This window comes from Cajanus cajan, chromosome 7 (assembly GCF_000230855.2).
Source record: "Cajanus cajan strain Asha chromosome 7, NIPB_CcT2T_4, whole genome shotgun sequence".
In the NCBI taxonomy this organism is placed as follows: Eukaryota; Viridiplantae; Streptophyta; class Magnoliopsida; order Fabales; family Fabaceae; genus Cajanus; species Cajanus cajan.
Window position 1 is genome coordinate 7,739,631 of NC_138523.1, and position 72,089 is coordinate 7,811,719.

General features: G+C 33.2%; 2 protein-coding genes and 1 long non-coding RNA gene across 5 annotated transcripts; 2 read left to right on the forward strand and 1 right to left on the reverse strand.

The window, feature by feature from the left end:
* Positions 1-14,430: 14,430 nt before the first annotated feature.
* On the forward strand, positions 14,431-24,122 carry LOC109805830 (putative methyltransferase PMT6). Its single transcript, XM_020368056.3, has 7 exons — positions 14,431-14,848; positions 15,397-15,811; positions 17,519-17,808; positions 21,328-21,711; positions 22,404-22,650; positions 22,740-22,878; positions 23,768-24,122. The coding sequence occupies exons 1-7, from the start codon at positions 14,665-14,667 to the stop codon at positions 23,924-23,926; spliced, it is 1,818 nt and encodes a 605-aa protein (XP_020223645.1). The 5' UTR covers positions 14,431-14,664; the 3' UTR covers positions 23,927-24,122.
* Positions 24,123-24,894: 772 nt separating this feature from the next.
* Positions 24,895-32,919, forward strand: LOC145949695 (uncharacterized). Its single transcript, XR_014428098.1, has 2 exons — positions 24,895-26,311; positions 32,655-32,919. It is a non-coding gene; the product is annotated as an uncharacterized LOC145949695 (long non-coding RNA).
* Positions 32,920-48,105: 15,186 nt separating this feature from the next.
* On the reverse strand, positions 48,106-53,393 carry LOC109806375 (BTB/POZ domain and ankyrin repeat-containing protein NBCL). Of its 3 annotated transcripts, none has more exons than XM_020368757.3 (3): positions 52,589-53,393; positions 49,189-50,149; positions 48,106-48,334 (listed from the first exon to the last, which is right to left on the reverse strand). In XM_020368757.3, the coding sequence occupies exons 1-3, from the start codon at positions 53,045-53,047 to the stop codon at positions 48,234-48,236; spliced, it is 1,521 nt and encodes a 506-aa protein (XP_020224346.2). In that variant the 5' UTR covers positions 53,048-53,393; the 3' UTR covers positions 48,106-48,233. The 3 variants fall into 3 exon arrangements, with proteins under 3 accessions (XP_020224346.2, XP_020224347.2, XP_020224348.2); XM_020368758.3 differs by having other exon boundaries at positions 49,167-50,149; positions 52,589-53,391; XM_020368759.3 differs by having other exon boundaries at positions 49,129-50,149; positions 52,589-53,388.
* Positions 53,394-72,089: the final 18,696 nt, after the last annotated feature.

Here is a 72,089-nt window from a genome sequence, read left to right on the forward strand (position 1 = left end):
ATATTTTTTATATCCAAATTTTAGGATTTTAATATTTAGTTGATGGAACCATACGAAATTTTTGTATCTTAGTCACAGTATAAGGTCAAGAAGAACCCCTCAAATAATTTTATTTATTACTTAGATTTTGACTCTTGCAACAAATGTAGTCATATAAATCAAATACATACTTTAACGATCTATTTATAACAATATTAAGCTAATAATTTATAAAAATTTATTTTATGTTATGTTACTTAGCAAAAGAGAATAAATTTTTTATGTAATAATTTTTTCTCATATTATGACTATTATTTCACTTAAATAATTATATTAAAATCACAACAATAAATATTTTCAAATTTAGTACCAATTAAATTAAATTTTCATAAATAATTTAATTTTTCACATTAATGGTAACACTATATAATAAAATTTAAAAGTATTAATATCCCAACTCACCTAAATTTTCTCTAAGCCGAAAAATAAATTATCCAATAAAATAAAATTAAAACGCATCTGTTAAATAAAATGAAGGCTAAAAATCTAATTTGGTCCCTTATAATATTAAAAAGTTTTAATTTGATCCCACTTTAATTTTAAGTTTCAATTTGGTCCCAATTTAATTTAAAATATCTCAATATGGGACTTTCGTCCAAATTTGATTAACGGAGTTAACTCTTGGTCACGTGGATGCCAACATGGATGCTTACGTGGAATGACAAAGTTAAGTTTTCTTCTTCTCTCTTCTTCTTCCACCGAAACCCTGGATCTCCACCAATTCATGTAGCGTCGCTCCAATGACCACTACACCTTCGACGTCACCATTACCTTCGCCGACCTCAAGTCTGCCACACACAGCTTCAGCCGCGCCCTCCATATCAGTGAAGTGGCGCGATGGTGATCGATCTATTGAAGTGGTGCGAGGGACGCTACACGGAGAAGCTCAAGACGTGGATGCGGATCCAGAAGCGGAACAGGATCTATGAGCTCGGATTGTTGCCGTTGTTCCTCCTCGTCTTTGCCGACAATGTGGAGCGTGTGGCGCACCGGTGGAACCAGCACGGCCTCGGCGACGACAAGGGCTTTGCCGCGACTTGCATCCCGGTCCGGTGAGTCTCCTCCACTGGAGTGGCAAGAGGAAGCCATGGCTCCGAATCGATTCCAAGAAGCCTTGTCCGTTGGATAGTCTTTGGGCACCCTACAATCTCTTTCGCCATTCTCTGTCAATTTTCTCCGATTTGTAGTTAGGGATTTTGGTTTTTTGTCGCGAGGGCGCATGGTTTTGCCGTAGGAAGTGCGTCACCCGATTCACAGCCGCGAGGGTGCATGGTTTTTGCCGCGAGGGTGCATGGTTTAGGAAGGCTCGATGGTCGTTGGCACAACACTACATGAATTGGTGGAGGTCTAGGGTTTTGGTGGAAAAAAAAGAGAGAAGAAGAAAACTTAACTTGGTCATTCCACGTAGGCATCCACGTGGCCAAGAGTTAACCCTGTTAGTCAAATTTGGATAGAAGTCCCACATTGAGGTATTTTAAATTAAATTGGGACCAAATTGAAACCTAAAACTAAAGTGAGATCAAATTGAAACTTTTTAATATTATAAGGGACTAAATTAGGCTTTTAGCCTAAAATGAAATATTAAAAGCTTTCGTTGCGAATGCAATGTGTATATAAATAGTTAAACCCCATAATTAAAGAGGGCAAAATTATTCGTCATAACAAAGTAGCTAGCATTGGAATATATTTTTGTATTACTTTTCTCAAAATTTATTTATTTATCTTATCTATTCAAAAAAGTTAGTTTAATCTTATATGTTTTAGTTTTATTAGTTTTAAACTAGACCTTGATTGAAAAACTTAACACACAGTGTAGTGAGTGTAACTAGTTACTGAACCCAAAATACTTGACATGTATTAAAGGTTAACAAATCATAATACACTCCCACAATCCTTGACATAATGTGGGGTTGCACTTCTAAGCCATGTACACACCTGTACTATCCATACCGTGAAGCCGAGCTCCAAACTCGGCACCACAACGCAAGCCAACCTCGGACGCGCACTGCGTGACATCAGCTCGGCATTTAAGTGAATCACAACTGATTCCCGAGGATCTCGCCCCGGACGAGATCCACTATCTAATCTTATCATATCTTATCTCAGGCCCAAGGCCCAAGGCCCAAAGCAACCCTAATTCACACTAAGGTACGTGCATTACTTATACGAGATTCATACTCCCACAAACACTAACTTTAGCATCGGAGTCTCTTTTGCAGATACCACCCCCATCTTGGAGCACCAGCGTACCTGTGAGGAGGCTCACCGATCTTACCTGGCGGATCAACTCTACAACAGATTTCTGGTAAGAACATTTGGCGCCCACCGTGGGGCCGATCAAGACATCTCTTATCGGCCACGCTTATGGTTTTCACCAGAAGCCATAGTAGACGCACAACAGACAACGCAAACCACTCAACCACCATGGATAACGAAGCAGCGTTGAGGAGACTAATCGATCAGGTCGAACAGATGCAGCAGCAACATGCCGCCGACCTACAAAACATGCGTGCCAAACACGACACTGACCTAGGGCAATGCGTACCGCTAATGAGGCCGACCTGGCGGCGCTACGCGCCGAGAACGAGCAAATTCGCGCTCAACTCCCTCGACACCACTCCGATCATCCTCCTCATACGAGCAACCATAATGGAGAGGAGGAGCACTCAGTTTCCCAATCCCAGACTGCAACTAGGGTCCCAACCCCCAGACCTGCTTCACATCGGTCTCATGCACCGACGCACAAGCCGACCCATGAAGTCAGCAAGGCTCCTACTCATGCCGCGGGGGATCAGGCAACCTTCCGCCGCCACCCTTTTTTGGATGGCATTATGGAGACACCACTCCCTCATGGGTGGAAGCCTCTCCACCTCGACCGCTACGATGGCACGACGGACCCAGACGAACACATCGACCTGTACACAACACAGGTAAATCTCTACACCAACAACGATGCTATCTTGTGTAGGGTGTTTCCGACCTCACTTAAGGGGGCCGCGCTCAACTGGAACACCCAATTGCCTCCCGAATCCATCAACAGCTTCGGCACCCTAGTCCGGAGGTTCACTGCGCAATATGCGATGAGCCGACCTCACCATGTCACTTCAGCTGCCCTGGCCAGTCTCAGGCAAAACGACGACGAACTGCTCCGGACATTCATGGAGCGGTTCGCTACCACCTCGATCAAGATCAGGAGCCTGAATCCCGAGGTCGCCCTACATGCCATGCTCATGGCACTCAAGCCCGGGCCATTCGTCGACAGCTTGTGTCGTGAGTCTCCCCGCGACATGGACGAGCTTTGTGCCCGCGCTGCAGGTTACATTCAGATGGAGGAACACTCTGCCTTCCGTGACCAGGTTCGCGGAAAAGGACCAGCGAAGCCAGAGCAGGGGCACAACGATAAGGTCAAGGTCAACAATGACAGCCAGTTCAAGAAGTCGTCTAGGGCAAACAGAGGGGGGAGGTATGACTTCTACACTCCCCTGAACGCACCTAGAGTCCACATCCTGGAAGAAGCCAACAACAACAACCTACTCGCCCTTCCACCACCAGGTCACACTCCCAACAGCGCCGACAAGTCCAAGCACTGTCGGTACCACAGGAACCACGGTCACACCACGGAGGAGTGTCGCACGCTCCGGGACCGTATCGAAGAGCTCGTCTAGGCAGGTCACCTCGGCCAATACATCCAGCGACAACAGGGTCACCGAGGAGGCTATGGCAGTCGGGGGCGTGGCAGAGGCCGAGGTTCGGGAGCTCGCACGGACCAACCCTCTGGCTCCCAACAAAATGTCGGCAGTGCAGTGCAGGCCAAGATAAGCCAGGAGACAGGGACAACCCCTTTATGGGGAGTGATTAACACAATCGCAGGTGGTTTCGCTAGCGGCGGCGCCAGCAGCTCGGCCTGAAAGAGGCACCTACGGAATGTTAACTGCATCCACTCTACCACCTCGGCCTCGCACCAAAGCTCACCGCCAATCTCCTTCTCTGATGAGGACTATGCGGGCGTCAGCCCCAACCAGGATGATCCCATGGTTATCATGGTGGAAGTCGCCAACTGGGAGGTACAGAAGACACTCATTGACCAAGGAAGTTCGGCCGATGTCCTGTACTGATCGATGTTCCTCAGGCTAGACGTCCCCCATTCTCTCATCCAACCTCACACGGAGCCCTTAGTCGGCTTCGTAGGAGAGCGAGTTCACACTCGCGGGTACATAGACCTACTAACAACTTTCGGGGTACCTCCAGATACAAGAAAAATCATGGTTCGATACCTCCTCGTGGAGGCCAACACCTCCTATAACATCATTATCGGGAGGCCAACCTTGAATCAACTCGGAGCGGTGGTATCTACTCCGCACCTCACCATGAAGTTCCCAGAGAATGACGGTAAGATCATCTCCGTTAGAGCAAATCAGAAGACAGCTCGGCAGTGTTACGCCGAGAGTCTGAAGATCTCCTCGTCCGGCAAGCAAAGCAAGGGGGGTCCCCCCACCGTATCTCCTTAAGTTCCATTTCTCTTTTCTGTATGAACGAAGTTGTGCACTCTTTTCCCGCCTCAGTCCTTCACTGAGAGGGTTTTTAACGAGGCACACAAAAATGATCAATAAAATCACTCATTTTGCTCAATCCACATTCTTATTTATTGGTTTTATAAAGGACGAAATCGAACCAACCTCTTTCACTCTCATCCGAGGTCGAGTCCGAACCTCGTTAAAATTATGAGGTCGAGTACGAACCTTAACATTCTTATCCGAGGTCGAGTTCGAACCTTTACAACGTGCTACGTAACAAACATACAAGGTCGAATCCGAACCTTAGCGCAATTCACTCTACTTCAATCCGAGGTCGAATACGAACCTCGGCAAAATTCGTTTTACTCCAAATCGAGGTCGAGTACGAACCTCAATACGCTCATCCGAGGTCGAGTACGAACCTCGGCAAAATTCATTTTACTCCAAATCGAGGTCGAGTATGAACCTCAATACGCTCACCCGAGGTCGAGTACGAACCTCGACAACATTCATTTTACTCCAAATCGAGGTCGAGTACGAACCTCAATACGCTCACCCGAGGTCAAGTACGAACCTCGGCAACATTCGTTTTACTCCAAATCGAGGTCGAGTACGAACCTTGACAAAACCCGTTTTACTCCAGATTGAGGACGAGTACGAACCTCGATGTGTTCATTCGAGGTCGAATCCGAACCTCGATGATATTCATTTTACACAAAAACTGAAGTCGAGTACGAACCTCGATACAATTCATTTTACGCAAACCCGAGGTCAAGTTCGAAACTTAGGACGTCCATCTGAGGTCGAATTCGAACCCTTAATACAGTCTATCCTACTCTAAAAACAAGATTGAGCCCGATAAGACAGAAAAACAATCAAAGTAAGGAAAATCAAATCTCGAAGAACAATATATATACAAAACACTTGCAGAGTTCGACACTTGAGTTCAAAGGAAAATACTAAACAAGGAAATGAAAAAGGGAGAAATAAACTAAGCTATTACAAAGGTGGCTTAGGCTGAGGCATTCTCACTAGAACTTTCATCGACATTGTCCTCCTTGACCAGCCTCCCAAAGCGGACAACCTTCTCCACATGCATGGAGGAAAAGTCGAACCCGGGAGCAAGGAGCCGTGCCTGACGAGTAGCCTTTTGGAAGCCCCTCTTGTGCTCCATCACAACGGAGCGTTCGACCTCCGCAAGCCTCCCTTCCACGACCACCTTCCCCACCGCCAGCTCCGCAAGCTCCGCCCTCAAGGTGGCAATCTCGTCCTCCCGTCCACCAAGAATGACCTCGCTACGGAGGCGCTCCTCAGCCGCCACCGCCAACTCTCCTTTGAGAGAAGTCACGACATCCTCCAGAGCCTGCACTTGGCCACGGAAAGACGTCACCTCATCCTCCAAAGAGCGGGCACGACCCTGAGAGAAGGCGACGAGCTCCTGCAGCTCCCCCACTTGGGAGGCATAAGCCTCGTTGGATCGCAAGGCGATCTCAAGAGACTTCTGCACCCTTGCAAGGTCGCCCCTCGCAGATCAAAGCTCGGCCTCCCGCAGCTTCGCCTCACCAAGGGCAGCACTAAGAACCTTGTTCTCCTCCCTCAGGATCTTATTAGCATCCTTCCAGGGTTGAAGTCGGCCCCTCAGCTTGGCCAGATCCTCTTGCTGCTTGGCCCACCTATGCTTCTAGTGGCCCATGATAGTCGTAGCCCTCTGCAAAAGGACCTGAGTTGCGTCAAAGCTCTCAATAGGCCCTGCCCCTTCGATCATTTCTTGGTCCCCAGCGCTCAACGAGCCTGTGGGGAAGAATTTCTTAGTGGTCACCCCCGCACTCCATAACGAGTCCATGTCAGCCGAGGCGCTAACATGGTCCAACCTCACGTCGGAGCGACCCTTCCCGAAGCGGTGAGTGAGGTATCGGCTTCGGGAAACCCCTTGGGACGGACCAGGTGAAGGGGCAGACATGACAGGCGTCATCGTCGGGACCTCAAAACTTGGCTCCTTGCCACGAACCTCGGCAGAGGCAAAAGCCGGCGTCCCCTGCTCGGCAACTGGAGGGTCGACGATAGGAGTATCCAACCTCACCTGTAAAAACCAGCACCATGTCAAAAAAGGAAAAGGACAACATACGGGGAATCACAAAAAGCAGGGTACACTTCCTACCTCAGTAGTGTGGGCAGCCTGCTCGGCAGTTGGGGTCGCCACCTCGGTAACCCGGGCGGCCTGCCCAGCAGCCTGGGTCGCCGCCTCGGCAGAATCTCTTGCCTGCAGAAGACGGCCCTAGGTCAGAACACAAAAAGCACAATAGAAGACACCAAAAAGCCGAAGAGACAAGGTACTCACCACCTCGGCAAATTGAGCAACCTGCTCGGCAGTCTGAGCCATCCCCTCAGAGGCCACCTGAGGAGCCCCCTTGGGCGGTGGACTCTCGGTAAGGTCCACCGCACTAGCATCAGCAGCCTTGGAGGTCACCTCCTCGGCATCTAGAGGGGTAGAGGTTCCCCCGACCTTCTTTACTCCCCTCTTTCTCTTCCGATTAACCTTCAAAGGGGAGGCATCTTCCTCCCGAGACTCGGGGACCTCGAGCTCGGTAACATCGTAGCGGTGCTTCAGCTCACGCCACAAGTTTTTCCCCATGATGCTTGCATTCACGAGATAAAACACATCAGCAAGTGGAATTTACACAAACCCCAAACCACCAAAAAACCAAATACTCACTCTCCAAACCCCTCTCTCTGAACGCCGAGTTCGCAAGCGACATAACGAGCTTGCAATCCAGCGGACGAGGAAGCGCGGCGAGGTTCTCGATGGCAGCCACCTCCGAAGCAGTCAGGTTCAATTGGCCCACCCCGTGAAACCTAGAAGGTCGGGGGCACCAATAGAAGGAAATCTTGGCAGCCCCCTGAAATAAAACGCCCCATCTTCCAAGGGGTCAACGTTCACAAGAGCGACTCGGAAAAACTCTTGTTTAAAATTTTTGTACGACTGGGAGTAGAGAGTAAACAAACCCCCATCCCTACTCCCACTTAGAGACAATATGCCGTATGGCGGAACGCCCACCTTCAACTGATAAAAATGAAGGAAGACGGGAAGAGACACCTCTATCCCCAAAACTGTGCACAGGACTTGAAAAGCCCTCAAAAAACCCCAACTATTGGGGTGCAACTGGCAAGGAGCCGAGTTGACAAAGTTCAAAAAATCACACTCAAACTGAGTGAAGGGAAGACAGACACCTAAATCTCTAAAAAAACAATGATACATATAGAAATGGGGAGGGTCGGTAGACTTCCCCATGTACACACCCTCACCAGCCTGACAAGGTTCAAGCCGAATCATCCGGGAAATAGAAGGGTCACAAACCCTGCACGACCACGGGATCCCGTTAACCTCAAGAAAGGACCGAAAAACGCTCTGGACCCCCTCCATCTCACACTTGACCCAGTCGTAGCAAGGGACGCCTGGCTCTAGGCCCCGGGGCGGAGGCGGATCCCTATTCTCGGTGGCGGCTCTCCCGGTAGCCACCGCCTTACCACGCGCCTTGCCCCGAGAAGGCGCAGAAGAACCGACACTACTCCCCCCAGCCATGGAAAAAACAAGAAAGACTTGAAGAAGATTGGGGAAGAAGGAAAAAGAAGACTGTAGAAAGGAAGTACCTAGTACTCTCCCTCAGAAAACAACCCTAACAATGACTAGGTTACCGAAAACGACGGCGAAAATGGAGAAAGTGGAGACGGAAGATGAGCAGAAAAGCGAGAGAAACAGCGTGCGCAAGAAGATGAAAGAGCGAAAAGTGAGTAAAGTGAGAGGTGAAGAGGAACGAGTGAGAGAAAAGAAAGTTTTCTCTCAAAATTCAAAACGGCCATGCCACGTGTCAACCTAAGGGCATGCCTGACAACATAATTAATTGCAAGACCATCATTACATAACCATCATTTCCCTTAACACAACACTTGCACGTTTCCGAGAAATGAACAGTCGCGACACATGGCACCACAACGAGCAAACGTACGCGAAAGGTCACCTCCCCCCAGCGAGGTCGGTCTTAACTCCTCGACCTACGGTCTTCGGAGCTCGGGGGGCTAGTGTACTATCCGTACCGCGAAGCCGAGCTCCGAACTCGGCACCATAATGCAAGCCGACCTCAGACGCGCACCGCGTGGCATCAGCTCGGCATTTAAGTGAATCACAACTGATTCCCAAGGATCTCGCCTCGGACGAGATCCACTATCTAATCTTATCATATCTTATCTCAAGCCCAAGGTCCAAAGCAACCCTAATTCACACTAAGGTACGTGCATTACTTATACGAGATTCATACTCCCACAAACACTAACTTTAGCATCAGAGTCTCTTTTGCAGGTACCACCCCCATCTTGGAGCACTAGCGTACCAGTGAAGGAGGCTCACCGATCTTACCTGGCGAATCAGCTCTACAGCAGATTTCTGGTAAGAACAACACCCAATATTTATGAGTGTTATAACAACTGAAACACATTGAAATGAGAGGAATCCATAAATTTGTACAAGTGTAAGATTATACAATTAAGGATGCATTAAAAGAATTAATTAGTGCTACCTATAAAAACAAGATGCATTTATTTTTCGTAGCTCGTTACTTAAGAACTTTGCAGTTAAGCGTGCATAACTTAGAATGGTTTAAGAATAAGTGAATTTCTAGGGAGCTTCCCATAAAGTGTATGAGTGAGGAAAAGACATGCTAAAAAGTCTTATGTTGGTTTGTGGGGATAGTAATTGATCCTAGAGGTAGGCAAGTATCTCAAAAAAGGCTATCTATGGAGGGTTTTGATCGATGATGGGTTATAATCAATGAGAAATTGTGTAAAGTGTCATTGTGAGAAGTGTCATGGAGTGGAATCGTTGAGATGTCAATTTTGAGAGCTTTTTCAAGTTAGGTCACCTGCATGAGATCTTACCAAGATCCCATTATGCAAACGACCCCACTTGACACTCATATAGGTGATTTCATCAAGTATATACTGCACATACACAATCCATTAGGGATGTTAGATTAAACAAAGATCTAGGAACCCTCAAAAATCAAGTTTTAAAGATGATAAACTAAGATTTTTTCAAAAAATAAATCTTAAGATCATATGTATAAAACGATAGTATTAGTCTTAGTCACAAATGATTATGAACCTTGAAATGCATAATAAGTTCTTAGATTGAACACTTTGTCTGTCTAAAATGAATGCTTTAAATATCACATTTAATATGTCTGATATTTCTATCATATGTTTTCATGGTATTCCTTAACAGATCGAAAGAATAAAAGTTTCTTTGGTATTAACAATGCTTCAAGGAATGAGACTCTATTTTGCATCAAAACAATGACAAGTATATATCTCAAAATTTTAAAAAAATACATTCTTGACTGAGACATGCAATAATGTCTTCCCTTTTTAGTACCATAAAGTTGATAAATAATCTCTTTGATTAGATAAAAAGTGACCATTTGGTGAAACATATTTAATACATTCATTTATGACACCAACAAACACCTAGCTCTACAAAGAAGCAAGAAGAAGTAAGATGAAGCAAATCACTAAGTGCAACTCAAGTATTTGTAACGATCATTTTTAAGATTACCTATATAAAGGATATTGAATGTTAGAGAACAAAAGATAAAAAAGAATCGACATTGATATCTATTCATTCTTTGTAAACTCTATAAATATTTATACTAAAAAATTATATTAAGTCTTTTAAGTAAGATGAAACTTTCAATTATCTTTACCTAGTTTAAATTGTGTGTTTTAACTTGAAGTGTTGAAAGTTTTGTTGTTTAAAGAATACTTGGTGTTTAAAGAATATCATGTTACCTTTTTTTTCTTATTTAATGGAGTAAAAATCATTGATTCTTAGGTAATATTTATAAACATTCCTAAAAATATTTATTATCAAACAATGGATTTTCATGATTCTTATGAATCATAATTCCCAAGATTTATGATTCCAATAAATCATAATTCCCAAACATGAACGTTTTGTCGTGTACCAAATGCCCCTTAGGTTGATCAAGAAGTGACATGTGAAAGAATACTTGTATCTACCTCTCACTCTTTTCTTTTAATCCATTATTATAGCCAAATCAGACATTAAGTTTGCCTTAAAGACTTGAAAGATTTTTCTTTTTGCGAAAAATAAAAATTAAGGAAGACGTTTGGGTTGACTTTTCCTTTTCTAGTGACACTCACATGAGACACAACGATTTTCACTTTGACATAAACAATGTTTTATTTACTTGCATTTATATGGCTATAAGTGGAGTATTAGGAGTTGAAAATTTGATCTAGAAAAAGTACCCACTTTCTTTTTAATAAACTCTTGGTTATGTTTGAAGCACTAGTATGGATAATAACATTGCTTCTTTGTTTCATGTAGTTGGAAAAATCTATACAAGTAAAGCTATACTATACGAGCCTATGAAGCATATAGAGGTTCTTAGGTCATATGATAGAAATTAAAGATCAACAAAGCCTAGAGGCACGAGTGAGTGGAGGCCAAAATCATGAGAGAATAAAAAGCAGAGGCGTGCACACGAGAGTATACAGAAAGGGAACGCGAGAGAAAATAGGCCTTACATGGATTATATATAGCATATTTAACAAGGGTTATCTAATAATCGATTTTGTATACTACATAAAAATATATTCTTAAATAAGTGATCATAAAAGTGATACAAGGACAAATCTTTTAAAATTGGATAATCAAGAACCAATTTTATATATAACATACAATTGTTGTTTAAAAGTGACGGATGTAGCTATGAGCAACTTGAAACAATGAACAAACACGTTAGTAAAATTCTCCTGAGGCGTGTGATGGCACTGACCTTAAGGAGTTATATGCAGGATACGCGCAAGCCCCCAGGATACAACGGGGTCTTCTCAAGGATTTGAGGAGCAGAACTGACAATTGAAAAATTTGAGAACTCAGAGAGAAGGAAGAGAGAAATGTATTTAGGATGATAAAACAATGAGGCTTTTATTTATACAGTCTCAGAAACCCTAAAAATCACGTGAAGCATCCGACAATTAAGGAAAATTAATATGAATAATTAAGGAAAATAAATCTGTATAATTAAAGAAAATTAATCCGATTTTGTAATGGTAAGATTTGATTTTAAAGATAAAATCAAATTTGAATTTGAAATGTGCAAAACGGTCATATTCAGATAAGGTATTAATTAAAATAATTTAATGTAATCAAAATAAAAAATATTTTCAGATCTCATTTTCGCACGTGCAAGGGGGGCAAATCGACAGATTTGAACTACAATGGGCTCACAAGACCCATTCTTACGTGCGCGAGCCCACCACCCATTGCTTGCCTCTTTGGGAGTGTATGGAGCACTTTGATATATAAAGGCTCTACACTTGAGTGGTTCAAGCAATGTAGGGCTATTTTCTTTTAAAATATCATATATGTGCAACAATCCCCCACATATTTCAAAAGAAAATACTTTATTTTTGATTACATTAAAAATGAGAGATAAAGAAAAGAAATTGAGTTCTCATATTGGTTGTAATACATTGGACCTGGTGTAGCAAGCTATATGAATCAAACCTAGATTTTAATACTTAACATACAGTGAGATTGGTGTAGCAAACTATATGAACCAAAACACTTGATGTATATTAGCGATTTTATCAATCATATTACACCCCCACAATTCTTGTCGTTATCGCTGTTTTGCGCTACTAGACCATGCGCGTGCCGGGTATTCATGAGTGCTCTAGAGATCTCACCAAGATCTCATGCAAGCGGCGCCACTTGACACTCATATAGGTGATTTCATCAAGTGCATGCTGCAAATCATACACTACCCATAAGGAATATGAAAATCATTAAAAGTTTTATAATGTGTCAAGATTTCTCATCATAAAGCTTAACAATAAAATTATCCTCTCAGTAATGCAGCTCTAGCACTTTCTCATATTTTAGGAAAGGACAAAGATTTAAGAAATTTAGTGCTGGCAGAACTAACAAGTGACTTGTTCTTACCCATATGAACCTTATTCATGGGATCTCTAATCACAAAGGTTGGGTTACCATCACTTGTTTGTTTTCAATTGGCTTTAGTCTCATTCCTCTCGATGTTTCATAAATCATTTTTCTTCCTAAGGGTTTTGTCAGAGGATTTGCCAAGTTTCTTCTGACTTCACATAATTGATGGAAATTGTCCCATCCTTTAGCAGTTGCTTTACTATATTATGTCTCAATTGTATATGTCTATTCTTCCCATTGTACGATTTATTCTTAGCTATGACTATTGCCGATTGGTTGTCACAATGTATTGACACTGATGGGGTTGGTTTCATTCCTAGAAGAATGTTTACTAAGAAGTTTCTTAACCACTCAGTCTCAATACTAGTCATTTCTAGAGCTACAAACTCTAACTTCATGGTTGATCTAGCAATAATAGATTGCTTGACTGATCTCCACACAATCGCTCCACCACCAAGTGTAAACACATAGCCACTAGTGAATTTTGTCTCATTTGAATCAAAGATCCAATTAGCATCACATAACCATCAATGTGGAATTATTTTCTTTTAAAATATCATATATGTGCAACATGATAATCAAGAACCAATTTTATATATAACATACAAAATTGATTTTTAAATAATCAATCTTAAAAATAGTATTAAAAATGTCCTTTGAAATCGGTTAAATGATAATTAATTTTTAAATAATTTTTAAGGTTAATTAAAATTTAATTGATCTTAAAATTAATAATATTATTTACAAAATTTTCATCGCATTACTTTTAAAATTAATTTCTTCTTAATCAACCATAAAACTTTGATTTAATTTTTTTTTACTAGTAAACATTTGTATTTTTTAACAAAATTATATTTTAATTTCTATTTTAAATATAAAGTCGTAATTGATAATATTAATTTTTTTTAATATAAATTGATATAATGGAAAAAGCTATATCATCTAGTTTATAAAAAATTTAATAATAATAATAATAATAATCTAAATCAATATAAAATTAAGGTCATTTATTGAATGTTAACGAAAAAAATTCAAACGTCATTTCGTTTTTATTTTTATTTTATATATATAAAAAAAATGAAACGAAATTTGAAATTTTCCCTTAACATACAATAGATGGTCTTAACTTTGTATTGAATTAGGATATTATTATATTTTTTAGTTAAATATTACAAGTAAATAATATAATATTTAAATATATATATATATATATATATATATTTAAATATATAAAAATATTTATTTATAGTGATTGATATTTATATAATTATGAATTTTGTTTATAAATTTTTTTCTTTTATAAATATTATATCATTAAATATCATATTATTTAAATTAGATGATAACAAATTATAAATTAACATTAAAATTTATCGATCAATAAATATCAAATTATTGATAGAATCAAAGTTATATATATTTAAAATTATGAGAGTATATATATCTCTTTCAAAATAAGGGAAATAAAATAAAAATCAAAGAATATATTTAAAGATTTTTTAAATAAGGTAAGAAAAAATAATAAAAAAACTGAATTTTTTTTTCTAAAAATTAAAACTAGTTTATACATGAGTTAGACATATGATTTTTGAATAAATTAATTCATAAAGAAACTAATTTTAATTCAGAATTTATTTTCTCTTTTAAAATATTTTTGAAAAAATTTATAATAAAAAAAAATGGCCATCAACTGGTTATAAATAAATTTTATTTTATTTAAAAAAAAAAAAAAACCTAAAAGCCGAGGTGACACAAAAAAAAGTAATAAAACTGCAAATTTGCAGCCACGTGCTTCTCTCGCGTCAACTGTCGCTGCTTAGCCATAAGTGCACTACTAATAACTAATCTTAAACAATGATCAGCAATCTCACGCATCCGAAAAATGCAAGACAAAAAGGGAAAAACAAAATGAGACACAAAATTTTCGCCGATCCGAAACTTGGAGAGGAAACAAAGCCTCGTTCGCGCAACTCCAAGCTTCTCTTTCTCTCTCTCGTGCACTGATTCAGCGTTTCCCCTTCTCCGGAGCATTACGAGCAAACCCAACTGAGTAAAGAAGAAGAAGAAGAAGAAGGGACAAGATCAATGGGGGGTTTTGCAATGGGTTCTGCGTTCGATTCCAAATCTGGGCAAATTATAATGGGCGCTTTGCTTTTGATGATTGTTTCGTTCTACGCTGGCACCCTCTTCGGAAACAATGCTCCCCTTTACGTCTCTCAGCTTGTTTCTCATTCTTCTTCTTCTTCTCCCAACAATGTTTCCTCTAATGGTAACCTCTTCAGCTTAACTCAACTTCCAACCCTTTTTTCACTGCTTTTATTTCCTGGCTTCTTGCAAAATTTCCAAACTTGGCTATCTGGATGTCATGTTATTTTAGTGCTGTCAGATCCAAGTAGTGTCCTCTCCAAATGGTATGCATCAATGTGTATATTCTATGTAATGGAAACTGCTTGATAGGTATGAATTGAACGTACATTCGGCTGGGTAGAGCTGCAAACAGTTGCTAATTAGTAATTAGTAATTAGTAATTACATATTTTGTGGAAGATATCACTAAATGTCAGAAATGGAGCCTCTTAAACCAGTGATTTTAAGGCTTGTACAGGACACGGGATCGATCTGGTGCACTCATGTTTGATTCTCATCATTATTAAAATAATGATTTTTTGCAGAACTCACATTCTAAGTGGACCATCTCCATGAAAAAGAAAATCATTTAGTGTCGGTGTCTTATTTGAAAATTTCTCTTGAAGTTAAATCTTGCTTTCTCATATTGCTTCTTTGTGATTGATTTACTAAATGATTTTAACTCTTACAGGTACGGCCATATTTACTAACAAAGTTGCTCTGACATACCGGAAAACTCCTCTTGTAATTCCAGAAACTGGGGTGGATGTATGCCCTTTGACGTTCAATGAGTATATTCCCTGCCATGATGTTTCCTATGTGGCAACATTGGCCCCGAGTCTCGATTTTTCTAGAAAAGAAGAACTGGAGAGACACTGTCCTCCTCTTGAAAAGCGCTTATTTTGCTTGGTTCCCCCACCAAAGGATTATAAAATACCTATCAAGTGGCCTCTTAGCAGGGATTATGTTTGGCGAAGTAATGTGAATCACACGCATCTTGCAGAAGTGAAAGGAGGCCAAAATTGGGTCCATGAGAAGGATCAGCTCTGGTGGTTTCCTGGTGGTGGTACCCATTTCAAGCATGGGGCTTCTGAGTACATAGAGAGGTAGCTGTTATTGACTTATTTAAGTTCCCTTGTTTTCTGTCTGAGGACCTTGCTGGTCATAGAAATGGTTTTTCAGTGATTTTATTTGCTTTTCTGGTTACATTGGCAACTATTGTGATGATATTTTTTTTCTTCCATTATAACAAATCCATGTGTGAGAATTTGTTTCTAAAATCAGATTGAGGATGGCTATGTGAAGAGAACATGTGAAGATATGATGTATGGTAATTTGCTAAATGTCAAATCTCATTTTAATCCTGTTAATTCTACTGCTGGTTATCTACTGATAATTTCTTGTTTTGAAGTAGATTCTGCTATAAAGAATTTGGGCATGTAAGATTTAGTATGGGAGAGAACAAGTAAAAATATTATGTATTGATCTATAATAAAAAATGCTCAATGTCAATGCATATCTCATTTTAATACTGATGAACCTAATGCTTTGATTTTCAGAGAATTTCTTATCTAGAGGTGTCAGGAAACATGTGCTCAAATCTCTTTGGGAAACCATGTAACTTTTTTACCTTAATCTTATTGAATTAGTAAAAGATATACTAAACAGAAAATGACGTGACTTCCAGGTTTATGGTTGTCTTTTTCAAAGATGTAATCAAATATGTGTTGACTTAAGTTCATTTCTACATTTTGGGTCCACATCAGCTTGCAATTGCTTCATTGCAGCTGCAACCAAGATGCAACCCCTTAGATGAGAGGAAAGAAAATGAAAGAGAATAGAAAATTTTAAATTTATAGTTATTAAAATTTCTTTCTTCCCTCAGTTTTCTTTTAAACCAAACAATTGAAAAATTTGTAACTTTTAATTTTTTCCCCTCCCTATCTTCATTCTCTCAATTCAAATGGAGGGTAAAAAAATGGAGTTAACTCTTTGAAGTCCTGAAGATGGTCAATCATGAATAACCTTAAACTTATATCCTTATGATTCTGAATTCTGTTACACAAATTCTTGTAGACTGAAATTCTAGGAATTTTGAAAGAAATAAGACCAGAATTTTGAAGCAGTAGACTAAAATTCCTAGACTTAAATGTCACGGCAAGGAATTGATCTTTTTTAGAATGCTGTCATAAGAGTCAACTTAATCAGAGCAAAAATTGTGGGGCCAATGAGATAACTACATATGGTTTCAAGGAAAACTTTTGGGGGCCTTACAACGTAAATCATGCCACAAAATAGTCTATTATAGGTAAAATGCAACATATATCCAAGCTGTTGCTTTGATGGAATTTGTGGTTCATTGGCGTTAATGAAACAGGCTCAAACCTTATGCAGCTAATTAATCATTGAACACATGCACACACACCAAAAACACACAAGGTTTTAGATTAAAATGGACTTAATGAAAAACTGCTTTTTGACAAAACACAATGCCTTTGTTTGATCCATTTAGACAACCCCCACCAACTGGGAAAAGGCTATGAATGTTCTTGGAAAATTATATTTATGATATAATATGTTGATATCATTTTCTAGTAATAACTTCTACCTATGGTTTAATTATGTTGCTTGATGCTCCAAAATAACATGAGCATGAGTGTTTGTATACTGTACTATGAGGAGTTCAACAGTTTTCTAATGATGCTTAATTTTTTTTTTTTCTGTAGAGTGTGCTTTGATTCTTGTGGCATATTTTGTGTTAATTAAATAGCACAAGACGTGTTTTTTAGCCATTTAATTTTTTATGGATCCAGGTTGGGACATATGATTACCAATGAGGCTGGTGATCTGCGTTCTGCAGGGGTAGTTCAAGTTCTTGATGTTGGATGTGGTGTGGCCAGTTTTTCAGCTTATCTTCTTCCCTTGGATATACGAACAATGTCCTTTGCCCCCAAGGATGGTCATGAAAATCAGATTCAATTTGCATTAGAACGAGGGATTGGTACAATGATCTCTGCCTTGTCCACAAAACAACTACCATATCCTAGCGAGTCATTTGAAATGATTCACTGTTCACGGTGTCGAATAGACTTTCATGAAAATGGTAATTGGCTTTCATTATTATGTTTTTACGCTTGCACCTTTAATTCTGCAAATGATACAATAAAGAAGATACAATCTGCTGTTAAGATACAATAAATGGTAATTGGCTGTTATCTTAAGTAGATGTGAGATCTCTAGCACACCTCTTTATGTCGAGGACTAGACAATTGAACATGAAATTTGTAGGACTAGATATTTGTAGGTGGGTCGATAACGGATGGTTTGATAAGCCCAATAACAATTAATAACTGTTGGAATATAGACTTTGATATGTTATAATACCATCTTAAGAAAGTGAAATTGAGTCTAATTCAACCTTATAAAACCAACTTGTAAAGTGAGAATTGTCCCCCCACTTATATTCTCTTTGTTTGCCTTATTTGTAGTTGATGTGGGTCTTGAGTTTTTCCTAATACACTCCTCTCATGCCCAACACTCTTGGGCTTAGTGCATGAATAAATGGTGGATGATCCTTTTTAGTAGATTTAGGATAACTTTGATATCATCCTAGAATGTGAATTTGGGTCTAACTCAACTTATTACCCTTCTTTCTAACAACCTCTAATTGACCTTCTTAAGGTCCTAATGCCAAATTCATAATCCTTCTACATGATCTACTTCTTCTTGCCAATAGTTGCTAGAGGAGAGGGGTATCTACAAAGACACTTTGTTGCTTAAGTTAACAAAGTTGTTGTGAATGTTAATAATTTAGAGGCTAGAATGGTATTATCATACTTGGGAGATTCCCATCTCTCTATATAGGATGGAGTCCTCATAAAATAAGGAACGTAGAGTCCTATGTAATTCCCCAAAGTTGCTCCTTTAATAAGACATGGAAGATGGAAAGTAGGGATTCTGTATTTAGGGGGATCATATCCCCTAAATCTCAAAATATGTGGGTAGTCCATTTAGTTATAATGTTTGAGGATTTGACTAGATTACAATCTACAACACAATGTGATCTATTTACCCTCTCTTAAGAAAGTAGAATTGAGTCTAACTCAACCTTATAAAATCAACTTGTAAAGTGAGAATTACTCCTCATATATACTATAATGACTTTATTTTTAGTCGATGTGCGACTTTGATTTTTTCCAATACTCCCCTCACATCTAACACTATTGGATTTAGTATGCGGATAAACGGTAAGTCGCTCTTTTTAATGATCTAGGATAGGTGAAAGCTGGGTTTTTCTTAATTACCCCCTCACGCCCAACACTATTGAACTTGATGGATGTCTAACTGGTGGATGTTCCTTTTTTAGCGAATCTAGGATAGTTTTAATATCATCTTAAAATGTAGATGTGAGTCTAACTCAACCCTACAAAATCAACTTGTAAGATAAGGATTGTCTCCCCCACTTATAAACTATTTGTTTGCCTTATTTGTAGTTAATATAGGAGAGAAGACTTGGGTTTTTCCCTATACACTTCCTTACATCCAACAATATTGGGTTTGGTACGTGAATAAATGGTGTATGACCCTTTTTAATGATTTAGGATAGGTAGGAATTGGGTTTTTCTCAATACCTTCATTGAGTAAAAATTGTATTGTCTCATTGAATTGTGCCTATGTTATAAAATAAGCATATTATTCTGTTGGGGAAAGATTCCCTTCACACACAATGAAAATTAAAGGTATGGACACATGCAAATACAACACATACAAATAGTGAAAACATGAATTTAATGTGATTTGGTGTCACTTACCTATGTGCATGAAACATCTTAACAAATGTTCACTATCTAAATCACATTACAAGTTTTTTTGGACAAACTTGAGAAATCCTTCCCATTACAAAAATCCCCTCACATGGTGGTAACCCTCTCTCTCTTAGGTGATGGCCCCTCTCTTTCATGGGTGGGGAACCCCTCTCTTTCAATGGGTGGTGACTACTCTCACCACTAAATCCCCTTTTATTAAGGGATGGAATGACCTTTCATTTATGACTCCTTTTGTGACTTTTCATTCATGATTTTTTGTTCAAAGTCTTCACTTACATGCATTATTGATTTGAAATTTTGGATTGATTTTCCAACATATTCAATCCTTGAATTGTTCAAGCTGTTTGCAGTGATATTTTTAGGGAAAAATTTGCATGTGAGACAGTAAAAACATTAACACGAAACAAGTTTGAATAACTTAAGACTAAATTGTGATACTTCTAGGGACCAAAATGCTAGCATACTCTTATTAATGCTGTGAACTAATGTTTAGTCTTTTGTTTCCATTTTACCATGTTAAAAGTTACTAATAAGGTTGATGATAAGCCGATCAGTGCACTTTACAAGAAAACTTCCCTGGTTCAAAAACTCAGCAACTTGATTCCTTTCACATACCAGATCATGCCATGTAGTGTAAAACTCCATGTGCATGTGCTGGAAGCCTGGAAACAACCTTATCAAGTCAATATGTGCATAGTTTGATATTGGTTGAGGGGCTCAAGATATTGAGTTTTGAACAATAGGGAGTTATTTTAGAAGAAAAATGATAGTAACACATTCTTTTGAACACACTTTTTGTTATTGGTAGAAATTTATTAGATATCAATATATTGTGTAGGTCTTTTGATAGAATCAACTGGTAAAGAGGGGGGGGGGGGGGGGGGGGGGAATTAGGGATTTAGATCTAGATGAAGAAAGTGGAATTTTATTAAGGTGAACTCTAGATCAATATAACATAGAGAAGAAAATGTTTACAACTCTGGGCAATTTGAGAGTGCCCAGAACCTCTCCCAAAGAATGCTACAAATCACACCCCAAATTCTAACTTGTATTCATATTTATTCTACTGGTTACTGTTGTTGGTACATTGAGTCAGTTATAGTTACAACTGCACCCATATCAGCTGTGCCCTTATCCCCATTAATATTCTTATGCCTTCACACATATACCTTCTTAACGAGAAGTCTTGTATCAGTCTCATTCTTGACTACCACTCATGAATTTGTAGTTTATAATAATTTTTAACTAATAGTGGAGAATGTATTAGAAGGAGCTTGTTAGAAAATGTGTTGCTAAAACTCCTCATTCTAGAGTTGACCATTGATTGAAGGTGGTTTCTTGCATTTTAGCCTATTTTTAATAATTTACCTGTAAACATGTACTAATAAATATTAAACAGAAAGTAGAAGAAATGGGAAAATATTTTAGTAAGTGCTTACATCATTACTCACTACCTAATTTTGATTGTATAGCTTAGATATGTTCTTCTCCCCATAGTTTTCTTTGACATTGTCATCATTTTTATTTGTATAGTATGACCTGGCAGAATAGGAGCATGCCAAAGACTTGCCCTATTGGATCTATTCATTACTTTTAAATGACCAAGTGTGTACTATTTCCTAGACAAAGAGATAGAATGATGTTTCCTAAATACTAATTCCTGTGAAACCTGAATTGAATTAGTATGTGATGCATGAACTCTTATCATGTTATTCATGAACTCTTATCATGTTATTCATGAACTCCATGCTGTTCTGACAGACTTGTTCATTGTCAATTTATTTTGCTTTCTGCAGATGGGATTTTACTGAAGGAGTTGAATCGCCTTCTTCGCCCTAATGGGTACTTTGCTTATTCAGCTCCCCCCGCTTATAAAAAGGATAAAGATTATCCTGTCATTTGGGACAAGTTGGTGAGTTTGACTACAGCAATGTGCTGGAGACTCATTGCTCGACAAGTTCAGACAGCAATATGGATTAAAGAAAATAACCAGTCATGCCTTCTGCATAATGCTGAACAAAATCTTATAAAGCCCTGTGATGCTGCTGATGATTCTAAACCTTCATGGAATATCCAACTTAAGAATTGTGTACAAGTTAGAAATTCTAAAACAGATTCTTACAAGCTTCCTCCTAGTCATGAGCGCCATTCAGTGTTTTCTGAGAACCTTAACATGATAGGTCTGTCCACTCTCTTTTGTACTAGTACACGAAGCTAATTTCTGAGAACCTTAAATTATGCTTTTTCAACCTAACCTTTATAGTAGTGATGATGCCTGGTCACACAAATGCACATGCACAAATATCATAGATATTTGTCACAAAGGTTTTTGTTCAATTTAAATGATCGTGTCCTGGTTTCAAATTTCGGGCAACATATATTGTGCTGTGTTAAAAATTTTAATGCCCATGGTTTGAATATTGATATATTATGCTTCTTGATGCATTTTCTTTGTTATTATCCAAACGTACTTTCAAATGGCTTTAGACAATATTCAGGTCTATTTCTCAAAGGAACATTCTGTGATACTATTTTAATTTTACTTTATTTCTCAACCTGTGAAAAGTTCTGTCCAGAAACTTCCAAGTTCAGTGAGAGACATGTAGTTAAAACACTTCTCCAAATTGTCTAAAATAAAAGTAATCTCATAAGGATTAATGTTTATATTGATAACATAATAATATAGATAAACATTCTCTGGTGCATCTCCTCATGCCCTGTTTTTGAATGGAATAGCTAAGTTATACATCTAGAAAAAAACGGCTACTATTGTTTAACCGTTCAACCGGAAATTATAAGATAAACAAGAATTACTAGGGTGCACTCAATAGTTCCTTTCAGTCTGATAACCCTTTAACCTTTTGAACAACAGGTATAAATCGGGATGAATTTAATTCAGATACTCTCTTCTGGCAAGAACAAATCGGTCATTACTGGAGATTGATGAACGTCAAGGAGACAGATATACGCAATGTGATGGATATGAATGCCTATTGTGGTGGATTTGCTGTTGCACTAAATAACTTTCCTGTTTGGGTAATGAATGTAGTTCCTGCGAGCATGAAGAACACTTTATCTGGAATTTATGACCGGGGATTGATTGGAGCCTTCCATGATTGGTAAGACTTTGCATATGATAAATACTTTCTTAAAACATGTATTTGTACTTATTATTTGAATGCAGCTAATATTGATATCTTTACATTAGGTGTGAACCATTTTCAAGTTATCCTCGGACATATGATCTTTTGCATGCTAACTACCTCTTCTCCCACTACAAAACAAAAGGGGAAGGTTGTTTACTGGAGGATATCATGCTGGAGATGGACCGTCTTATACGACCACTGGTAAACAATTTCTAAATGGTCATCTTTCATGATGTTCTGCATTTATGAAACCAAATTAAATATTCATGTGACTGAATGTGAAGCCTGAAAATTTGGTCCTTCTCCTTTAGTCATTATTATTAAAAATAGTAGTTATAAAAGATTGAATAAGAAATTGGAGTAAAGTTGAATGTCACGGTTATTCAAACACGCACCAAATCATTGTGAACTAGAAGAGGAGCAGACGTGAGACATTGTATGTACTTAGTGTCTTTGTGCGTTGTTCCTTTTATAGGGCTCAGCTGTTGGAGTGTCACGACCAAAGTAACCTAGCATGGTCAAAGATAATTTTACTTAGAGTAGGTTCCTCTAATAGAAGAGTATTTCTGGAACCTTAGTATTTATGCTATAATAAAGATAATATTCTTTAACTCTATTATCATCTATTTTATTTTTATTTTTAAATAAAATAACGTTAGTGTGTATATAGCCTGTACAGGCACAGGGGATATTGGGTCGTGAATTGGTTGGTGCTGCTCTTTTTGGGCCTTGGTCCCCCAATGCACGTTGAATTGAGTCCTTGTTACTTTGTCCGGAACAAGACACTGTAGAATCTATCGCATAATATGAGTGTCTGTATAGTGACTGTTTGTTTACCTATTCGTTCATTTATGTATAGAGATCAAGTGAATTACCGATGGAGTCTAACTTAGTTGGTTCAACATGAACCATGAGTTATTATAAATTCCTTGCTATTGAATTCGATTTCAATAGATAAATATATATATATATATATAATTATTTCTCACTCCTGAATTTTTCCTTATTTTTTCTTGCTAAGTTCTGATGTTGCAACTCAACTTTCATTTTCTTTTATTACTAGTGACTCTGAACTGTTTATTATATACAGGGATTTATTATCATCAGGGATGAGGAAGATATTACCTCAAGAATCAAAGAGGTTGCCCCAAAATTCCTGTGGGATGTGGAATCGCATCTGTTAGAAAACAAAGAAAAGAAAATGGAAACTGTATTAATTTGCAGGAAAAAGTTCTGGGCAATTGTCTAAAGTGATTTGACTTTAGCTTTCTCAGCTTAGAAATTGCTCTCAAGGATAGGGTAATTTGTAATGTTATAGTTCTTATGTATCAGCTTTGTTCATTGCACCACGATCATTTTGTGTAGATGTCTAGATGGCACTCGTTTAAATATTCAAGTGATTTGGTCAAAATTAAGTATATAAATAGGAGCATTTCTTACCTTAAGTTGGTTTGCTAAAATTAAGTTTAAACTTATATTTTAAAATGTTATGGGGCCTAAGAGCATCTTCAATGAGGGTTGTTTATAAGCAACTTCCTGTGGCACATCACTGCCAAATCAGCTCTGGCTTACTTTATGAGTTCCTTAAATTTTAGCAGAGTTGTTTTTACAAGCAACTCTACTAAAATTTAAGCAACTTATAAAGTATGCTAGAGCTGATGTGGCACAGAGAGTTGTTTATAAGCAATCTCTATTACAGATGCTCTAAGGACGTAAAATGTACTCGGATTTTAAGAGGATCCAGAAAAGATATATTTGATGAGAGTAAAAATCCATATAATGGGACAGGAGTGACGGGGAAGATTTCCTTGCAAATTCAATAGGTGATGGGGACAAGTTTATACTATAGTACCTACTCAACCTGGCACATGCATGCATGTCTATTTATATATAATTATTTAAATAAAATATCTTATAATATAATTTAAAAAAAAAATTATAAATTGCACTATTCAATTTATTTAATTATAGTTGTTCTATCTTCTATTAATATTTTTAATTATTAGTTTTTAGAGTATAAACCTTAGTTTATTTTTGTTATGCTTTATTTACTATTTAAATTTGAGTGATAAGTTTTCACACAAAGATGAAAATTTTAATATTTTAATCAGAAAAGTTTTTTTTTTCTTTCAAATTTCGAATAATTATTTCTAAGCTAATTAGTTTCATTGTATCATATTTTTGGCATGTATCAGATAGTATTGTTATGTGATGTCAAGTTTATAATGATTATGTTAAATGATTAGAATTTATAGTTAAAATGTTATGTTTTTAACGCTTGACCTGTGTTTGAATGCTTTCAGACTATGTATAGTTTTTTTTTTTTAATGTTTTCATTTTGATAATTTATGAGTGATTTTTTTATTTTAGTTGTAGCACTTCTTTTACATTGGTTATTAGTATGATCAAAATAAAGTATATAAGGGATGTAATTTTCTTACAAGTTAGTTTTATAGAATTTAATTAGTCTAAATTCACATTTAAAAAAATAGAAACTACTTTTTTTTCTTCTTTTTTTAAGGATGACAATGGACAATGGGTAACATAATTCTTTGCTTAATGAGATGTGCTCAAATATGAGTAATTACTTCCAAACATTAGTAGGTACGAGTACGCTCAAACTCGCACATGTAGTAATAGAAATAATGATGACAACGACAATGAAGGATGAATATCTTTTATTGGTGTATATATTTTTGGACTATTTTACTCCTTAGAACTACATCTAAACCCTAAACCCACTAAGAAAATCTAAAACATGAAATACTGTGATATCCTATTTTTCATAAAATATAATATGTTTTAATAAATATTATTGGTATTTTTGTTTTAATTATTGGAGTTGTTTAATATTTATTTAAATTATTTGATATATTTTGAAATATAAAATAAGGTTATATAACTAAATGTTTTATTTAATTAATTGAGGGGAAGAGAATTAGTAATTGTGGTTGAGTAAGTTTTGACTAAGGATTAAGGGAATAAATTTTTTTTTATTTTTATTTTTTAAAAAAAGTAAGTATCTGATTGGTTGTTATTTTACGCATTTTCTTTTTACACACGCATTCGTTTGTGAGTTTGTATGTTGGGTAGTGGGATTGACCCCCAATTCTACTACCTTTTTTTATTGTTTATGCATAAGGGGTTTTCCCCAATTGTTTTCTTTTGCTTTTATTCTTCTTCTTATACATAACTAATGACATGAATTGTTTGATTGTATGATTAATTGCATGCTTTATTGATAACTGCATGATTCGAGGTCCTTATGGGTTCTTATGGAAAATTCTAAAAGAACTTATTGTGATAATTGTGTGAAGATATTGATTAATATGTGTAAATTGAGTGATTTAAAATGTTAATTGCATGTTATGGAACATTTTTATCAATTGTATATGAGTTTATGTGAGTAATTGGATGTAGGTAACTTATAGTCACTAAGGAGACATGATTTTCAAGGAGAAAGATCACATTCTCACTTAGCGATACATGTTTGGCCACTCAACAAGAAGCTCTAAGGGGCTTAACTCGCTCAAGGAGATGTTGATCACTCATCAAGAAACTCTAAGCTTAGCTCACTCAATGAGATGTTAATCACTTAGCAAGAGGCTCGAAGGAGCTCAACTCACTTAGCAAGGTAACATTCGCTCAACAACTATTAGATGGTTATTTTATTCTTGTGATCTTGATGCTATCTTTCTACTAATAACTAGCCGATGTATTTAAGAATGTACATGGGATATATAATGTGATATGAGGTATATATGATATGTGAAGTGAGATCATGTGTATGTTATTGCATCAAGTTTGTTTGACATGCATCATTTGCATAAAATATGTTTTTGGGGTATAATGTGGAATACACCGCTAAGGAAGACCCCTTGTGTAAAAGCTTGAGGATCAACCTTGGGGATAACTCAGTTTGGGAAATCTTAGTCTTACCTTCATGTGCATGAGATGTATCTTGTGAGGCTTAGCTATCCTGACTAGACCTTGCTAATATGTCTTCCTAGTGAGAGTGTGGGAGGGTGTGACTCGACATGTACTCCTAGGCTACTCTACATGTATTGCTAACAATAATGCACAAGTGTGATGTTTTTACTAGCGTCACATGTATGACAACATGTAGTCCATGTCCATTGCATAAGGCATTATAATGCATTGTTATTGATTGGTGTGCTATGAATGAACCAAGTGTGAGGATGATGATGATCTATGCATGTTATATCTTTTGGTATGTTGTTTATGTATGGTTATCCAGTTGCATTCTATTACCGCGAGCTAGAGTGAGATGTTTCTCACTCTCTTGCTTTTGTTGTTGTTACTCTTGTGGTTTATGCCAATGGTCATTAGCTTGATGCTCGAGATGTTGGTGATGAAGCTTAGCCTTCATGTTGAGTTGTTTTGATAGGACATGTGACATCGAGGCGTAGTTAGGACTAGATTAGGGATCTTTTTTAATGTTGTTTAGTTGGAGGACTATGATTTTAATTTCTTTGTAATTCAGTTTATTTTCATTATGTTTTTGAGTTAAGTTACAATTTGATTTTCTCTACTTGTATGGATTTTGAGTTCATTTATTTCATATGAGGTAATTCAATTTTAGTGGACCTTTAGTGTAGGAGTGAACAATACAAGAGGGGATAAAATTCCACCAGTGAGAGTTAGGATGATGAATCCCATAACTTTGTAACCTATCTATACAACTATTACATTCTCTATACATATGAGATAACCCAAACCTTATATGCTTAACAATATCAAGTATATTAAGCCACCTAATTCTATATTGCCAAGGCACTATAAAATAGTCATAAGAATATTTGACAATTAAAGTGGAATATGACTCCATCTAAAGAGACATCCAACCATGGTCCAAGGCAAGATGAAAAGCACGAATGACCACCAAGATTTTTTCTTCAAAGGCAAACTTGACAACTAATGACTCAACATAGCAACCTAGTAAGACAACATTGCTATCCCTAAAGATAACTTCACAAGCAGAAGAGGAATTATACTCCATAAAGGCATCATCTGTATTGCACTTGATCCATCTAGGATCTGGTGGAATCCGATTGACCTTAAGAATAGTATCCATTTACCTCAACTTGCAAGTAACCATAAAAAAATTAAGTATTTTAAACTCTACTATATTAGATTTCATAGAAAAATTAGTAGATGAACAAAAAGAATTAACAATTGAGAAAAATTTGTTTTTCAAATGATGGAAGCTTGTAGTTTTATATATTGTGAAACTTGAGATGATTTTTGCTATGTTGTATTTCAGCAACTATAGAGGTAATGGTTGCTAGAAGGTAAATGTTGGCTGACTTTCTCCAAGGCCTATTGAGAATGTCCAGTATGTTGTTCCTGTTAAATTATTGCCTAAATGTATAAGAAAGCCAATTCCAAAGTTTCTATGCAAAAGGACATTCAAAAAATAAGTGAGTCGATGTTTCGAAAGCATTAAAATAATGAGAACATATGGAAGTAAGAAGTACTTTCTTTTATCTAAATGATTTGTCTATAGGTATTGTGAAGTAATCTCCATAGGATGAAAGATATAGAAGGAGGAGTATTTTTGTGAAAAATATGTTTAGCCTAATTGAGTTTAGGCATGCTTGTCTTAACAAAAGCAAAGGAACTTTTGAAGGTTAAATCACCATTTAGAGGATGAGACCACTTAAGACAATCATCAAAAGAATGTTAGGAAGTATAATAATTGAAATAAAATCTCCAATCCTATTGTGGAGGAAGGGGGAGTAGGGGTGTTCATGGATCGGTTTTTTGAAAAATCCGAACCCAACTATTTTATAAAAGTGGATCGATTAACCGATCCATTTTTTAAAAGTGGTCCGGTTTGGTTTTTTTAAAATATGGATCGATTTTTTTGAAATTAGATCGGCTCGGTTATCCATTTTTTACTCATATATGAATCAATTTTTTAAAAAAACCAAACTGAACCGAACCGATCCATTTTTTAAAAATGGATCGGATATTTGAACCGGTTTCATAAAGTGGATCGGTTCGGAATTTTTTCAAAATGGATCGGATTTTTCAATGCGGATTGGATCGGCTATATATTTGTTCAGATCAATTTGGATTTTTTGCACACCCCTAAGGGGGAAATGCCAAGAGCCATCCAAAATAAAACTAGACACCCTAGCAATAAATTTAGAGTGCAAACTATGATCAATATTAAGAATTTCAACAACTGACCATATATCAGTCCATAAATTGACCCTATTACCATTTGTAAAAATGGATCGGATATTTGAACCGATTTCATAAAGTGGATCGGTTCAGATTTTTTTCAAAATGGATCAAATTTTTCAATGCGGATCGGATCGGTTATGGATTAGTTCGGATCAATTTGGATTTTTTGCACACCCCTAAGGGGGAGATGCCAAGAGCCATCCAAAATAAACCTAGACACCCTAGCAATAAACTTAGAATGCAAACTATGATCAATATTAAGAATTTCAACAACTGGCTTGAAAATCCATATATCAGTCCATAAATTGACCCTATTACCATTTCTTATGTGCCAAATGACATTCTCTTTGACAATAGAATACAAGCCCATCATACTAGTCCAAAAGGAGGAAGCAAGATGATCAACCACCTCATTTTATATACTCTACAAGCTAGAATTTTAGCCCAATCACTATCTTGTTTCAGAAATTGCCATCATAACTTCACCATATAAGCCTTGTTAATATAAAAAATTGATCTAGTGCCAAGGCCCTCTTCATCAAAATCCAAACATAAAGTATTCCAAGGCATAATGACTAACTTGGTTAGGTAAATAGAACCAGTCCAAATAAAAATTTTGAATCAACAATAAAGCATATTTAAACATGAAGCCGACCACTTGTAGACTTGAAAGCTATGAAAAAAACATAAATTTAACAAGTATCACATCACCTATATAGGAAAGTAATACTCCTTTCTAATTAGCAAGTTTTGCCTTCATTATGTTAGAAATGGGCATGATAGGATGTTTCTTAGATTTTCCTTTAAACAAAGGTGCACCAAGATAGTTAAAAGGTGGAGAACCTTTATTAAAGCCTAGGCAATTACTAATTCTCACAAGCCTTCTAAATGACATTATTTCTAACATAAAATTTGGATTTAGACAAATTAATATGTTGACTAGAAACACCATCATAACTACGAATCAAAGTCACAAGAGAGGTTAAGTTTTGCAATGAGCATCTACAAAAAGTCATAATTTCATCAACATAAAGAGCATGTGTAGGGAAGTTAACATGGCTAGGACCATCAAATCTTGTCAATTTACCCAAGTTAGCCAACAAGGTTAAAGCTCTACTTAGGATCCCCTCAGCTATACAAAAAAGTAAAGGATAAATAAGATCACCCTACCTAACACATTTACTATAATGAAAAAAAAACCTTGAAGTTTGCCATTAACCAGGATAGACAACTTAGTAGACTTAAGCATAATAAAAATCCAATTGCAAAATACATTACTAAAACTAAAAGCCTTTAAAACATCAATCCCCCATATATCAAACATGAACCTCTATCTTGCGCGAGAGTGTTTTAAGAGTTTTTTTTTTCAATGAAAGGATTTGTAAGATTTTTTTTTTTTAACTTCTTATTAATGAAAAAAAATACTTTTTTACAATAAAAATTATTTATCATAAATCTAAAATATAATTTATATATTCAAATATATTATTTATATATATATTATTATAAATTATAATTATATATGATAAATATTTAGCCTATGCATTGCACAAACTAAAATACTAGTCAATAAGAAAGCCCCAATCTAATGTATCAAAAGCCTTACGAATATCAATTTTCAAATCAATGTTACCAAAATATTTTTTCTTTTCAAGCAAATTAATTACCTCATAAGTTAAAACAATGCATTTAGAAATGTTTCTACCAAGAATGGAGGATATCTCTAATCTATCCCATAACAAGTGTTGTATTTAAAGAAACAATAAGTTCCAAAATAACCATGATGTTAGCTTTTTAATGTAGTATTAATAACCTTTTATTCATTTGCACCCCTCATGATATTCTTTAAAAAGTCATGATATTCTTTAAAAAGGGATTATTGTGTTGCATTGTTAATAATAAAGAAGATTAATATTCATAAGGTTATTTATTTAATATCACTATTTTCTCTCATATATTCGTTAGTTTTTTTTTTTGTTTCTGTAAAATAACCTACAATGACATTTATTATGGGACAAAAAAGTGTTTCTTAAATTGGTTTTTCTAGATAAGTTAACCCAAATCCAAATTCCAAAATACACATGTATACCATGTTTTTTTTTTAATTATAATTAATTCATTTTTATTCCCAAGACTTTTGAAAATTTATAATTAAAAAATATGTTGTCTGCTACATACATACATACATACATATATATATATATATATATATATATATATATATATATATATATATATAGGTTCACTTACTTCAAGAATAAGTTTTGATAGATTTATTCGATTTAATAACTTATGTTTTATATTTGATTTCAATGACATATCCAACTATTAAATCAAAAGTTCTTAATAATGCATATATATAAAATAAAATTTTTGAAATATTGAAATACTTTGTTGCATTAATTCAAATTGACGGATAATTATATAAACATTTTATATGTTGATTTGAATCTATACAATAAAATATCATATAGTTTTCAAATGTTTTTAAAATTTGCAAACTTAATCTAGACATTCAAAACTTTTAATTTAACGATTAAATTATTAAAATTTAATGTAAAATATAAGTTATTGAGTGAAGTAAATCTACTAAGAGTTATTATTGAAGTAAGTGAATCGCTCCTCATATATATATATATATATATATATTAGTAGCACCCATTTGTTTCTTAAAAGGAGTAAGTTATACCTGTGTGCATTTTTAAAAAATATTGTATTGGCTAATATACTCGTGAAAAGGAAGTTAGAAGTGAGTGTATTTAACAACCATACAAACATTTAATGACTTATACCCACTTATATTTTAGAGACATTTCAAAAAACTCTTAATCCGTCAAATATCCATAATTTTTTGAATTTGGTTAGACAAAAGTAGTACGATCATAGAGACATAGGTGGCCCTCCTCTGCCCCCGCATCGATCAATACCATCAAACTTGTATTAATATGTTCCACTAAAGTGTTGTAAGCACAATCATGCCCCCGACTTATATGGAATTACTAGGTGAAATTTTAGTAGCACACTCTTTTCCCTTCCAATGATTTTTTTTAAACGTCAAATAAATTTATGAGTAATACATTTTATTTAATGACTCTCCTTCATGATTTTTATTTTGGAATTTAGTTAAATTTCAATTAAAAAATATTGTGTTAAAAAATGTGTGTTGCACTCCAAAAAGTAATAGCCAGTTTAAATAGTCATTTTTATAAAAGTAATACTACACATACAACAAAAATTTACGACTTATACAATAATTTCTATATCTATTTCTTTCTACGACTTATACAATAATACAATAATTTCTGTATCTATTTCTTTCTACCAGTTCATTTATTTTGGGGAAATATATTATTTTTGTGAATGAAATCTCCTGTGCATGCGCAACCTTCATCCAAGACATTATTTAATATGTAGCTTAGGTTGCCGCTATGTACTTTCTTTTGCGCTGTTTTGAAGGATGAAATAGGGGAATTGTGCATAATGGATAATGGTAGCTTTGCCATATCTTTCATTTAGTTCATTTTGGATATGGTGCTCATATAGGGCATCTCTAGCTTGGCACATTAGTACTTTTTCTCTCTTTTTCTTAAGTAATGAAGTTTTTACAAGTAATTTTCTTAAAATTTAAACAATTTATTTTAATACCTAAATAATGAAAAAAAAAGTGATGTGGTACAAATACAATGACCTAATATATCTTACAGTGCCATTATTAGCCAATATGTCTGTCTGACTTTTCCTAATCTGTGGTATCATTATCGCAGATGCGTGTGTCTCTTTGTCCCACTCTCACATCCAAGCCACGCGTGCGCTTCACTGACTGAAACAGGTGTATTGTATGGATTCTCTACTGTGAGTCTGTGACTGCAGCCCTGCAACAACTTATAATTATTTTTCGTTTACTACTTCATAAACATTAGATTTAAATCAAATGGCCAGTATGACTGTTGCAAAGCAAGTACATGCAAGGATCCAAGTGCTTGAACATATGAAATTATTGAATCTAAGGACTGATATAGCGATTAATTATCAGTAAAGTTGCTACATATTTTCTTTTATTAATAATATAATTATCTAAAAACTATCTTCATGACAAAAATTATAATTAAATAATTGTTGTCCCAAAAAATGTTTCCTGATATGCTTGAACGAGTTTGACAGCTCACGACTATTTTTGTTAAGTAGCAAGTAATGATTCATTTAGTTTCAAAAGATGACGACTATAGTTGCAAAAATGACAAGAAGGGTTAGGCCTAGATCAATGGTTTTACTCACAAGAAGAAACGTGAGAAAATAAATTGTAGAGGTGTGAAATATTTGATTAATGGTTTGGAACTTAAAAGTCAACTTCGTTAAAAATATAATATTGGGTACATTACTAGGGATTGAGGTTGTATAACTTGTAAAAAGAAAGATGAGAACCAGGTCCATGACCAAATTTACAAAATTTAGCATATTTTCTAGCCATTTAAAATTATTCTTATTGTTTTCGTTACAACTTTCTTTATAACATTTTAGTCTTTTTTCGCTAGATTTACTTACAATAGTTCTTTAAAAATCTTTTAGTTTAGAATCCTCATGATCATGACTTTTAGAAAGTTCTTTAGAGTGGATTAGAAATCTAATCGAAGAATATAATCCCTTTTTCGATTTAATGACTTACTTGAGAATTGACTATTAATTAGTTGTTTGTTGACTCAACGATTTGAAAAATTTTCACACTAGCATAATTTTGGCATGTCAGGTATACCTAGGGTTCCTTGTCACTCGATTATCCTTGGTGTATATAGTTGAGATTTGAAAAATCATTTCCCAACATGGATCGATCTCCCCAATAAGAAAAAATTCTAGTAATAAAGCCATTATGTCTATTGTGGTACGACTAATGCAACAAAGACTATTGTCATTGTTGTTTTTGTTCATATGGAAACCTTAATATACACATTATTCAAAGTCCCCCTTAAAGATGTGGTGAAAGATTATACGGACAGTGAGGAAGAAACAAGGTAACCCAACAAATTAACCGCCAAATCCTATTATGGAAATGACTTCGAGTGTTTATTTTGTGGTTCAACAACAAATAGAAATGAAGGGGAGTTCATGATATCATGCTGCATTTATTTAGGAAGTTGGGTGACATAGTTATGTTGAACTAAAGACTTTTGTGTATGTCCAACACTCTAGCTTTGAAGATAACAAAACAATGAATTTGAGTGACTAATATTTGTCTAAGTCATTTCAAGAAGCATACGTCTATGAATGTAGAAGGAATGGAGAACAAAATTGTTTTTATTAAATAAATTATTCTACAATCAGATAAAATTTAGACAAGTGTCATATATAGTAAATAGGTTAGTTAGTGTCCAGCGTGCACACTTCTACAAATGTTTGAGTTTTATAGGCGTTCACAAGTCCAAAGTTTCTTTGAATATTTCACACCTTAAATATATATGTATTCAAACATTCAAAAAGCATATTTGATAAGTGCTCTGATAATTTGTGGATGTCATAATTAAATGCTATATTGCTTTATTTTCTCTTTTGTGATTGCATGCAAATTAATACACTACGTCTAAACCAAGTGTAGCGTCAAGAAAAGAAAAGTCAGCCATAAAGAGACTTATTAGGGCATGCAAGAATTCTTTTAGATGTCTTTTCTCTTTGTTTTATTCCATTACCATGCCAAAACATTTATGAAGCCCTGAAGCATCTAAACAAGTGTTGAAGAATGATCATATTGTGAAGATCGAAGATCTCTTTTCAAATGACGAAGTATCAAGACTCTCATCAACGAATAAAACTCTAAAGCCTATAAATAACAAAACAACATGAATAGAGGAATATAACTCTAAGAACTGTGTGATTATAAACACTTTCAAAGCTATGTCGAAACTCTCTAAAAATTATTCTAAGTCTGAAAGTATTGTCAAATAATCATCCAGTGGATGGTCAATGAAAGCTTAAGTTTAGCTATCCTTAATCAAGCTAAACCCCTTAATGGAAACCTTATGGAGCAACTGGATTGATATGGCTTCTCCTTCAAGTTCCTCCCTAGATATTTGGCTTCTGGACACTCCTCAAGCTTCTTCAAGGTCTCTAGTGGAGGTAGAGACCTCTGATTTCACCAAAGAAGGTGAAGAACTTTCTTCAAGTGGTGCCACTTCAAGGTAGAAGATAAACCACTTCAACTCTCACCACATTCTTATGAAAATGATAAAAGAATTAAAAGTAAACCAAAGAGAATTAGGACTTTTGAGAGAGAGAAATCTGAGTAAAATCTCGGCCAATCTCATATATACATAAAAAGTGAGTTTTAAATGTGAAATATATAGTGGTGGAGAAGCTTGTAGTGCAAGCTAGAAAAGGTAGGGACACTTAGATCTAGATTAGCCAATCATAGAGTGCCAAGTGTCACCTTATCTCCTAGGAGACAAGGAGGAGACATTTAGATCTAAAAAAGTCAATCATAGAGTCCTAAATGTCACCTTGTCCCCTTGGCAAGCCAAGAGGTAAGTGTGTTGCAGAAGTTATATTAGAATTTGACCAAGAAGAAGGATGGCAGGCCAAACTTATTTTTCTTCATTTAATCCAATCCAAAAAACTTGGAATTAGTTTAGTTAGGTTCACCAAATGATGGTGAGACCTAGCTAAATCAATTCCTTGGATTAAATTGAGAAAAACAAGCCTAATATATAAAATTTGGCCTAGGCCCACTAAAGGCCCAATTACTAGCTTCACCTACACATTTGCTACTTGCTACCCCACTACTAAAACTAAAAATATGAAAATATATGACTCTTAATACAAGGAAAAATGAAGAAAAAGTCTCCAAGCAACATACCCTAAAATCCTAAGGGTGTTGGCTACTAAGAAAGATAAACATGCCTTACAAATACAAAGGCAAAAATAAGTCTATACAAGTATCTACTATATACAAAGTAAAAGAACTCAAACTATACATGGTATGTACAATAAAGACTATAAGAATGAAAAGAGGAATCATACTTAATGCTCACATAGAGCATATGTCTAAGAAGCACCTCCTATGTAGAAGTCTCTTCTAGCCTCTTAACCATGGACCTTGTTAATGGTCCAATGGCCTTCAAGTGTGAGCTTCCTATGGATTATCCTCCATCAACCTTCACCCTTTGTGATCTTATCTCTTCCAAAGGAAACCTTGGGAAGTAGGTTTCCATCATCCCCTCCTCTTCAAAAGGATTTGTCCTCAAATCAAGTGGTTCATCCACATAGACAACATCACTTATATGAAAAACAAGAGACAAAGCATTAGAGATGATATATTCAAATAATATGTGTGGAAAATGCACCCTATGAGGATTTCTTTCTAGTCCTAACAAGGTTCCCTAGATAAGGAAGGATAAACTCTCTAAGAATAAGGATAGGATCCTCACTATAATTTAGTCTATATGTAAAACTAAATGCTAAAAATGTGAAGGTACTGAAACTACAGTAAATTAAGGAAGTACTCCTACATAACAAGGTATATTGCTTGAGGTACCCTATGTAGTAACCTAGGCATCTACAAGAAAACAAAGTGAACATAATAAGGAAACTACCTAGACAACCCTTGATCATATTATTTGTTAGATACAAAATGGAAACAAGGTGTAAAAAAAAGTTTAGAAGGTTCATATAATCTAATTTTGTCTTAAAGGGAAGTAGTCAAGTTAAGTTTAAAGAAGTTTGAACTTCCCTTAAGATCAAAAATAGAAAATAAGACATCATGAGATGTATCTAATAAACAATATAAACCAAAGGTTGGGTGCTTTATTAGAACAACTAAAGTAGAAGGAGTCCTAAATAGACAAGGGTTGTCTACTTTGGGCACCGCCAAAGTAGTAGCATAAGAAGTAGAATTAGGTGAAGTCCACTTCTTCACTAGACTAAGAACTTGAGATCCTTTATTTTCAAAAATATTTTGGTTTTGGATCTTAAGTTGTATGTCTATGGTAGTATTAGAAGAAGAGCTAAAATCTTTGTGAAGAAGAAAAGTCTTTTTACAACCACTTTTAATAGAAAAATGACTTTCCTTTATGAAAATATTTTTTGGAGGAGACATTATCCTCCTTACTCTTCTCTAAGAGTAGTGTCTTTTTTATTTTTCTCTTTTCTTTATCATTTTGAGTTGATCCTATAAAACTTCTGAATGTGATAGAGGATTCAACACATATCTTTTTCCTAGATGGGTAAGACGTATCTTATCGGTTAATCCATCATGGATGGCTTGCCTATCATGTTGCCAAGGCCTCACAAGTAATACATGATTTGCATCCATGGGAATTATGTCACATAAAACTTCATCTTTGTATTTCTCAATGGTGAAAGAAATGTTTACTTGGTCCTTGACTTTTATTGGTCCATCCTCATTAAGCCATTATAATTTGTAAGATTTTGGATGGGCAATAGGAGTCAAGTGTGGCTTTTCAACCAATCGTACACTATAAAAATTATTACAAGAACCACTATGCATAATGAGAGAACAAGTATTTTTCAAAATCTTTCATCTAGTGTGAAATAAGTTCTCTCTTTGGGATCGGTCTTGCTCGTGTAGTTGGTTTCCAAGCAACCTTTGAGCAACAAGAAAGTCTTCATCACAAGGTGGAGCTTCTTCACTAGAATCTTGGATGTCTTCTTCACTAGAGGATGAAGCAAATATAATTCTATCACTACTATAAATGTCATGGCCCATTAAAATCATTGTTTTCTTAGTTGGGCATTGGGAGGCTATGTGTTCTCTCCCTAGACATTTAAAGCACTTGATAGAATTTGTCCTAGATTTTATTGAAGATTTATATCTAGGTTTTTCTTTTTTCTTTCTCTTTATTCTTTTCTTGTGACTTTTTTATGTTGGATTGGGAGGAAGAATCCTCCTTCTTGTAATCATTATTAGGCTAAGAGGTAGACTCCTTCCTAATGCTAGACTTTCTCCTTAATTGATTTTCTACCCTTATACAAAGTTGAACCAGTTCATTAAGGTCCCTATATGGAAAAAACTCATCCTTGTCCCTAATGTCTATGTTAAGGCTACTTTGAAATCTTGCAATGATGGTTCTTTCTTTTTCCTTAATTTCAACCCTTAGCATAAGCAACTCCATTTGTTGCCTATATTCATCCACACTTTGATTTCTTTGTTGGAGTTTTTGGAGGAATGTGCCTTCTCCTTATTTTCTTCACTTACATTATAACAAATGAAGATTTGTTCTACCTTCATCTCCAAATCTAAAATGTCTTCTACACTATCTTTATCATGGAAGAGAGGAAGGTTTATTTTAGGCTCTCTATGAAAAGGTTGCTCTTGCCTAGGCCTATGTTGCCTAAGGGGTCTTTGATAATAGCCATCATCATGGTGACTACTATAAAACCCTTCACTTGAAGTGGTGTGGGTATGTGTATATTGGCTTTTGGGCCTTGATGTTTCTTCAACATGTTTTCCTCTAGATGACTTGGAAGGCCTTTCACCATCTTGTGTTTTGGGTTTAGAATGCCCATTGTCATCATAGACTTTGGGCTTACTAGTGTCACCTTCATTACCAATTTAGCTAACAACTTTCTTATAGATATATTATTTTTTTTCATTTTTAATGGAGGTCTATGAGCCAAGGGCCCAATTACTAGGGTTATGATCAAGAGGTTGGAGGAGGAATGTGTCAATTCTAAAGAAAAACCCATAGTTCTCTTTAGTTGAGTCGTGCATTGAAAGCCCATGTAGATTAGGGTCTCGACCAAGAGGGCTTGTAAATATTTTTGGGCCTTGTATTTGGGGCCATGTAGTTTAGGATTTCTTTAGTCCATGTATTTCTAGACTTTAGATGCATAGGCTAAATTAATTTCATGTGCATTTACATTTTATGTGATTTAGCTTTGCATTTAGGGTGAATTTGGAGCCATGTGCGTCAATCACATGGTGTGGCCGAAATTCACTCCTAAATGTGAACTAAATCACATTCAAGTGCAACTAGCACACGGAGTTCCGGATTCTTAGGGAAGTTGGCACCAAATTTAAATTTTCAAATTTACATTTTATGTGATTTAGCCTTGCATTTAGGGTGAATTTGGAGCCATGTGCTTCAATCACATGGTGTGGCCGAAATTCACTCCTAAATGTGAACTAAATCACATTTAAATGCAACTAGTTCATGGAGTTTCGGATTCTTAGGGAAGTTGGCACCAAATTTAAATTTTAAAATTCAAATTTGGCACCTAAGGTTTAAATTGACCATACCATGGTTTAATTTAAACCTTAGGTTATCTTAGCTTCCTTAGCACTCCATCTTAGCTTATAAATATAACCTATCCATGTACTTTGACTCATTTTGGTATATTGAATGAGAATTTCATCTTCACATAAGATCAAATCCTCTAGACCGGAGTCACCAAGGAGAATACATTCTCCACCTCGCCTTTAGCTTTCCCCTTTGTAGTTCTAGGCACAAGCTTCTTCTAATTGAGGAACTTAGTTTGAGTTATTCTTCATTGCATCCCTTCTTGTCTGAATTCTCATCCTTGAAGAATCCTTAAGGAATTACAAGAAGAGGTGTTCGGTGCATCCATGGAATTTTAGTTCACCAAAACTCCATTAAGTGGTATCAAAGCCTAGTTCTTCAAAGATAAGTTCACTAATTCTTTTTGGTGAATCTATCTTATTTGTCTATCAATTTTCTTCACATGTCTTGAGTAATTTGATACCTAGATCTAATTTTTGCTTCATCAATTGATAGATATAGTTTCTGGAAAATTCAAATTGCACTACTAGAATAATTAATATTTGTGATGAATGTTTGTGAGTGAAAAAATATCGTCACTAATAGAGGGAATTTTAAATTTTGTGACAGACTACCATTTATTGAAGTTTGTGACAGATTTTGTGACGGATTAAATTTTGTCTCTAAAAGATCCGTCACAATTTTTGCCACTGAATAAAAAAATAATATTAGTGACAGATTTTGTGACGAATTAAGTTTTGTCTCTGAAAGATCTGTCACAATTTTCTTCACTGAATAAAAAAATAAAATCAGTGATGAATTTTGTGACAGATTAAATTTTGTCTCTAAACGATCCGTCACAATTTTCATCACTGAATAAAAAAAATTAGTAACGGATTAAGTTCCTCTATAAATATTCCATCACAAAAATGCGTCATAATACTATAATAAATAAGTCAGTGACGGATTCTGTGACGGAATTTTTTGTCAACATTTATATTTTATTAAAAATTTCGTCACAAATAGCTTAAAATTTTTATGACAAAATTTGTGAGGAATTATTGTCTCAAAATATTCCAACCGTTAATTAAATTGAAAATTCTTTACTATTAAATCACATATACAAAATTTTATATTAATCCAAGATGATTTGATACTTCAATCTTACAAAACAAAATTAAAGTAATATATACATTTCAAAATATACTAAAACATGAACATTTTGATTACCTTCACGATGTTGTTCAATTTTAACAAATTTTGATATAAACATATAAAGTGATATGAACTTTTAATTTAACGGTTGGATTTAAAAAATTCACATTTGATATAACGTTATTGAGCGATGTGTAATACTTAGTAAAAGTTACATCGGTATTAGTATAACCATCATTTCTCTCTCTCTCTCTCTCTCTCTCTCTCTCTCTATATATATATATATATATATATATATATATATATATAGAGAGAGAGAGAGAGAGAGAGTGGAGGAATCAAATAACTTATAAAATAACTCTTGGTAAAGTTATTCCGCTCAATAACTCATGGTGTGTGTTGAATTTCATCGATCCAATTGTTAAATTAAAAGTTATTAAATTCTACTAATAATTAATATAGAAAAAATTAATTAGCTTTGGAATAAATTATTTTCTAATTAACAATATAATTGAAACGTTAATTATTTTAAATTATTTAACTAAAATCTTATTGACAATTTACTATATGATCTTAATATTTATGTATAACTAATATCTGGTTTTAAATTTGATGTGAAAATATTATGATATAATTAGATAAGATTTTAAGTTAGTATTTTATTAATGGTTGATAATTAGAAAATAAAACAAGGATAAATACATTTTTTGAATTTTATATCTTTGATTTAAGATAAATAAATATATTAAATTATTTAATAATTTATTTAAAATGTTAAAATTTAATTTATAAGTATGTAATAAATAAATATTTATAATTTTATAAATTATATTATCATTATAAATTATAAAAATAAATAATTTTAAATTATAATTTTAAATAGAAATAAAGATTGTTAATTATAAAAGTAAGTATATATAAATAAATATTAATTAAATATATTATTATTATTATTCGTAATATAAAATTATTATATATTATTATTATAGTACAAGTATGAGATTGTATAGTTGAAATACAATTTCATAATTCCAAACGAAAGTAAACAATTTAAAATACATAAATCTTATTGGCCCAATCAAAGCTAGAAAATTAATCAAATTACATCCAACATAATTTTATAACATGCTCAACACATGTTGGTAACTTCATCAACCTCACTTTTGTAAAAAAAAATAAGATGAAAGAGTGTAGTTTTAGGATTATGTGGTACAAGGATAATTAGGATAGTTAAGAAATATTATTAAACGGGTACCCGCGGGGATGGATATCATCATACCCGCCCCCGCCCCGTTTATAAATAGGTAAAAAATTATTCGTCTCCAATATTCGCAGGTACCCAATTAGCCTATTCATTTATTATTCGTAGCGGATTTTACCCACAAATACCCGTGGGTGAGATTATTTTTGTCATCCCTATTAAGACCTATCAATTATGGTAAATAATTGATAAAAGTTATTAGAGATTGATTTCATGAACTTTCCCAACATAAATTCTCCCAGGTTCTCATTTAATTTCACACATTAATTAGTTAATTCAAATAGCCCTCTAATTAATGTAAACTTTAATTCCTTAGGCAAGAAATTTTGAGTTCCATAAGAAAAATCACAATTCCTTGACACAGTTTGTTTAGCAACCCATATTAAGGTCTGTAAACACCTGATTTCGTCCAGGGCACGTAAACAAAGAAACAGACTTCTAGCATGAAGAAAAGAAGCTCATGAAGGCCCAAAAATAGCACTAGAGCAAGCCAATAAGACATCCAAGGATCCGAAGAACCAAGTGACAGAATTAGTAGCCTGGAATGGACTGTTCTCAACCGAAACGGGTCGTTCCAAGCTTAGGAAAAAGGCTTGTAAACCTAGGTCAAAACGCTCCGTTCTGACCTAGTCTATTATGAGTAAATTTCAAATCCAAAATGAGTCGTTCTGCATTAAGAACGGGCTATTCCATATTCAAATTTTGCACCTAACAGAAGAGTCTAGAATGGCTCGTTCCAGAATTGGAACAGCCCGTTCTGGTGGATTTTTGTGCTTATAAATAGTAGTCTCGTACATAGTGCCAGACAAGGGAAAAAATTTCCTTTTGAGGTTCCTGTGTAGTTCGAATTTCATCTCTTTTTATCTTTGTATCTCTTGAGAGTTGTGAGTTCGATTGTAGTGTTGAAGGTAGCCAAAAAGTGCATAAGATCTCCGTATTTAGAGTATCTATAAAAGCTCGTTATAAGAGGTATTATACTTCATCAAATATTCTCTTTATCACTTATTGTTCCTGTCATAAATAAAAGCCATCATGTAGACGTTTTAGGGCTAACCATGTAAATATGTAAATAGTCATTAATAAAAGGGGACCTAATATTTAAATTATTGTTTCTTTATCACATTAGTTTCATCATGGGGGTACCAATTTAGGACGTTGTATGGTGCCTAATACCTTCCCTACACGTAATCGACCCCCGAGCCCAATTCTAGTTATAAAAACCAAATTGACATTCTTAAAACTCTTTTTTTCATTTTCTGGTGTTTTGAAAAAAACATCGGTGGCGACTCCTTTGAACTCAATTCAAAATCATTAATTAGGAATTAGTCTGATATCCGGGCATTTTTTAATTAATGAGATTTTCAAAAAGGAAGTCTAAACTATCTATGGGTAAGATCAAAATTTTTCGGGTTCCCACAAAGTCAGAGACCTAAAAATTGACTAATAAAGTTTATCATATTCATAGTAATAAGTGTTATTAGCATTTTTACCTAGATCATAATTTTAAAAAGGTTTCCCAACCTTAGATAAAATTATAAAATCATGTGATAAACGATCAGATCACAACAAGCATTAAGAGAAAGAAAAAAAAATGATAAAACCTCTATTGAACAAGAATAGGGAGAATTACATAGGTTGTAGCAACTAAATCAATCTTAAACAATAGAGAACTTAGCCGCTCATGGCTAAGGAATTCACTCACAAGTATAGAAGAAGATAATCAAATCAATGTATAAAATGTTTTTTTTTTATGATTATCCATCAACTTAAATTAATGAAACAAAGTATCAAATAATTTTCAAATTTTTGAAAACTTTGCAAACTTGATCTATGCACTAAGAATTTTTAATTTAATGGTTGGATCGTTATAATTTGATATACAACATGAGTTATTAAGTGAAGTAAGTTTAGATAGACTTATTCTTCATTGAGTGGATCACTCATCTCTCTCTCTCTCTATCTATTTATTTATCTATCTATCTATCTATCTATCTATCTGTCCATCTATCTATCTATTTATCTCTCTCTCTCTCTCTCCATATATATATATATATATGTGTGTGTGTGTGTGTGTGAGGATGAATCCATTTACTCCAAGAGTAAGTCTACCTAGACTTACTCTGTTCAATAACTCATGTTCTACATCAAATTTCAACGATCCAACCGTTGAATTTAAAGTTCCTAATGCATAGATCAAATCTGTAAATTTTTAAAAAATTTGAAAATCATTTGATACTTCGTTTCATAAATTCAAATCATTGTATAAAATGATTTTATAATTATCCGTCAATTTGAATTAATGAAATGAAGTATCAAATGGTTTTCAAATTTTTTAAAAATTTACAAATTTGATCTATGCATTAAGAAATTTAAATTCAATGGTTGGATCGTTAAAATTTGATGTAGAACATGAGTTATTGAATGGAGAAAGCTTAAGTAGACTTACTTCTAGAGTAATAAAAGCAGGAAGATTGCAGATTAAAAAAAATAAGAACAAAAAGAGTTATAGTGGTTAGAAATAAACCCTACGTCCACTCTTCCAGGTATTTGCAGACTTTTTATTATTAGAGAATCTAAGAACTTTAGAAGAGATAAATTCCTCATACTTGATTCTCCCTTTTCAACAAATGATACCTCAACGTGGTAACCTGTGCGTCATCTGTGGAACACCTAGCTAAGCCATTATATAGAAGGAGATAACAAGCTTAAAGTTAGTTATTAAAAAAAACCATTACTAACTTGATAAAAAAAAATTCCAGGCTTCTCCAACTAACACTTAACTAAAAATAATATATTGACATCTATAAAAGAGACAATTAAGCCTAAAATGAAGATCCACCCAATTCTACAACTATTATACTTATTTGTCTATTTAGCTAAATATTGTTAATATTAATTTTAACGATGCAATTAATTAATGATGATATATTTTGTGAACTTAACATAATAAACCTTACATTGTAAGTAAATATTAATTATTTTATTATTTAATTAATTTTTCTTACTTGTCATAAATGTAATGTATAAATACGCTAATTAAGTGAACATTATTAAAGTGAATTAAAGTTTTCCAAAACGTAAAAATATTTGTTTTTCGATTGTCATGGGTTTGACAAAGGAAACAACATTTGATCTGTCTCCTTTGCCTTAAGTCCATCTTAAATACATATATAACTTGATTTTGGACAACTATTTAAACTTCCTCACATGTCTAGATTGTAGTACATTTGTGATATACAATAGGTTGACTAATAATTTAGATGGTGCATTTGGCTGATGATCCATATATGCATTAGGGACAATCCAATGCGTAGAGTAAAAGTATGTATATTTTGACATGAGTGTAATACCCTTATATTTTTTAGAGGATTATCTAATTTGCTTTAAATTTTATCATTAAAAATACTAAAAGAAATATTTAAAATATTAAAATATAAATTTTTTACTTTTAAATTTTAAAAATTACAATATAATTAAAGTTTAGAATTTAAAAAATACTCGTTCAAAATTCAATTTTGAGAAACCGAGTTCTAAAAATAAATATATAAAAGACATCAAAATTCAGGTGTGAATTTGGCTTCTGAACTCCAAATTCACACTTGCAGAGGAAAAGAGGGTAGGAGGGTCAATTTTGTGTACATAGGCTCAGTTTTTTTTAAAAGAAACATCCCTCTTTTTCCGGTTCGGAAGTTCCATTATCATGGCGCCAAAGTTTGCCCTCTGAAAGGCAAGACAAATGGGTTAACTTCTTAACCTTTCGACATTTTAAAAATACGGGCAACTATCAGGTCTTGAATCATGACTGCCAAAATCTCAGGTAGACCATGGCATTGTAATGAGTAGTCACTTCCTCACTTTTATATACAGTAACAGTTGCTAATAACAGTGTTCAATTAATGCCCTAGTTTTAGTTAAAGTTATACGTACTTTCCTGTCATAGATCTCTGGGAAACCCTGTAGGAGTACCATTACACTGTTTCTCTCCTAATTCGAAACGAGTTGGAAACTCGTACTATTCACCCATAATTAATATATGTTTATTATGGAATATGGAAAAAAAAAAAAAAAAGGAAAATGAGATATAAGTTGTATATTATCATGCATCCAAATAACAGCACACTATATCTATGACTACCAGCTACTCTTTAAAATAATGTTTGTATTCAAAAGAGAAAAGACACGTAAGTACTTATTAAAATCAAATTTCTTCAACTTATCAGGCATAAACAACTGTGCATAAACATTGAAGCCTGTTGCTTATTGTGTTACGTTCTGCATTTGATGGCTAATTGAAACTAGAGCTAACAGATAGCAAAGTGTAAGAACTGTAATATATATGGTTCTTAGTTCTTTAATATGCTGCAGTACAAGAAAAAAAAAGGTTCAATAATATGTATACATAAATTTTTTTGGGATATGTTTTCAGAAGAGCACGCAATCAAAACCCTGGATACATAGCTATTTATTTAATGCAGGAAATTATGGAGTAAACTCTAGCTAGATTGAGAGTCTTCCCTGATCAACGTCCAATTATGAATTTAGACAAAAGAAATAGTAATATTCAAAGAAATTAATTACTACTAATAGACTTATATCCTCCCGAAGAGTCCCCATAAAAGGCAATAGGGGACAAAAAGGAGGATTACATGGAAGGAGATAGTGCCAATATTTTAACTTGACGTGTAGTCACACTCATTGTTGCATTCATGCAAGACAACCAATTAATCAATTTGCATAGAGCCCCATCATTTGATCAAAAGAAAAAAATCCCAAAAGTAATTACTAACAAGAAATGAATTCTTCCATCGTCCCACATATCGTTAGAAGAAAAAAAAATCACTTAACTATGTAGCTAGGTAGAATATATATATATATATATATAAAAGGAGGATTCATTTACATAAAGAATAAGTCTTAAATTTATTTTATTCAATAATTCTTATTCTACATGAAATTTCAATCATTTAACAATTAAATTAAAAAAAATTTAATGCACAGATCAAGTTTACAAATTTATAAAAAAAAACTTAAAAAACAATATGATATTTCTTATATAAACTCAAATCAACGTATAAAATATTTTTATGATCATTTACAAATTTAAATTAATAAAATAAAGTATCAAATAATTTTTTAATTTTTAAAAATCTTTAAAATTGATCTATGCATTAAAAAAAATTTAATTTAAAGGATTGACCGTTAAAATTTGATACAAAACATTAGTTATTGAAAAAAATAAATCTAGCTAGAATTATTCTCGAAGGAAGTAGATCTATCCTCCTCCTTTTATATATATATATAAAAAGAGGATTCATTTACATAAAGAATAAGTCTTAAATTTATTCTATTCAATAATTCATGTTCTATATAAAATTCCAATCATTTAACAATTAAATTAAAAAAATTTAATGCACAGATCAAGTTTACAAATTTATAAAAAAGAAACTTAGAAAACAATTTGATATTTCTTATATAAACTCAAATCAATGTATAAAATATTTTTATGATCATTTGTAAATTTAAATTAATAAAATAAAATATCAAATAATTTTCTAATTTTTTTAAAATCTTTAAAATTGATCTATGCATTCTAAAATTTTTAATTTAAAGGATTGATCGTTAAAATTTGATATAAAACATTAGTTATTGAAAAAAATAAATCTAGCTAGAATTATTCTCGAAGAAAGTAGATCCATCCTCCTCCTCTCCCTTCTTCCCTCCCCCCCTATATATATATACAAGGACGGAGCCAAGGGGGGACCTACGGGTGCCACGGCCCCCCCAACAATTTTAATTTTTTTTTATATACATATATATTACTATATGGCACCCCCTATTTTTAATATAAACTCATATGTATAATTAAATGAATAACCCAAATTTATTTTTTTATTCAACTTTTGGACTTCTGGTACGGCCTGCTATGTGGTATCACTTTGGAATTTTTTTTTTTTAAAAAAATGTAGCGCCTCATTTGATCATTCCAATTCTCGGCCCCCCAGTATTGAAATCCTGGCTCCGTCCCTGTATATATATATATATATATATATATATATATATATATATATATATATATATATATATGTGGAGTTACTTAAAATAAAATAAAAAAGAAAATATATGTGATGTTAACCCATTGTAATCAAATAAATACTATAAGAAATATTATATGCAGTGATATACAAAAATGTTATTATAGATATAATATATATAATTATAAATTTATTTAATATAAATATATACAAAATTTTAGTATTAATTTTTAATGAGATGGAATAAATTATATTGAATTATTATAATCTATAACCACAATTTTTAATAATTATGAAAATGTAAATGTAAATAAAATAATTTGTAATAACAAATATTATATTATTATATGTGTGCCTCACTAGTCACTATAAAATAATTTATATTGTGCAAAAAAAAAAAAAAAACCTTTATTAAATTGGAAAACAAACAAAAGAAAATCCTACTAAGAAACCACGAGAACCTCAACCCCAAGCAGAAAATAGAACAAGCTAGAAGTAAATAATTTGGGTGAGGAGAAAGTGGGGTGAGGTGGGACAAGAAATGGAATCACAAAAGCCAAATTAAGTTGGCCGTGATATTAGCTAAGCATCAGTGTATATAAAAACAAGGAGTTGACAGGTGAAGTGGGATTGAAAAGATTGACCTGCGTCTCCTCCATGCACCCTTTGGTTTTACAGCAAAAATAAAACAAAATTACACTGAATAGATTCTCCTTGTCGCTTATCCCCATCTCGTATGAAACCGCACTTCAAATGGTGACCATTTGAAAAGCCTACAAAAAGAAACCCAACATAGGCCAGAGAGCTCAAAACAGAATAAAACCAGGAGATCAGTGTAATGAGATGACTTTATCAGCATTATAACTATTTCAACTGACAAACGGAAAAGTCATATTTAGAGAGAAAAGAAATTAATTAATCTCCATCCAACCATCCATCTATATCCAACCAACAGTGTCCACATGTCCTTTCTCTTCCTTGTCTTTCTCTCTCTTTACCATTTTGAAATCACCACCCATGCCAATTTAAATTCACATCATTTATATTTTTCCAATTTCAGCACATATTTGAAACATATTTAACCAGCTACTCTAGCTTAAACATATGTAACAATAATAGGCAGCTGTGAACCAGTAATTAAATACTATTTTTATCTTTAAAATTTAAAAATATTGTCTTTTCACCTCTATAATTAAAAAAATTTATAATATAACTTTCAGAAAATACAACTTTTCTATCATATTAAATCCAAAACTTAAAAAATATATATATAACTAAATCTATAACAACACACTTTTTTAAATATATTCTTTTAAACAAGTTAAATTTTATTAAAAAATATATAATTTGGTGAACTCGACACCCTATTTAATCACTCGTTATAATTTTTGGTAAATTCTAATTAGGGATGAAAGATGTTTAAAGTGTGTTCTTAACAGCATTCTTCTATTGATATATTTAGTAAATATTTAAATTTAAAAATTTATTTAACAATTTCTTAGTTTTAGAAAGTTGTGTAATGTAATATAACAAGCCTCTTCTAAGAGGAAATAAAGTGGGTGTTTACTTGTGGTGAAGAACTAAAAGTCATGAGAGTGATGGTACATTGTTGGGTCACATCCAGCACCTTGCGAGCCATGACGGTTGATGGCTTCCCTGTGAGTGTTGCTGCTATCATCGTCACCCATTTGTGGCGTGGCACCGAGGTTCAGATACACCAACCTCGAGTCCAAATTGCCGCTACTGTGATCTTCACTCATTGGCGGGTAAATAGCGGTCGCAGAAGCAGAAGCAGAAGCAGAAGCGCAATTGTTGTTGTCGTCGTCGACGTTGTTTCCTTCCTCGCGGGACAAAACCTGGGCCGCGGATTGCACGAGCTCGAGACAAAGCCTGAGTTTGTTGGGCTCGATGTGGGTGAGCCCAGGGACAGCCCCTTTGAAGAGGAAGTCCGAGGTTAGGGTTCTGAGGATGTCCAAAGGGGTGACACCCTCCACGGTTCGGACGTTGGGGTCGGCGTGGTGGTCCAGCAGCACCGCCACCATCTCCGGCGAGACCATCTCGGCGGCCACGTGGAGCGGCGTCTTCGCGGCGGGGCCGGCGGGGAAGTTGACGTCGGCGGCGCCCAGCTCGAGGAGCGCCTTCACGACCTCGCGGCTGCAGCTCTCGACGGCGTAGTGCAGCGCGAGGGCCTCGTCGAGGTTGAGGCCCTCGCCCATGACCATGAGCTTCACGAGCTCCACGTCGGAGGAGTCGAGGGCGCGCCGCATGCGCCGGATTTTGTGGTCCTCGATGTCGGGGGCGGCGGCGAGGTCGTGGCTGCGGCGGTGGTGGTGGTGGTGGTGGTGGTGGTGGTGGTGGAGGGGCATGAGGGAGCGGCGCGCGAGGGAGGTCTTGAGACGGAGCTCTTCGATCTTCGCCACCACGTCGATGGGGAGGTGCTTCGCCAGCACCTCCGGTGGCAGCCCTGACTTCGCCACCAGGTGCGAGCACGTGCTCCACAGCTCCTGCATTTCTTGCTTTCGCGATGCTATCAGCACTTTCATCACGTCGTCGATTGAGGCTTTCTCTACCATGCTCGCTAGTTGTTTCTGCAGTCAACAAAATTGCAACCAATTACAAATTCATTCTTCAAATCTCTCGTTTATCAACCAATAAAATCAATTCAACTGCTTCATCAAGTTAATAATACCAATTATCAATTCCTCTATCACTGATTTTTTATTGATAGCTTTAGTATAATTTCGTTTTTTTAATAAAAGAAATTCAGTACAAAATCTTGTTTACATTGTTTGGAAAAGGTTTATATATGAGATGAAGTTATTATGTCATTTTAATTTCAAGAAAATAATGTATAAATTCATTTCGGTTTACATAAGTGTTTGGGCAGAATTTTATTTTTTTCTTATAAATATTTATGTAAAAGTGCATGTATTTAAGAAAAAAAAATAAGGAATCTAGTTCAATAGAATAAGATGATTAATTGAGTAGAATTCTGAGTTGTTGAAATTTTCTAGTACTAAATTCTAATGAAAAGAAAAACAAATGCGAAATATATACCATTTTTTTAATTGTCTGATGTTATATATTCTCTAATTGGATTTGAGACTTCAAATAGATAAAGTATACTGCCAAATTTTATTACAATATTATCTGATTGAAACTCTCAGCAGCTTTAGAATTTCCCAATCAAATCAAATCAACTGTATGTAAGTTTAGTCTAATCATTAAACCTGACTTTGAAATTGCCGGCACCACTTTATAAATCTGTCATTTTAGTTTCAACTTTCAAATTTCATACAATGCTATTCAATGTCAAAAATAAAAAAGAGTAAAAAAAACTACAATGAGCCGCATTTCACAATGCCATAAAATGAAGAAATAAGTGTCAAACAAAATATGGAAATCAACATTTAATTTTTCTTTAATCTCCTGCTATACAAAACTCTTATTAAAAAGTAGCAATCTCATATAAGACACTTTTAATTAGATATAAGACATTTATAATTAAATCATGTTGATGAATATAAATAACTATGTTAATGCTAATTAATTTTATTGAATTTATAGAATAAAATTATAATCAACTAATTTTACTCTTATTATTTATCATTAGATTTTTATATGAGAGGTGAAAATATTACTTTATATCAAAATTTATGTATTAACATCAGTAAAATTGACATATGACAATTAGAGTTTAAGAGGTGAGAAAAAATATTTATTTACTAAATTTTTTTCTCATTATTCAATAACAAGAAATACATTCTCACAATTTTTATAAGACACAGAAAATGAAAAATTAAATTACTTTATAAAAAAAAATATAACCTAACTTATAAAAATAACCACTGTTTCTTTTTTTTTTTTTTTTAATTATATCTTGGAATAAGGACATGAGGGAGTAAATTACACAATCAAGGAAAAATGCATTAGAAACAAAAACAAAAAGAGTATGTTTAGCGGAGACAAGGATGAGGAACTAGAGTTATTTATATTCTCGTTGATTAAAATACGAGTTTAGCTGAAAGAAAATAGTGGTTGACACTGACAATGCTCGATCTGAAGAGTTTTGAAAAGTTTAATGACACTCCTTGCAAAGTGTGAGAATTGGTTGCAGAAAGAAATTCGAGTTAAAAGAGCAAAATCCAATTCATGGATATTTTGCTAAAGTCATGTTCAAGCAGCTAACTCTTTCCTTTGTTTTAGCTTGTTCTCTTTCGTAGCCCCAACCCAAATGAGGAAAGGGAATATGTGGGAATTATTTCGCGTGCCTGCTTTGTGGAAGACAAGATTGATGTTTATTTATCATCTTCATTAAGGTAATATATTTGGTAATTAAGCATCATAATGGGTAGAGGAACACCAAATCGAGAAACTCCGTGTCTCTAAAATATAATACATGAAATCTAGGGTCGTCAAAAACATTAACTCTTTATATAAATACCAGTGTCTGGTTAACGAGTACCCTTATAAGTCAATATATAGAAATGTGTAGATACATTTTTTCTAATAAAAAAAAAAATATTGAATCAGTGTGCTGAGGGTACATACATATTTCAGCTTGAAATTTAATTTCCAAAATAAACCCATACCCAAACGCAGCTGAAAGAAAAAGCACCATGTGGTGAATTAACCTTCGAAGAAATTAACACACAAAGGTTGTTATCTGAGCGGTGGAATTGGAGGCAGAAGTCAACAAGGATGATTAAGATTTAAGAACGAATCTCATATTCCAGAGAGAGGTGTCATGAGTTGATGAAAAAAACGCAAATCATCCATCAATCATCCATCAAAAGATTATAGAATCGCTCAAAAAGAGGAAAAAAGGAGTGGAAATGAAATAAAAGAAGATTCTGAAATATTAAAAAAAAAAAAAAAGGAGGAAAATAAAATACCCCTACCCAGTAAGTCCGAATTCCAAAGACCAGGAAAAGATACGAGTGGTAGTGAGAAGCAAACTAATCGTAGGAACAGAGAGAGAAATTAAATAAATAAATAATAAATAAATAAATAATTAATTAATTAACCTGAGTGAGCAATGCGAGCTGTTCAACGCCGAAGTATCTAGCGGCGGCGAGGGTGTCGAGGGCGAGATCAACGGCTGAGGTGCAATGCGTGTGCCAGCACCCTCGCTCGCCGCAATTGGGCCTGGGCTCGTGCTTCTGCGGCACGATGGAGACTTGTCCACTGTACAGGAACTGCAGCAACAGCAAGAAAACCTCGTACCCCACCGAGCTGACGGGGATCACGCCGGGGCCACGCGCCGCCGCGGCGGGGGAGGCGCCTCCGGGGTCGAGGCCGGGCGGCGGGGGGTCGGGCCCGCAGAAGAATTTCCTGAAGAAGAGGCTGCGCGCGGCCAAGATGCAGCGGTGCGCGTGGAGGAGACGGCCCTCGACTTGGAAAGTGACGTCGCTGAAGGCTTGGCCGTTGATGAGGAGGTTGAGGTAGTCGAGGGAGAGAGATCTTAGAGAGTCTTCGAGAGACATGGTGAGTGAGTGAGTGAGTGAGTGAGTGAGTGTACTCGCTCATCAACAGTTTAGGGTTGTTGTTGGTCCCTATCTATAGTATCTTTGATAGTAATAACTCGTGAGGGCCGAAGGGAGGGAGTGATTGAGATGAAATTGTAGTAAGGGGAGTGAGAGAGAGATATTTTGTTTGGTGTTGCTGTTGTTTTTGTTGTGGTCGATGATTCTACTGTTGTTGTTGTTGTTGTTTTTATGGGATTCTCAGTGAGTCAGTGAGTGGGGATGGGAGGGGTAGGGGCATTTTTCTGTTGTGTATTCATAGATATTTTCCTTTTAGAGAGAGAGAGCAATTTGGGTGGCTATTATGGGCGGCTGGGGTTTTAAAAATGGACTTGTCAAATTATCAAAATCAAAATAATAAATCCTTTTCTCATTGCGTATATATATATATGCTTAGTTACGTGGTAGGGAGTTGAAAAATGAAAAGCATATATAGGGATATAGAATACATGCTATGCTCTTTTTTTTTTTTTTTTTTTTTATAAATAAAGATTAGAGTAGAATATGATATAATTCCATGTAAGATTAAAGTCAATTATTAATTTTTAAGGGATTATAAGTCACTTACCTCATCTTTGACATAAGTATGTATGCAAGGATATTAAACACACACGAGGGAAGTTAGATTTAATTTCAAATCGTAATTATAAGAAATAAAGCAACTTAACCAGCTCACCAGACTAAAGAATACGTGCTTATTATTTATAGCTTTATTATTAGAAATTAAAAAAATTTATATAACATCTCATGTGAGGCACTATCTTCATTCTTTTATATATATATATATATATATATATATATAAAAGGAGAGATTTATTTAATTCGAGAGTAAATTTTGGTAGACTTATTTCATTCAATAATTGATCATATACATTGAATTTTAACAATTCAATTATTAAATTAAAAGTTCTTAATGTATAGATCAAATGTACAAAAAATTTAAAAAAAATTAAAATTATTTGATAATTTGTTTTAGTAATTTAACTTGACAGATAATTTAATTATAAAAAATTATCCGTTAATTTGAATTAATAAAATGAAGTATCATATATTTCAAATTTAAAAAATAAATCGTAAACTTGATTTATATATTAAAATTTTTAATTTAATGGTTGGATCATTGAAACTTAATATAAATGATAAGTTTTTTAGTAGAATAAGTCTACTAAGATTTATTCTTGGAGGAAGTGGATCCCTTCTCTCTCTCTCCCTCCTTCTGTCTCTTATATATAAAAGAAACAAGTTAGAGTTTTTGTTCTTAAATATATATAAGAAACATGAGATATTAATTGATAATCTTCTTTATATTCTACTTATTTTCATAAAAGTAAATGCATTTATCAAACATCTAACATTATAAATCATGTTTATTATTAAAAAAATTATTCGTTGACTTTTGATTACAGTATCATTAAATATAATTATCACATACACTATTTAATTCTAAGGATATTTTTTAAATGAAATTTCAAATTATAATATTAATAATTACAACTAAGTAATTTAATTATTTTCCTTGACATTTATTAAGTAGCCACATGAATATCAATAATTTAGTTTATCATAATTTATTAGCGTACATCGTCACTTAGTAAAGGAGACTTAACCACAAGGACTAGTTTATAGGACAAAAAATTAATGGGAGACTAAAAGTTGGTAAAAAGAATTGAAAGAGACTAAAAGTCAAATTTTTATATCGTTCAAGGACTAAACACTTATTTAACCCTATTTTTAATTTGATTTATCAAAATATTTTCTTCTATAGGCTCAACTTTTGGAAATGCCTCAATTTTACAACCCTAGAGATCACCAAATAAATAAATGATTCAATATTAGAATAATGTCCTCCACCTTGATCTCAACTCACCTAACAAATTTTACTTAAACATGTCTTATGAAGACAATCAAATCAGATTTATATATAGGTAAGGGTTTAATAGTCATGTATTATCAATGTAAAAGATTTTAAACTATTGACCAATTAAAAAAACTATTTATATTTTAAGATAAATTTGTAAAAGTCAGCAAACATAGCATAAATGGTAATGGTTTGTGATTGGGGATAATTGTGTAAAAATATTTTACACTATGAGTGTAATGCCTTTTTTCTTTATAGGTAATATCTTTTATCAAAATATTCTAAGCATTATTCATATCATATCTTATTTTATCGCACCTTATCACATAAAGTAATCAATATGAAAAAAATATAACATTATCGTTGACATTTTGTTTCTTGATGTTTAACAACAAACATCCTATAATTGATGCACACTACAAGAAATGTTACATATAGTGACATATAAAAAAATGTCACTATAGATACAAAATATGTAGGTATATATCTATTTGACAAATAACTATACATAATTTTAGTGTTGATTGAGACTTAACAACATATATTATGTGTCATCATAGCCTATGACCCCCTCTAGCCCGTATACACATATAAATGATAATCTAGAACAAAAGTCTAAATCTCGATGTCACATGATCCTATCAAAACACTTCCATACACAAGGTCTAAACTTCGTCACCAACTTCATTATTATCTTGACAAACTTCACCTACGACAACATACATCACAACAACAACATATAAACAAAGGGAGTGAGAAGCATCTCACTCTAGCTCATGGCATGAAACAAAGGATGGATAGCCACACATACTCAACATATCCATCATAACAATAACATCAATATTAAACATAATTAATATTATCAAACCACAGTACCTCATTCATTATACATCATATCATTAATCATAAGAGACAAATACAATCACATGCAAGACACAATTTTTTATTTGCATGCATGTGATACCAATCACAAATATGTGTAGTGCATATACGATTTGTTGATTCGCTAATTTATTGATTTGCATGCATATAATGCATGTCACATAAACTCAATGTCATATTATAAATCAATGTGCATACTCAACAATTTGTCATACATACAATTTTCCATTAACAATAATTTGTCAATCACATTTCATTTGCATCATTCATGTCTTGCCAAAACCAATGCCAATTCACAAACTTTACATCAATCATGTCTCGCATTAACATAAATACATATTCAACATATCATACTTACTTATCCGCATCGATTAGTACAAGAATCACATGTTCAAAGTTCATGCACAACAATTACACAACATCATTTGATACACCTTAAGATAGAATCATTATGAATTCATTTAATCATCTATCAATATATCAGTCATAGTAACTAAGAGAACAATGTCACTTAACATTTAAATCAATAGCTTATCTAGTCTAGTAGCTTTATCAATATCACACATAAAGTCTTTAGACATCGTTATCACCTAAACACCTCAAGTCATTAACAATCAACTTATATCAAACTTATTAACTATTGTTTACTATCATGATTTCTCCTTCCTAAATATTGATATAGGTACCTCAAACCATTTGTAAGATCAAACACTAAAGGGGTAAAGCTATTTATCATTACCACTCACAAACTACATTTCCATAACTTAATCTTCTAAGACATTATGGGGTCCAAACACCTTATCTAGAGCTATACATATGTTATCAAATTAATCTTAATTTTATTAAAAATCTAAGACAATTATCTACAACTACTATGTTGACCTAAAAAGTTAATTCTTCCATCTACTATTTAATTTTAAAAAAAATACAAATCGCAACATTTTAGCTTATGCTTGATAGCCTAACCTTTACTTATTGATTTGATCATAACTTGAGTTCTACAACTCCCTTTTAGGTGATTCCAAAGACATTTGTAATCTAACACTAGGGATAAAACTTTTATGAATATTACAAAACCTAATTCTATCATTTAAGTCTACTCAAAAGGCTTACAACATAAGCATGCTACATTTTGCACACAAAACATTAGGTTCATCTTTTAACTCACATAATTCAGTCATTCCTTAATATTTTTATGTGATTCTTGAGTCTAAATTGTAACTCCAAATGTCTACTTTCTAATCCCAACAATCAAAACTCAATTTCATTAATCACACACAAAGAAGTCACATAAATATCAAGGTTTATTCATATTAGAATTTTCATAACAAGGCACAACTCATTCCCAAACTCTCTTCTCCCAATTGAATCGGTAAAAACAAAAATTAAAGCCTAATGTTACTCTACTATACCATTAATTACTCAAATGTAACCTAAATGTCACATATTCACATAATTAACTTCAATCTTCACTTTGCTCTATAAAATAGGGTTTCCTATATGAATTATATGTACTCATAGATTCTCAAACAATTCCAGTTACATGAAATTAATGATAAATATAATTCAAACATCACATATAACACACACAATTATATACTTGTATCAACTTCTCATACAATCACAAAAATGCATTTCCTTAGGGTTCCCATGGGAATCCACGGACAATTCAATACCCACAAAATTACTTCAATACACAGAATTAAACATACGTACTTTAGGCAATCTCATTATCCAATCTCATTATCCAATAATTAGAATGAGACTACTTAATTCCCCTTACCTTCATGAATGCTAGAAGATAGATGTAGATCTTTAGGGTGTTCTCCTATAAACTTTGGTTCTCCTAAGCCTAATGTGGTGTAAGCATACAAGGAAAGGAAAATAATGAGCTTAAAAAGGAAAAATGATCAAAATAACTCCTTTTAAAATCATAACTTCTCACTTAACCCATAGTTAAAATATTTAACCAAAGTTAAACAATTCTTCCCTTGCTTAATAAAATAAATAAATCATTTAATTATAAAACCTTATAATATATCCATATACATATAAAATAATTGAAACAATTATTAAAATCAACCCAAATAATTATGAAAAAATACAGTAATTAATAATTAAAATATATATAATATATTAAAAAAATATAATTCTTCCAACACAATCATAATTAAAATAACATATATAAACAATTATAATAAAAACAAATATTTTTCTTCAAAATACTTATTATAACAAAATATCATTAAAATACATATTTCTCAAATAAATTTTATACAAAACAATTTCGGAAACATTTATTAAAAACACTCATAAATATTAAAAGCCTTTAAAATATTTTTATAAACCCCTTTAATTAATCAAAATACCATTTTAATAATTTTAAAAAACTTGGGGTGTTACATAGTCTATACCTACACTTTTTAATAGTATATCAACATATTATATACATATAGGAGGGATCCGTTTACTGTAAGAATAAGTCTACCTAGACTTACTCCATTCAATAACTCATGTTCTACATTAAATTTCAACAATCCAACCATTGAATTTAAAGTTCTTAATGCATAGATCAAATTTGTAAATTTTTAAAAAATTTAAAAAGTATTTGATACTTCATTTCATAAATTCAAATCAATGTATCAAATGATTTTATAATTATTCGTCAATTTGAACTAATGAAATGAAGTATTAAATAATTTTCAAAATTTTTAAAAATTTATAGATTTGATCTATGCACTAAGAACTTTAAATTCAACGATTGGATTGTTGAAATTTGATGTAGAACATGAGTTATTGTACTATTGGAGTAAACAGATTCATCCTCATATATATATATATATATATATATATATATATATATATATATATATATATATTGCAGGTAAAAGTAGTTTTTAGCGAAGTTTATTATATTACTGTAAGATATATGTCCCTAGTCAACAAGATCATCCAAGCTTGTTAAATAAGTCACATGGCTTTGATAGTGACATGTCAACAAACTTGTAAAAATAATCATTAGTTAGCTAGTTGTCATGATTAGGTTAGGTAGATGGAGTTAATTTAAGCTAACCTAGGTTACTTCTACACTAGGATTAGCTTAGCTTGCTCCATAGGTTTCTAAAAGGTTAACTAGGGATGGTTAGCTTAAGTACAAGATAGCTAACCATGGTTACACTTGACCATGGTTAGTCTAACTTGTACTGTAAGCCAAGCAAAACTAGTATATATAGACTAGCTTGTAATGGTTGAAACTTCACTTTGAGTTTTAATGAATTGGATGGATTTCTTTAATTCTCTCTCAAAGCTTGTTTCTCTCCTTGAAACATGCTCCATTTCTCTTATTCTCTCTTGAGTGTGGTTAGATTTGGAGGGACTTATCACTCCATTGAGTGTGGCATTACCAAGCGGGTTTCTACCATTCCATGTGTGTTTGAAGAAGGCTTCTAACACCTTTGGAAAAGCTAGGAGGAGACCAAGAAGAAAAAGATTCGTTCAAGGAACTTAGAAGAGGAACTACATCAATCTAGTCTCTCCAAAGGGTTTTCCATCAACTATGCTAAAGAAAAAGATCTTATGATGGGAAGCTACCTGAAATATCTTCTCTTACAAGGCCTTTTGACTTTAATGGAAAAGACTATCTGTATTGGAAGGACAAAATGATGTTCATTAAAATCACAAAATACCACCTTCGAAAAATCATCACAAGCAGTGATGTTCTTGTAACTAAACTAGAAGGTGAGTAAACATATAAAGGCTACAAAATTTTGCATCTTAACACAAAAACAAGATACATCTTATGTTGCTTTATGTTGAGAATAAAATAAAAAAATTTCAACTGTAAAATTATGAAGGAGATGTGGGAAGCTATAAGGATAACTCATGAAGGAATTGAAGATGTGAAGCTTAAGATAATTGTCACTCTTTGTTGAGTGTCTTTTATGCATGATTTACACTCAACTTTTGGTACTCTTTTTAGTAATTGTAGATATTTATATATGTTATTTTACCCCCTAAATTGGAAGAATCAAAGTATATTAAAAGGGTAGAAGAGTAGTAGTAAAATCTTAATGTTTTCCCTCCATTTTTGTAGAAAAATTGAGAAGACAGAGTTCCACAGCCATAGTTGTGGTTCTGGAGCTATAGCTGTGGAAATCTGGGGAGAAATTTGAAGGCCAGAAACTTGCAACTATAGTTGTGGTTCTACAGCTATAGCTGTGGAAATCTGGAATGCTCATTTTTAGTTCCAGAGACTTGAAGCTAAAGCTGTAGGTCCAAAGCTTGATCGTTGAGGCTTGGGAGATCAAGGAAAGTCACAGAGACTCACAGCCATAGCTGTGGCATCACAGCTATAGATTAGGGAGTTGCTTAATCATGAAGGAGCTTCCATAGCCATGGCTGTGGAGCTACAGTTGCAGCGCTAGGAGTTGCTTCACCATGAAGAACTCTCCACAGCCATAGCTGTGGATCTACAACTGCAGCCATGGGAGAAAAAATCTCATTTTGGCCCCTGTTTCGAAGCTCATATAAAAGGGAAAGAAAGAGGAAATAGGGGGTATCACGAAAAATACAGAGAAAAACAGATTGAGGAGCACGTGAAGAGGGAAGAACAAAGGAAGAACAAAGATTTGGAAGCTGAATCCTTTGGGAACGAAGATCAACTCCATTTTTTCATCCTTTACTTTGTAATTTCCTCTTTTCACTCTTTGATCTTGTAATGGCCATGTGTGGCTAAACTCATTAGGATTGGTTGGATGTAATATGCATTTTGATCTCATTATTTGTGCTTGATTCTTCTCTTAATGCTTATATCGGCTTGATCACCCGTTGTATGAACATTTGGTTTTTGAATCTAGTTGGAAAACATTTTTGAAAACCCAAACTGAATCTTGCAGCTAATCATTTCTCGTTCTAGGAATAGACTTGATTTGGTTAGTCACATTGTTCAAGACATTGTTCCTAATGCGAAGTGTTAAACTCAAAACATAGAGGAATCATGTTTTGAGATTAATGACTTTAGGATTCAACCTTGAGGAATCTTGTTGGATTACTAAATGAACGTGGAAATAATGAAATTAGAATCGCATTTATTTTAAGAGGATCTACAAGTTAGCAAGTACTTCTGAACCAATCCTTGTTTCTTAACCATAGTTTTTACTATTTTCATTTTATTTTGTTGTTCTACTTTGTCTTTACTCATTTGCAATTATAACAACATTCTCATTTAAATCATTAGAGCAAGAATTACTAAACACTCAAATCCCTGAGGACGATATTTGAATACTACCTCGAAACTTGGTCCGCTTGCCAAGTGGTGAGATTGTGAAAATTCTCATCACTCTTCAAAGGCATTATGAGTTGTTCTCTATGAAGGAGAACGAAATCATCAATGAGATGTTTGGAAGATTCCAAACCATTCCCAATGGACTAAAATCCCTCAAAATTAAGTTCTCTGAAGCTCAAAACATCTTAAAGATCCTTGAAAGTCCCACAATCTAGGAGCCTAAGGCCACTATCATCGTAGAAGCACATGACCTTAACACTTCCATATAAACTCTTAGGAACATTGTGAGATTATGAAGTTCATCTAAACAATAACAATCATATAAAACCAAATGATATTATTACTTTAAGAACTAGTGAATGTTGAGATTCATGGATGGTGAATCAAGTTTTGAAGTGTTTTGATGATAACAAAGAAGAATATTGAAGATCATGAATGTATTTGAGAGTGTAAAGTGTAATAGGAGTAGTTTATGTGTTGTGTTGCTTAGTTATTCAATTATGTTATTCTATGCATGTTCATGTTAGTGTTATGCTTTGTGCATGAGTCAAATCTTAATCCTAATTGTCTAAGAGTTGGTATGATGATGATTGAGAACAACTTGGAAAGTTTCTAGATGTGTGAAATCGAATTTTGAGAACTGACTGAAAATAATTGATTATTACTAAACATAATCGATTATTTCTACTTTGTTTTTCAAATGGATGAGAAACCTTGTTGTACTAATAGATTATCTATGATATAATCGATTAACACAGAATGTACTATGGGAATAATTGATTATCCTACAAAGTAATTAATTATTTTATTCTTGGGTGATTTTTAGAATCATGAAAAATAAAATAATTGATTATCCTTAAAAATAATTTATTATCTAGGTTTGAATACTTTATAAAAATGATTTTTTCATTAAAAAACTTAAGCAAGTGATGTTGTGCAAACTTTGTGAAAAACTTTTGATCATTGTGATCTTCTTGGAGCGTTTTCTTTGTGAAACTAAGAAGTAAAAACATTTTGTGAAATTTTTTGAGAAAACTCATCATCATCACTACATTCTTGAAGAGAAGGACTAAGATTTTTCAAGAATTCACAATCTGATCTGTTCAGCTTTCAGGTGAATTTGTTCCTTAATTCTTTTTGTGTAATGTGGTAAGAATCTTGAGTAGGTTTCTCAAGTGGTAAGAGTTCTTGTAGTAGGTTTCTATAAGGAGTACTTTCTTGGGTGCAAGAAAAGGGTCTATCTTGTTTATTGAAGTGTTTGCATGTGTGGTATGTTTGTAAAACTTTTTCATTAAGATAGTGGAACAAATCTTGATCAAGTTATGATTGAGGACTGAATGTAGGTCATATGTGGAGTGATTGAACCATGATAAATAACTTTGCATTCTTCTCTCATCCTTATCTTTTACTTTAAGAAATCTTTGATTGAATGTTAAAATGATTGCTTATGATTAATATTCTTGCATGATTAAAATGGTTTAAATTGGAATATAAGCACTGCATGTTAAGTTGTTTTTAAACTAATTCAATAAAGATTAATCAAGAAAGCATATAGGAGTCATTCCCATATACTAAGAATTTCAATATACTTCTTTGGAATTTGCTTTTAAAAAATTCTTAGAAATTAAGATCCCTAAACTCTGGTAAATTTTTAAGTGTTGATAAATCCAATTCACCCTCCTCTTTGATTAAGCCATTCTTTTCTAACAATTGGTATCTAGAGAAAGGTTCTTGAAAGTTAATCAAGATTTCAAAAATGGCTAATAATTAATAACGTGCTTTATGGTGAGGGAGTTTCTATTTATAGACCTCATGTTTTCAATGGAGAGAATTATGTCTACTGGAAAATTAAAATAAGGATTTTCATTGAAGCAATTAACATTGCTATATGGGATGCAATTGAAAATGGACCCTATATTCCTATTGAGGAGAGTGATGGGAAGAGAGAAAAACACTGGGGTGAGAGGAGTGATGATGAGAAAAATAGAGCTCAATATGGTTATAGAGCTCAATATGATTATAGAGCAAAGAACATAATAACATCTACATTATCACTTGATGAGTTTTTTTAGAATTTCACAATGCAAACCATCTAACGGGGCACATTACAAGTCACACATGAAGGAACAAATGATGTGAAAAGATCTAAAAAAAATATACTTGTAAGAGAATATGAATTGCTAAGAATGAATCATGGTGAATCAAATTTTGACTTTCAAAAATGTTTTACGCATTTGATAAATCACCTTATTGATCTTGTCAAGAAGTTGGAGAAAAAAGAATTGAACTTGAAAGTTCTACAATACTTGGATAGGTCTTGGCAAGCAAAAGTAATAGTAATTGAAGAATCAAAGGACCTAACCATTAACACTTGCAACTCTCTTTGGAAATTTGACAGAGCATGAACAAAATCTGCACATATTTAATGCAAATGAGCTACAAGATAAGAAGGTAAGAGGAGTATCTCTAAAAGCCTTAAAATCAGTCAGAGGTAAAGAGAAATGTGAAGATACAAGCTCTGAAGATTCTGATTTAGAGAATTTCAATTTATTAGTGAAAAAGTTCAGCAAATTTTTAAGGAAGAAAAAATGACCTCCCTATAAGTTCAACAAAAGGGCAACTAAGAAAGATGAAGGGAGCACATCTTCTTACAATTGTTTTGAATGTGAAAAATCTGGCCATATAAAAGTTGAATGCCCCAACCTCTTAAAGAAGCAACAAGAAGAGAAGAAAAGAAAGAAAATCAATAAGGGAAAGAGAGCCTACATAGCTTCGGAAGATAATGACCTGAGTTCAACAAGTAGTGAATCTGAATCTGAGGAAGCTAACCTATGTTTGATGGCTGGAGTTGATCAAGAAAATATTGAGTGCTTAAGAGCCAAGAGTTTTCTGTGGTATCTTGATAGTGGCTATTCAAGACACATGACTCGAGATCCTTCAAAATTTACAAGTTTGAAATTAAAACATGAAGGATTTTGTAACCTATGGTGACAACAACAAAGGAAGAATTCTTGGATGTGGTAATGTTGGTAATTCTTCTACCCCAAAATTGATTGAAAATGTATTACTTATTGAAGGGCTGAAACACAACTTATTAAGCATAAGCCAATTAAGTGATAAAGGTTTCAGGATTGAATTTGATTAAAAAAAAAATTGTTGTTTAATTAGTGACAAATTGTCTAATAAAATCATATTCATTGGAAAGAGAATTGATAATATCTACATGTTATACTTGGAGCATTCAATCACAAATTCGAACATAAAATGTTTAATGACTAAAGAAGACAATGTTTGGCTATGACATAGGAGAGTTGCACATATTCACATGAATCATCTAAACAAATTAATTAGAAAAGAGTTAGTAGTTGGACTCCCTATGTAACACCCCACTTTTCATACTTTTCTTGAGGGTAAATTAGTAATTTTCATAAATTTATAGGGGTGATTTAGTATCCCAGAACGGGTTGTTCCCAAATTGGAACGGGTCATTCCAAACTACTAAAACGAGGGTGATTTAGTAGCCTAGAACTGGTCGTTCCCAAAATGGAATGGGCTGTTCCAAAATACTAAAATTTCCTACAAATCTTAAATGGGAACAAGGTGTTCCAAAATTGGAATGGGCGTTCCAAACCACCAAAAAGGCTTGTAACCCTAGTTGGGAACGGGCTCTTCTGGTTTCAGAACGGGCCGTTCTAAACATGGTCGTTATGGGTTAAAATATAACCCCAGAACGGGGTTTTGGTTTTAAAACGGGTCGTTCTGGATGTGAAATTTTACACATGATGAATGAGCCCAAAATAGGCCGTTCCGAATTTGAAACGGGCCGTTCTGGCCACTCCTGATGCTTATAAAAAAGCGCTCTGGTACTCCCAAAAAGCACACTTTTCACTTGTGACTTCTTTTCTTCTACACTCTGAAAGCCGAGAGGAACCCAGAGGAGGAGACCAACCAAATCTTGCTCTAGTTTCAGCTACTGCTTATCGAGGTACGGGAGAAAATGGGAGATTTATGTCTAGAGTCACATGAGGGAATGGGTGGAGAAGAGTTCCTGTGGAATTTTTAATAATTTTGTAATTGTTTCTCTTTGGAGAATTATTGGTATTATGAGATTCTGTATGTGTTAAGGATTATGAATATATAATTAATTTGTAAAAATGATGATCTGGGAGGGAGAACGAAATTGTAGAAAAGTGCATGTGAGTTAGGTTTTGGAAAAATTGGGAGTTTTACTATTTGATTTAATATTCTATTAAATTGGTGAATCAATTGGGTTTTATATTAATTTATAAATATTATTGTTATATTATATGATAACAATTGATGATCTAGTGTGGATTCATGGTGAATTTCTTGAGGGGTATGTGAACCTTTGTTTTGTGTGGACTTATCTATATTGTGTATGTGATACAGAATTTACTTATAGACTGTGGTGTGATGTCTTGGCACAAATGTGTACATATTGTATCTACTATTTTAGTATTGAATTGATAGCATGATGTGGCGAATGGTATGTTATGGCTTAATTGTTCAATTAATTATGATGTGAGATGTTGTATTGAATGTGAATGTGATGTGATTGTGGTTCCTCACACTAATGACCAGGGATGGCACGACCCTTGGGTAAGTGATGCTACAAGGACGGCGTGACCTTGGCATAGTGTGGGATGTGTGATGCAATTAACACGTATCACTTATGTCAGATGTGGCGTGGCCTTGACATAGTGTTACTTGTAAGATTTGTGTGGATTATGAATGTGAATATGATTGTGGTTCCTCACACTAATGACCAGGGATGGCACGACCCTTGGGTAAGTGATACTACAAGGACGGCGTGACCTTGGCATAGTGTGGGATGTGTGAGGGAATTAACATGTATCACTTATGTCAGATGTGGTGTAACCTTGTCATAGTGTTAATTACAAGATTTGTGATGGATTGACGTAATTGTGAATTGCGATGTGAAGTTGATGCACGATCGACAAAATTAGGACATATAGAGAGGGTTGTAAATATTTCATTAAGTGATGAGTTATGATGAGATTATGTTGTATTTTTCCTTGTGTGCTTTACATATAGATATTTTCTTTTCTCACCGTACAATTTGTGGATGTTTTAGGTGAGGAAAATCCGACTATGAGTGGCATCTAGAATGTCAACAGTTGAATTGTGGGTATGCTCTAATATTGTGACATCGGGGTAGAGGATTTCTAGGACATGAATTTTTATATGGATTTGAAGTTGTACTTATTATTTTGAAAACAATTTGTAAACTCTTAGGTTTTATTTTCCAAGTTTTATTTTCAATTATTTTTGGATATTGAAGAACAGTTATGGAAGTTTTATGTGAACCCTTTTTACCAATGTTGAAAAGAATTATTCGTTAGTTTTATTTACATTATTACAAGATGTGTTAGGGTAGTAAGGGTGTCACACCCTAAGCTCAAGTTCAGCAAGGATAAACTATGTGATGTTTTCCAAAAGGGTAAGCAAATAAAGGTTAGTTTCAAGAGCAAAAATTTGATTTCTACCTCTAGGCCTTTGCAACTAATTCACATGGATTTATTTGGTTCTTCAAGAACCATGTGTCTTAGAGGAAACTATTATGGGCTGGTTGTAGTAGATGATTATTCTAGGTTTACATGAGTAATGTTTCTTGCTACTAAGAGTGAAACCTTCAACGCTTTTAGGAAATTTGCTAAGTTAGTTCAAAATGAGAAGAACACTAATATCACCTTAATAAGGAGTGATTATGGAGGAAAATTCCAAAATGACTTATTTCAAAAAATTTACGAGGAACATGGCATAAACCATATTTTTTTAACATACACTTAGGACTCCTCAACAAAATGGTGTTGTGGAAAGGAAAAATAGGTCTATAGAGGAATTGGCTAGGACAATGCCAAATGAGACTAATCTACTAAAATACTTTTGGGTTGATGCAATAAATACAACATGACATGTATTAAATAAAGTTCTAATTAGGCCTATTGTTAAGAGAACACCTTATGAAATCTACAAGCGTAGGAAGCCTAATATTTCATGCTTCAAAGTATTTGGCTGTAAATCCTTTGTGTTGAATAATGGTATAGAACAACTTGGTAAATTTGATGCTAAAGTAGATGAAGAAATTTTCCTAGATTACTCTTCAAATAGCAAAGCCTATAGAGTATTTAATATTATTCGCAACGATATTTTAACAACGATAAATGAGTTGTTGGTAAAAATAAACATTTGCCAATAATATTTAAATCTTGTTACAATAAGACTTTATTTTTGTCAACTAGAACAATATCGTTGCAAAAACTATGTGTCACTGGGAAATTTGTTCTTTTATGCCATTAACGCCTGCAATCATTGTGAAAAGATGTTTTCAAATGTAACACATTTGTTGTTGTTGGGAAATGAGATTTTTTATGCCAATAACGTCTCCAATCATTGTGAAAAGATGTTTTTAAATATCAACACATTAAATATCGATAGAAAAAATATTCTCTTATCCCAACAACATTAACACACTATAAAAAGGTATTTTGTCATATCAACTAGTTTGTTGTCATTGGAAAACGTATCTTATGTAAACAACATTGATAGTTGCCAGGTATTTTTTTTTTTTTTTACAATTGTACTATTGTAAAATATAAAAAATTGACACTTTACTCTAAGTATAATACTTAACCACTAAACTAACAACTTTTTTTTAATGTATGTGATATATATATATATATATATATATATAATAGGTACTAAAATTTTACATATATTTACTACTAATTAACAAAAATAAAACATTATGTAGATCTAACAATATATGAAGAAAATATCTTCATTTAGTGTGTATTTTTCAAAGATAATTATACCTTTACATATATTTGTATTATAATTTTTTCCACCAATATATCTAAAGATAAAATTAGGAAAGGAATGCATGAAAAAATAATAACTATTTTTAAAAAATTGTAATTATTAACTTATTTAAAAAAAATATTTATTTTTTTCAAGCAGACACGAAATACCCTTTTTATTACTGGTTTTAATAATAAATTTAGACTAATAATATTATTACAATATTAATATATTATATTATATTTTTATTTTATTTATATATGGTAGAATATATATTTGTTACTATTAATTAAATAAAAAAATTTATATATATTATTAGCTAGTACTAATGATTAAAGATTTTTATTTAATCACTTTTTTATTGGTATTAATAATCTTTTAAAAAAAATTTCTCATGTTATATATCTTTACAAGTAAATTTGTAGTAATATCACTAGAAATTTTTAAAGAAATTGGTGGTGGGTGACTTTCCTTAATATTTAAACTTTTTTTACTAAAAAATATTTTAATTAATTTTTAAGGATTAAGATAGATATATTAAATCACATCCTTTATTTGTTTTACCTACACGTCTTATTTTAATCATCTATTATATTTTTAAAAAATACACAAAGTTACTAAATATTTTTTTTACGGTAGTATATTGAGAGGAGTTATGTAGGTAACAATATATGTATTTATATTGTTTTTAACTTGTAAATTTAAATAATTTTATTAATTAAAGTTTTGTATTTAAATTATTATTATTCAAAAAAATTATAAACTAAGTATTTAAAATATTAATTATACTTTTTAAGAAGTTAATTACGTGTATGAAAAATCATATTTATAATTTATTTGAAATTATATTTTTATTGATTTTAAAGTTATAAAAAAATTATAAAATTAAATTTAAATTACTTTTTACAAAATTATATGTAACCGTAATTGAATAATATTTTATTATTTGAATATAATTTGTATTTTATCATATTATTATTTGTTACGTATCAAACAATAAATACTATAAAATTATATCTTGTTATTATATTTTGTTTTTATTCTTTTTTATATATTATCTCGTCATAATAAACAATCAGGTTTCAAGAGATAAAATTTATTAATATTTCAAAAATGTCATAGCACTTATATAAATAGAAGAATGGGTTTTCATACTTAATCGTTGATTCACTACCTTCTTAATTTTTGCATCTATTATTGCTTTATTGTTACTTGCTTGCTATAGTCTTCTCGTCTAGAGTAGTATAAAAGCAATAATTCATTCTGAGCAATATCAGGTATTTGACTCCTATTCTTGTATATAATATGTAAATTTTTACCATTTTTTTCTCAAGTTATCAATGCTTTGGATGTTAGATGAATATGTTCATCTTCCAAGAAATTAATTCATGAAAAAAGCATGTTACAAATAATTAAATAAACACAATAATGTAATTTATATAGAAGTGGTTATACGCTCAACAATACAAAGATATCGCTAACGAGATATAAATGCTTCTTATATTTTAAACAAAGTAAAGTAAATAAAAAGATTATTAAATAGGTAATTATTTAGAGAGTGAAGGAATAGTAATGTGAAAAAAATATAGTTATCAAAAAATATATATTTTCTAATTTTTTATCCTTACCAATAATGAAAGTATTTTATTTATATATTATAGATTTTTAAAAAAATATTAATTGTAATCATTAAATTTGTTGTTTTTTTTTGTTTTTTTAGTGATTGTTATCTACTTTTGTAGCAGAATTTAAGATGATGAGAATCTTAAATTTACTAATTGTTGTTTGTTAGAGATGGAATACGAATTTAAATTGTTTGATTACTTTTTTTTTTTATAGAAAAAATAATATTATTTGGGAGACTATAGATATTTTAATTTGTTATTTTTAAGATTCTTTTTATCATCTTAATTCAATTATGCTAGAGTGAAGTTGTTAACTATTTTTAGCAGAATCTAAGATAATGGAAATCTCAAATTTACCAATTATTATTATTATTCCTTAGAAAAGGAAAAGGAAGCAAAGTTGTGTGTATTTTTTTATATAAAAAGTTAATATTATTTGTAGTATTATAGATATTTTTATTGTTATTTTTTAATATATATATATATATATATATATATATATATATATATATTTAAAAAGTATTAGTTTTAAAATAATAATTATATCTATAATATAATATTAATATAAATTTCTCAAGAAGGAATGAACTATTTAATGATATAATTAGTTTAAAATTAATTTTTTTAAAAATTTAAAAACAAATCTAAACAAAATGTTTTAGTTTATATCCTAATCCCTATTTTTAATATTTGGTTGTTGCTTATAATTTATTTTCCGGTTATGCTTCGAGAAAGTACCATTTATTTTTTGTTTCTTTATTTATTTTTTCTATTTCAAAATAATTTTGTATGTTTGTTACACTTCATTGATAAATAAAATTTATATTTTTTTTGGTACATTTATGTTGTATTTCAATTTGACTGTATATTTATTTTATTAATAAAATAATATATGTTTTTAAGTGAAATATCCAATGAAAAAAATCCCTAAAAAAATCAATGAAAAAAAGAAAAAAAAATATTTAGGGGTCATATTTAAGAGAAAAGTTAAATTATAATTTGAATTTTTCGTATTAAAATTATGAATTTGTTGTAGGTAGTAATATTGAAAGATGTGATGATGCTCAAACCTATTCCATGCTCCATGACATGCATCAATCACTTAATATGGATAAAGATAACGTATTTGATCATCGTATGCTTAGTAATATCGGTATGAATGAGGAACCAAATAAGGAAGCTAGACAATTTTATGGTTTTGTTGAAAGATGCCGAACAAAAAATATATCCTGGTTGTAAAACATTCTCCAAGTTATCTTTTATCATCTGTCTCTTCTAGATTAAATGTCTTTATGGATGGAGCAATACTTCATTTGATTCACTATTAAAGTTACTAGTTGAAGCTTTGCCCGAAGGAAATGTACTTCTTGACTCAGTGTATAAGGTTCGAAAGATTATTAAGGATCTTGGACTTGATTATGTCAAGATAGATGCTTGTGTTGATGATTGTATCTTATACAAAGGAGATTATGAAAATCCTAACAAATGTCCTATTTGTAAGAAAAGTAGATGGCAAGAAAATCAAAAGAAAAAGAATGTCGCCAATAAAATAGTTTGTTACTTTCCTATAAAATCGAGACTACAAAGATTATTTATGTCAAAGCAAATTGCAGAAGATATGAAGTGGCATAAGAACAAAAAAGTTGATGACGGGGTTTTAAGACATCGTGCTGACTCTTTAACTTGGAAAATATTTGATGATCAACATAGAATTTTCTCTTCAGATGCACGCAATGTAAGACTTGGCTCAGCATCAGATGGTTTCAACCCTTTTGGTATGATGAGTAATGCTTATAGTATCTGGCCTGTGATTTTAATTCCTTTTAACTTACCACCATGGTTATGTATGAAACAACCCAATTTTATGTTATCATTGCTTATTTCTGGCCCAAAGAGTCACGGGACCGATATTGATGTTTTTCTTCAACCATTAATTGATGACTTAAAAGAGTTATGGGATGTGGGTATTCAAACTTATGATGCTTCATCAGAAAAAAGTTTTCAGTTGCATGCTGCCTTATTATGGACCATTAATGATTTTCCTGCTTATGGAATGTTATCTGGATGGAGTTCTAAAGGAAAATTAGCATGTCCTTGTTGTACCACAGAAACTTGTTCTTGTTATTTGAAATATAGTCACAAGTTATTTTATATGGGCCATCGTCGATTTTTACCCATTGATCACCCTTGGCGTAAGAATAAGAGCTCATTTGATAATATAAAGGAGGTAAGACATGCACCACAACTATTGACAGGAGACAATGTGATAGCACAAGTTGAAAATATACAAGTGAACTTTGGAAAAACTACAAGAAAAAGAAAACAAAACAAAGAGATAAATCACAATTGGAAGAAAAAGAGTATATTTTTTGAATTACCATATTGGAGAACAATATTGTTGAGACATAATCTAGATGTGATGCACATAAAAAAAATATTTGTGAAAACATTGTTGGGACATTAATGGATTTGGAAGGAAAAACAAAAGGTATCTGGAAGTCTCAATTTGAT

What these genes read in the sequence shown, in the direction of transcription:
- LOC109805830 (XM_020368056.3), top strand. Translation starts at nt 14,665, where the DNA reads ATGGGGGGTTTTGCAATGGGTTCTGCGTTCGATTCCAAATCTGGGCAA. An exon ending in AATAGACTTTCATGAAAATG is followed by an intron (nt 17,809 to 21,327) that starts GTAATTGGCTTT and finishes TGCTTTCTGCAG; the next exon opens with ATGGGATTTTACTGAAGGAG. An exon ending in ACCGTCTTATACGACCACTG is followed by an intron (nt 22,879 to 23,767) that starts GTAAACAATTTC and finishes TATTATATACAG; the next exon opens with GGATTTATTATCATCAGGGA.
- LOC109806375 (XM_020368757.3), bottom strand. Translation starts at nt 53,047, where the DNA reads ATGTCTCTCGAAGACTCTCTAAGATCTCTCTCCCTCGACTACCTCAAC. An exon ending in AGCTCGCATTGCTCACTCAG is followed by an intron (nt 50,150 to 52,588) that starts GTTAATTAATTA and finishes TGTTGACTGCAG; the next exon opens with AAACAACTAGCGAGCATGGT. An exon ending in CAACCGTCATGGCTCGCAAG is followed by an intron (nt 48,335 to 49,188) that starts GTGCTGGATGTG and finishes TTCTTTTTGTAG; the next exon opens with GCTTTTCAAATGGTCACCAT.